Genomic DNA, 72089 nt, shown 5'->3' with positions numbered 1-72089 from the left:
GAGATTCTTGCTTACCTTCTTATGGTCGTGCTGGTGAGCCAGGAAAACCTGGTGTGCCTGGAGAAGATGGTAAAGATGGACGACCAGGAGTGCCAGGTAGACCGGGTGATAAAGGTGCCCCAGGTGAAGGAGATGTCTCCAAGAATTTCTTCAATCAACAATATGCTCTACTAAGAAGAATCGAGGAAGTTCTGCAGTCCAGAAAATGTTGCCGCAAGGCTTACTGAGTTGTAATTCTGACCGAGGATTGAACACTATAAATTGTATATATTTGTTTATTATATTTATCTGATTTACATTAAACATTTACTCAGAAATAAATTATACATAAACTGCAGCTGGGTTAAGTACTGTACAATTCGCTAGCTGTACTGCTTCAACAGTGACTTTGCTTTATCATTATTTGCTGCTAGTATAAATCTTTTTTTTCCTGCTAGTATAAACCTTCCAATTAAACTTAGGTCAATCACAGTGTTGAAGTATTCATCATACTTGCATTACGTACATGGCAAGACATCATTCCAGTTGTGTGGTGTGTTAAAGTACAGAAGGTGTTTAAAACTATAAGTATAAATTTGACAAAGCTTGGTAATGAATTTTAAAGTGAATTTTGGTTGATTGGTAGAATTAGTTTGGAAAAAAATGGTCTGTTACGCATCCCACTACATTCTGGTACACATAATTATAGCCATAATGCTAGCGTAATTATTAAACCTAGATACAATTGAAATACCAGTACCTATCCACTCCACCACATCTTGTCCAACTATGCAAAAGACTTATGGTGGTAAAGTAATTCCAGCACAACAAGCAAAAGGTTGAGTTCAACATGCAGGTAATTTAAAACTGTAGTGAATTTATCACCATAAGTCTTGTAGTTAAAACTGTACTGTTTTAAAGCATAATTGGCTCAAGCCTATAGTTGTATTTTATTTAGGATGCAGGACCAGTTGTCCTACAGATGTTCAGTACTTGTGCTGTAAAGTCTTATAAATAAAAATAAATAGATATATATTCATACATATACTTTTATGACAAATAAGCTTGTTGCTAATTATGTACAGTTGTAGGTAGCATTGACTACTTTTAGTGTTCTCCCTCCCACACACAGAAAAGCAATCCGGCACAGACAGACTGGTACAATTGTACATAGCTATGTGCTCCTTACTTTACTATTCGGTACTGATTAATATCACAATGGGCAATATACAAAAGGTTGCAACATGCACAGTCGAAAGATATACAAGAAAAATGAAGCATGAATGAAATAAATGAGGAAAACTACAATTAGATGTACTCACTAGCTATATACACTCAGTGCAGTATATGTGACTGGATTTCCAAAAAGGGGTCTTCCACACACATCCTATTATATGAACTCAGTAGACCACAATTGGTATTCAAGTGGCATAATTTTATAAACTTGGAATATTCTCCATCCGTTAAGCCATGTTGGTACTCACTACTGACCAAATTTCAAGTCAATAGCTTTTTCAATCTAAAGTTATGAATCGTAAAAATTGATAAATAGGATGTGTTTGTGAAGACCCCCTCTTTGCAAATCTGGTCATATATGTGTAATATGTGTGTACGCATGTATATTGTATAAAGGAGCAGATTAAAAATACACAGGTTTCAAAGTGCTAGCTCTTGTTAAAAGTTCATCAAAGGTCATACCCATAGAAATAAAGAATGAGTTACTATATATACATAACCTGAATTTTCCTAAATTTTAATGTTTGAAACAAAATTTTAGCAGATTTGCAAACAATCCAGTGTACACACATATACCTTAATTGATTCATCATCACAGACATCCAATCCATGCTACTCATTCAGCTGGTGACAACTCTGCATACACTGGCTCATGCAAAATACAGAGAGTAGGTCACCATGCTCCATGGATACTGTAGTATAAGAAATGTATGAATCATGGTATGCCAAATGAGGGGTTTGCCAATTGTTAGGGCACATCTAGAGAACAGTATAAAATGCTAACCAGCTTACATGGTTAAATAGTGTTATCATATGACTGCTTCAATTTGAATTTCATTGACAATCAAGATTGACGTACACGGTAGTGATTGGCTCATTCACCTAACAACCTGTTCTACCCTGGTACCTTCCAACCTCTTAATCACTCTGGTGAACTCAAAATCCAAATGCATTATCAACTCAGAAGTAAAATATCACTAGAGCAAGAAGTTAATGCTCATGAAGTGGTGATGTTTATAAGGAGCAGTTGAATGCAAAGAATTTTGATTCCCAGTCTGTATGGTTTCCTGCACATTTGGTCAGGTATATTGTAGATAGCAAGTGTTTTGGGAAAAAGCATTCTTAATTCTAGTGGATGTCATATTGATCATTAACATCACATTGCCATTCACAGGCATAAAGGAACACCCATTCAGGATTTGGGTAAACCCCAAGGTACTAAAATGTGGAACAAGTATCAAATTTAAAGTATTTATGAATATAAATCAATGTTAAATACATACAATAATAAAAATAAGAATATCATACACGGATAGTTCCATCTGGGTCAATGATCTAGTAGTAATTAGGTCTTCTGCAGCATTTCTTTGAGAGAATACGATTAATGATTTCCTTCACGATATTCTTGTATCGCTCAAAGTCATCCTTAGAAATATCTCCCTCTCCCTTATCACCCTTTGGTCCCTTGGCTCCTGGTTCTCCTGGTTCACCATCATCTCCATCTTCTCCAGGTGCACCTGGTCTTCCTGGTCTGCCTGGAGCTCCCTTGAGGTCTGCACATGGTTCTCCTTTAGGTCCTTTGGGTCCTGGTACTCCTGGTTCACCAGGTTCACCTTGGTCTCCTTGGTCACCCTTCTCTCCTCGTGGTCCACTGCCTGGACACTTCTGGATGAAGTTGTTTCCTCTTGGTCCTTGCTCACCAGGTTCACCTGGTTCTCCTGGCTCACCAGGTTCTCCATCTTCACCTGGTACACCTGACTCTCCTGGTTCACCGGCTGCTCCTGGATTTCCAGCTGGTCCCCGAGGTCCCTTAGGTCCTGGTGGACCAGTTGGTCCCTTAATGAATGGACAGTACCTGTAGTACTGTCTGCAGTATTTTCCATCAGCATACTGGGCATAGTATACACATTTGTAGCCTGATTGTCTGGCCTCCCTGTCTGAAACTTCTACTGCAGCTGTTTCCTCAGTGTCACGCTTGTAGTAAGCTCCATAGCAGCACTTGGCAAGCAAAGCCTTTGCTTTTCCAATTAATTGGAAAATAATACTAGCACGTTGAGCTCTTCGGATGCCAACATCATCTCCAGGTCTGCCGGGTTGACCTGGTTCACCAGGTTCACCATCTTGTCCAGGTTCACCCGGTTCGCCAGGTTCACCGGGCTCTCCACGATCTCCAGGGATACATTTACCAGCTTCACCAGGTCGTCCTTGGGGACCAGGCCTTCCTGGTCGGCCTGAGTTTCCTGGAACACCAGGACGGCCTTGGAATCCCTTAGGGGCACTGGATGGTGGACATGGAGCACAATCTCTTGCAGTAGCATCACGGCCCCTGTCACCAGTTTCTCCTTTGTCTCCAGGGTTTCCAGGAGCTCCATCATTTCCAGACTTTCCAGGGGCTCCAGGAGCTCCATCTTTACCATCTGGGCCAGGTTCACCCTTGTCTCCCTGTAAAGTTCATCACAGATGAGTATAGGACATTATTAGATGTATTATAATAACTTACTGGTGGTCCTTTGGGGCCGGGGTCACCACGTGGTCCTTTCACATACTATATGGCACCAGAAAAAGTGTAAAATCAGTATTGCCAATATATTACTACACTAACCTTCCCATATGGTGGGCAAGAACTATAGTAATCTGTTGATCTTTTACGCTTGTCATCATCATCTTCATCATCATCATCACCAGCATAGTAGGTTTTCCCCTGGTTTTTGTCGCAGCAGTCTTGTAACTTCTCACGAAGAAACCTGATGCCATTACCAATCTTATCCTCAAGCTTTTCTAGTCCAATTGTCTTTCCCTTTTGTCCCTTATCACCAGGCTCTCCTGGTTCGCCAGGTTCTCCAGGTTCGCCTGGTTCTCCTGGCTCACCGGGTTCTCCTTTGCTTCCAGGTCGTGCATATCGGCAACATTTTCCCTTTGGTCCTTGTGGTCCAGGGGCTCCATCTTCACCAGACTCTCCTGGTTCACCGGGCTCTCCTTTGTTTCCCTTCATTCCTGGTCGACCAGGTACTATCTTGTTCAAGCATCTTCCAGGGGCTCCCCTAGGTCCTGTCTCTCCTGGTTCACCAGGTTCGCCAGGTTCTCCATCATCACCAGGTTCTCCTTTATCTCCTGGAGCTCCAGAGGGTCCTTTGGGGCCATCAGGGCCAGGAGGTCCCTACATACAGCATATAACACTTTTAGTAAACCATATCCTTGGAAGCTAATAAGATACTTTAGTCTATAAAATTTTCCATACCTTTGGGCCAGGAGGTCCTTGCTTTCCTTTAAAGTCTCTGAGGTTACATCGACCACAGGATGGTGGACGGTAGTACTCATAACTCTGCAAAGAGAAACAGTTTCATTGCCTGTAAAGTTCTTCACTATCAGATAACTCACAGTAGCTTCTACAAAGAGGATAGCAGTGCCAACCAGCAGTAGAACCAAAGCTGCTTTCATCTCTTGTATTATCTTCCAGAACCAGCTGAGTTATGCTCCTTGTCCCAGGACTACCTCATTTTATACCAACCAGAGTTTGCAATTTCATTAACAATTAACACTTGTGTAAGCTAGACCATACATGTTAACAGGATGGCACCCTAAAATATTGTACCTAACTTAGTGATAATGCAATTGTGTGGCTTGCCTTTGTTCAGCATAGTAGGAAAAACAGAAACTGTTTTGTCAATTTCCTAACCACAAACCAATTCAACCATATGTTGCAAAATGTTTCAACAGGTTTGCGTCTCATTGCGTCACCCCAAAAGACCACAGTGTAGCAATAATTACAGAAGGAGGCAATTTTCCTATCAACACAATGCTGGAGCATACCAATTTCAGATGAAACAAGTTTATAATTATCATATGATATCACGTTTACTTGTAGGCATGTACATTTACCTTTGTGCAGTTTCATGCAAGGAATAGTATTCCAAGTTGCACAGCATAATGTAATACAAACATAACACAAAATATTTCAGATAAAAAGTTATTTATAAACTACATACGTATAATCATTTTTGGTTGTACATAATATATCATCTTTGGCTTTACCATCTTTGAGATGTTAGGTATATAAATTAGCAGGTATGGAATGCATAGAACATCTATAAATGAAAAGGCAGAAGAAGTCATGAGCTACATACATTTATCTTCATAATGACAAGAAGAAGATATGCAAGTGTCTGTTTTATATCACTAGCTACATGTATAGTGTTGTTACTGCTATCGCCTTGATGTGACAATGTGCTAATCATTTACACACCAGGAGTGTCATGAATTGTCCCATTTGTACCATACTAAGACAGAGATGACAAATGACTGTAACAGAAGACATTAGCAAAACAAGGCTTGGCTCGACCATATCAACAGCAAGTAACCATTAGATTACTGTTTTCAACAAGATCATTGCAAAAGCCACAATGTGGGGAATGCAGTCACATATTTTAGTGAACAATGAAGGTGTTCCCTTGCAGGAATAGAAACCAATTCATCAAAATGAAAAAAAAAATGTTTGCAGTATAACAACATGACTTCTTGATTATAAACACCACAACACAGCTAAAGCTTGGGGTGAGATCACCAATAAAACTTTACATCCAGTCAGTGGCTAAAAAACTACGTAATCTTTTATAAATAACCAAACCTGAAACCAGGGGGTATTTGACACATATATGTGGGAAAGCACTCACAGAATATACACTGTAATTATTAAAATTGAAAGTATGAATTTATGTTTGAAGTATGTATTTTATATATATATATAGCTATATTCTACATTGTCATGATTGTACAAACAGTTAAAATGAAGAGTGGGTTTGTGTAGCAAAGTGCCAGTAGAACGGAAGGGTGAAGGGAATTCTCACCAACTAGCTGGGACTAGGGGCATGCATACTCCATTTTTAAAAATGGCTGTGACAAGATTCAATCTGAAGCAATTTGAGAAATTAGTTGAGATCTCGAAGTAATTTTACGAACCTAAGGAGACAAATGAAAAAAAGTGCTATGTAGCTATATGTTTTGAAAGCAGAATAAGCTGTGTATTTAAATTTTTAAATAGACAGTAATAAGACAATTAAAAATTAACTAGCTATAATGTCATAAGATTGGATTGTAAACAATTTTTATGGTGGAGAAAGGTAGCTATTTTTTAGATATACTTTTAATAAAATCCGAGTAAAAAAATTTAAATGAACACATACAGTGTAGCTTTAACTGTTCTGTGGTTCACCTTGCTGAGTTTTACAACTAGTCTCATAACAATTTACAATAGCCAAAAGTCACTTATAACCTTTTGGACACAACTAGCCCCTTTTAGCCTCTGAATCCAGCTGTTATATAATTACCCATCCAACAATTAACAGGTAGTGTATACAACTTCAGTTCCTGGTAGTTACCATAGCAAGTATTTACACCTGCTTAACTACCACTGCACAAAATGTAATGGTATAAATTATGTTTACACACAAACAAATGTCTAAAATGTTTAAGTATTGTCCATCACAGTTTTCAACCTGTTCCACCCAAAGCCCACATGTATAGATATATTAAATATTTGTAGGTGACTAACCCAAACACTGTAGAGATCACTGCTACCTTTAAACACATGTACACCACATGACATCACAAGGCTGGGTTAACAAAACCCATAAGAATGCACAAAAGGGAAAGCTAGTTAATAATGGACAATGGTTAAGGTCATTATCAGTAGACTGTTAATGCTAATTAAAAAAATTATTTAAAAACAAAGGAAATTATATTTACATTTGCTACTGTTGGTGGTAGGATATGTCTTGTCATCTTCATAATGCTCAAATGAATTATGCTTAAAACTACACAAATGTAACAAATGACATATACATGAAGCAAAGTCCCTAGTGGGATGAGTAAATTAAATAATGAAAGAAACTGACTATCTCCAAAGCTACTGCAAGTGATCAGCCACACGAGGATACAATTGTATGGTAGGTATTAATTTAAAACTATAGACTTCATCTGATGCAGCATATTGTTGACAACTGAACATACAGGTGTTGCACATTAAGTAATGCATGTCTAGTATGCGATGTGTGATATAGTGATAAAATATTGTTCAAGCAAAGCACAGTGTTTATAATTGATATTTTGCAGTGAAATGGAGCATTACGTTGTCAGTGGTAACAAATTTTACCTTATAATGTTCATATTTTATATCAACTGAAAATGTACATAGTTTAGTTTATATAAAACAAATGTCTGGGCACATTCAAGTGCTTTTCAAGTTTTCCCTGTGCACTAAACAAAGCTGTTCTATACTTACACCAAAATACATAAATTGTCTCTTCATTACTTTCACTAGTGTGTGGCACTCAAATACTACAGAAAATAAATCTCAGACATCATATTGACTTGTATAATAATGACATGATTGTTATATAGATAGTATTTGAGCACAAGCAGAACAGTTTGAAACAGCCTAGTAATGGTTCTTGTTGGTATCTACCAAGGCCCACTAGGTTATGAGGGACAAAAGAGTAATTCACTAAAAAAATCATACAACCACTGCCATGACGGAATCTGTTTTGTCACAAGGTGACTGTGGTTTTTCTTGATAACCACTGTCTAATGATGGTTATTGTTTGATTTCAGTAAGATGTGCGTAATATGACAACTGAGATGTACATTTAGCTATCAACTGAGGCTCGGAAGTCAAATATCCAACTTTGAAGCTATAGGGATTTCTATATATATAAGAGGCTATTAGTAATCTTGATGTATAACCCTGCACCCCACGCTAATCGTGATATGGAGAAGCTACCCATGTATAATGGGAAAGTGAAGCAACTGCACTGGCTCGAACTGCACTTAGAGTCTACCACCTTGCTCTCTTTGATGTAGATTTAAATTTAGTCTCTCATTTGAGCTTTATATAAAATCAGTTCACTGAACTAGACTGGACTACTAGACTCATGTTTTTTATATTTTTATAGGCAACTTGTTATAGCTATTGCTACACAGAATGTATAATATGCAAGTGGACCTGTCGACCTTATAGGTTAGGTTTAGGATTCGTTTTTAAGGGTTGCACACAAATGCCAGCTTAGATATTTTTTTTTGCTTAGCAGGTAGCTACATAGCTATATTGTTTGCTAATCAGTCTTGGACTATATGTGCAAACAAAATACTTGTTACTTGCAATTGTTAGCCACATCATTGCATCTAAATTAAATTTATCCATTTGTAGTCAAATTTCTTGGCATGATCAACAGTGAAGTTCTAGGGCATGATGAGTGCTACCTTACCATGAGGTTACACTGTGCAGTAAATATTATGCAGTATACTGGCCGGGAAGTGCAATGCATCCTAACACAAGTTATGAGCATCCAAGTAGGAAATCTGTTTTGTTATTCAATTTAGTCATTGGGAGCTCAGTGCAGCTGGGAATATTTGATAAGACCATTAATTGTTAGTGTAGTCTTACATGGTCAGACCATGCAGTTTCTTTTGTATGTGGTGGAAAGTGACACTGTGTGGTCACATGCGACTACATATTCTACATTCACTGTAACAATATAACATGTAGCTACCCACTGCCTGAATATTTGCAAAAAGAGAGGGTTTCAATGACTTTCATGTACCTCCTGATATACTTGTTGCTAGCTAGCTACCCAGTCTTAACTGTACGTATTATTTTATTAGGCCACTCCAAATAAATTCTCTGTTTCCCGTCCTGGACTAGGGCATATTTGCATCAGGCTTGTTGTAATTGTAATCGTAATTGTAATTAATTACTAATCATTAGCAATTTTCAAGTAATTGTAATTATAATTGTAATTGCTCACTGAGCATAAAAGTAATGGTAATTGTAATTGTAATTAGCTGTTCAGTCAATAATCATTATGTAATTAAATTTAAGTAATCAAAGTTATGCTATATAAAAGTACTACTCCATAACTTGACTATACTATGTACACAATCCCATGTGTATAACATGTGGCCCATGTAGCTACAGTAAATTATTGAAATTATATGTCATGTATTTGTTGACCATATAGTTAAACATTTTATGTACAGTATGGGATACCCATGGGGTACATAATGTTCAGTAGTAGAGAAACATTTAAATGTATCTGGATGACACAGAGTTTACAAAGGATGAAAGCCCTTTAAAATTTTGGAAGATAAAAGCAAATAAATACCCCATTTTAAGTACAGTAGCAAAGAATAGCAGCAACATTTGCACCAGTTGAGTGTGTATTCAACCATAGTGGCATTGTTCTCAGACCAAAATATATGTAGACTATTACCAAAAAAGTTTGAAGAGTCAATAGATGTACCTTAAGATTAATGCTGGAGAACTGTAAGTAAGTTATTGTTGTACCCCAATTAGTGCTGGGCAGTATTGAAAAATAGCAAATGGTATACCTTCCATAAAAAGTATCACAGTATTAATGTAAAAGCTATTCCAGAGAAGTATGCCATGAAATGTCTATGGTTTTTTCATGAAATGTTAAATCTCCCCTATGAAATGTACCGTGAAAGTCAATTCATGGTATGCCATGGGTTGTTGCATGGGCCATGAAATGTGTCTCCAGATCAGATTATCATGGTAATTTCATGGCATTGTAGAGATTTCATAGGTGCAGTACCCATGAAATGTTAAAATTCATGGGATAAACCATAGGTGTTTTCATGGGTATTTCATGGTTATTTTCATGCACTGTATCTGGTAGTGATTGGTATTAAAGTAACTGCCATTTACCACAACAAAAGCACCAAATACCCATGGTAGCTCAGCAAGCCTCAGGTACAAACTACCACTAACAAACTTGTTTACATAGTTTGGTTAGCTGAATACATCAGCACCTGCCTACAAACATTAATTGTCACATGTCTGGTTACCTTCTAAATATGGGATGAAACAAGCGTTAGCCCACAGGGAGGCCATAGTGCCCAGATGGTATGGCGGTATTAAAAAAAGCAGGCGGTATTAAAAAAAGCAGGCAGTATCAAAACCAGTATGACTTAAATATCACAGATTATTAACAATACCAGTACATCACCCAGCTCTAACCCCACATGTACAGTAGTGATTGAAAAGTAATTGTAATTATTAATCATTATTTCACATACTGAAGTAATTGTAATTGTAATCATTAGATTGGCTTCAAAAAGTAATCGTAATTGTACTGATTACTTTCGGTGGGTAATTACAACAAGCCTGATTTGCATGCGGGCGGGCGGTCCATTTCCATTATTTCATTATAAGATTGGCTAGCTTTTCAAGCCATTATTTGCCTGGCACAGCCAAAAAGGCTGCATAAAAGCATGCTTAAGCTTGTTCCTTCTTTGTAAGTTGCAAAAACAACACAAACGTGAAATTTGTGCTGACTTGACAGCACTGTTGACACGTGAGCTGACACTGTTTCAAGATGGCTTTTACTGAGCCTATCAGTATGCAAGAATAACCGGAAAATAATGGAAGAATACGGAATAATGGAATATTTAGAGCTGGCAGTAACTAGATACGGGCGGTGGACGGGAAACAGAGAATTTATTTGGAGTGGCCTTATATTTAAAGAAGCCAAATCATTTTGGCACTTAAGAGAGTACTTATACAGTGTTTAGTGACAAAAATTACCATTTAGCTATTTAACTACTTTTGCTGCAAAACCACCTTCATACATATAGCCGTAAATCACTGCACCTCTTAGTCTGGCGGCGCCCGCCCCTTCGCATAGAGTAAGGGTCTGGTATGCTTAGTATAGTGGAGTTGTACCGGATTACCAAAAACTGGTGCAACCAGTCAGAACGTTCCACGTTTAATCAGCGCATTTTTGTTTATGTTACGTCAAAACTGAGAATGAATCAAATGCCCTAGCAGTACAAAGAAACAAAAGGAGTTAGCAATAAAGAACAAAGAGAAGAAAGTGTTATTTCGGGAAGGGCTTTTCGCCTTGCTTGATACTCGAAAAACCCGGGTTACGCTCTGATTTCCTAGGTAGGGAGACATGTGTATTCTATAAAAGTAGACCAATCTACTTTCGCCTGTGTAAAGGTGAAGAAAGTTCAATATCACTGCCACAGTTTTGGGTGAGGCACTTCCGTTAAGACCATTTTTCGTTACGTCATTGCATTCAAATTAAATTCCTCCAGAACAACTCGGTGATCCTAAGCATACCAGACCCTTACTCCATGCGAAGGGGCGGGCGCCGCTGTCACAGTGATATATGTTTCCCCGGGTAACGTGCTTCCCGCACACATATCCCTAGGGATCCGTGTTTCCCCGCACACATATCACTAGGGATCCGTGTTTCCCCCCAAAAGCTGTCAGTGATATGTGTTTCCCGTAGCGATTTTTAATATTTCACCGCACACACATATCCCTAGGGATTCGTGTTTCCCCGCACATATATCACCAGGGATCCGTGTTTCCCACTAAGATATAGCCATTGTGCAGTAACTCCAAGGTCCTATGGCTAGTTGCAAACAGTACGCGATCCAACCGGCCATTCAGTAGATATATTGCTATCTAGCTAATAGACACCCATGCATATTGCATATATATAGCTATAGTTAGCTAACTAGCTATATAGCTACTATATAAGCTAGTACAATAAACTTTGTTGCTCTTCTCTGGACCTGCTCAATAAGTGTGATGTCCTTGACAGGGGCGGATCTAGGATTTATAAAAGGGGGGGGGGGGGGGGGGGGGGGCTAACTTAAGGTACTAATCTCTTGGGTAGAGAGCATGCTGGAACTAGGTGGTCTGGGGGCATGCCCCCCCCCCCCCCCTAGAAATTTTTGAAAAATAGATGCTAAAATACTGCAATTTGGAGACATCCCCACATAAAATTCATAATATTTTCTGCGTGTAGATTATATATACTGCCTTTAGATTATAGGTATGGCTCTCTGAAGCATTTTGCTAATGGAAAAGTTTGGGTAGGTACAGACAACCAAGTACATGATGCACCCCTCTCACAATTGCACAACACTGAATAGGTGCATGTTAGAATAATAATGTTGAAAGTGGAAAATTTTGAAATTTGAACAATACAAGATTGAATCTGAGAGCAATTTCAATGGAAATTGTGTACCTGAATTAAGTATTGCTATACATATTAACTACACAAGTGGATGAATGAAGCCCTTTAAACAGACCAATGCACTTCATTGTATTCATAGGTGCAGGCAGATTTGGAAAAATTTCATAACAGAACCAACTACATGTTTCCAATGAATGTTCTATTAGAGTAATTAGCTGACTGCTCTATTAGAGTATCTCGATCTTGTACACCTCCAATGCTGATCCGGGTCCTTGTTGCATAAACTTTAGCATAAATCCACTGATAATACCTTGGAAAGATGTTTATAAGGTGGTTTTATGAGTATTTGTATTATTAGTGATCATATAATTTAGCTAATATGCTAAGACAAAATTTCATTATAATTCTCAGCATCATATAAGTTGATTAAGTAAAGCCTAAATATGAAGGCTGAAGGCCCCCCCTACATCCGCCCCTGCTTGATATGGTTAGGTTTCCAAATCACTGAACAGGACATAACTTGCGATCTCACTAAAGAAATATACAAAGTTCTCTTGGCTGTCACTGTTTGATGCTTGCATGCTAAAACTGAGATGGAGCAGTCCTAGCATTCTGTAGGTCTTAGGGATTATGTTTTTGTAGTGTTGATCCCAAGATAGGTCTGATGATATTATAATACTGAGATTTTTATGTGAACTATTTGTTAAAACCTGTGTGTCACTGAGCTATTTTGTAATTAGTGATGACTTTTGCATTAATATAGGTGGACACTCTTTTTTGGATTAAAGAACATATTATATCTCGTACTCCACAAAGTTGCTGAGTCTAAATCATTTTGAAACAGTGAAATATCTCTAGGACTACAAACAGTATTATAAATCTTGGTGTCGTCAATGAATAGTAAAGTTTTACTGATGGTAACACAAGATGGTAAATCATTCATGTAAATAATGAAGAGTAGGGGTCCCAAAATACTCCCTTGGGGAACCCCAGATAGAACCGGCAAGGGGGTAAATAATGACTGACTGCATACCAAAGCTGTATAGCTACATTGGTTAGTTATACATAGCTGCAATCACATGATTTACTCTATATAGCTAGAGATAGTATTTTATTGTATACATGTACTTGTAGCTACTGTTTTATTAAACTGATGAATAGCTACATAGCCAAATCACAGCACAGTTTAGCAGTTATAGTTGAATGCCATGGCTTGATTTCCTCCAACAACATGTATAATTATAGTATTAGTTGTATATAGGTATATGCAGGCTGTGCCTTTACCCGTATTTAATCATAATCATAATAATAATATGGCTAGCTATGATTATTAAAAGTGCATGCGCGCCTATGCTAACACTATACGTACGTTGCATGCACATGACTTTATAAAGGGGAAACCTATTACCCGGGGAAACACATATCACTGTGACTTGTAGGTCGCTAGCGAGTTAGTGATATGTGTGCGGGGAAACACGGATCCCTAGGGATATGTGTGCGGGAAACACGTTACCCGGGGAAACATATATCACTGTGACACCGCCAGACTACGCACCTCCATAGTTGTGATTCAGGCTTTTCACCTGAAGGTGGCTTTAACAGTCCTCAATGGTAAAATTCAAGTCAAAAACTGAAGAGATCCTTTTTTATTGCAGACTACTAGCTGTGACTATCTAACAGCTAAACTGTTATCATACCTCAGAATGTAATTGAAAGGCTGGTGAACATGTAACGTACAGGTTCTGCAGCCTTTTATGGTCAACGGCTTTGACAATCTTAGCACACCAAATCACCTAGATCAGTCAGGGACTAAATCTCAAAGAATTTGAAATCCCAGAGAGAGAAACCATCATGATTGATGAAAAATATGTACAACAAAACTGCCGAGTAGTCGTGAGTTTATTAATTACATCACAAATGCAAACGATTGTGGGAATCATCAGTCTTGGAGTGATCGGTCTAGCTATATGCTGTCGGGCTACCAACTCACGGAGCTATTCTAGGCGCTGAGTAAGGTAAGCAAGCAATACGCTTTGCTGTACATGTGTAAACGTACAGGTAGTCTTTGTAAGCGCCCCTCTTACTGCGGATATCTCGTGACTGTTACTATTAAAGCACTGATTCAGTTTTTCCCGGCTCTAGTTAAGTTCAGTACCAGGGAACTCGCTTTTCAATGCCTTGTCTGTTACCCTTGTCTTCTGGCTGGCTCTGTTAAGGTCATAATTAGGGATGCCAAGAATGACTTAGCAACTATGTAGGGTTTCCACATGCCTCTTTTTGTTTCTGGCTTCACACACGCCGGCTGACCTTTAAAATAAAGCATGCTATTTTATTACTAAACCGTCAATTGTTTTCAATGCAGTGTAGTTTTAACATCCAAAAAATGGTCACGTGTGACCAATAATCCTATAACATATATTGGATGTGTGCTCATACATACCAAGATGTAGAAGTCTTTGGCACTGAGGTAAGAAATACAATAGGTGCGTCTTAGATCATCCTAAACATAGATAATATTAGTGTAAAACTAATTTTAAATAAAATCTGAAATACAGATCACTACAAAGACAAATGAAACAAGAGTCAAACAAGCCAGCATGTTGAACACACACACACAGATCTCTATTCGGACTCAGTGGATATAAGGAAAAAGCAATAGTTTCCATAAATCAGGAGCAGATTAGTATTGAGGGTATAATTGTTTATTTGAGTTCAAGCAGGGATCTGTGTGTGTTTACATGCTGCTTGTCAAGTTTGACTTCCAAATTAAGTTGTGGGAGTTTTCTAAGGTGGTGTTTAGGTGAGTGTTCTAATAGGATTTTGGCAAAAAAAAAACATAAGCGATCTCAATTATGAAAACACTATGTGGTTCATGATAGACTTCATACAGTCTATAATTATTACCTATGTCTTATGATACCATGATTTATACAATGATTTTTGAATGGGCTGTATGTAGCTAAATATTTTGGATATTTACATGTAATCATACTGATATTTGAATGGTACAAACAATTCAATAATAAAGTAGAGGTTGAATGCAGAGAAGATTTCAGATCTCAGCTGTTGTGGCTCCTCTGGCACATGCCTAGACTGCATGTTGCGGGGGATCAAGTCACCACTGGGTCTGGGATTTTTTTCTACATTCTTCAACGTTTCAGTTACATGTTTCTGACTCCCGGTATTCACAGGCTTTAGCCTTCTCACAGGTCCCTAGTGGGATAGCATTTACTAAGTAGCACTTGTTTTCTATATCTTAAAGTCAGTATATGTGAAAATCACCAGAAACAACAAAAAAAAGAAGTACCTTCCTATTTTGAGTGGAAACCCTAAGGCTATAATGATGACTCCTAATGATGACTCCTATACCTGAGACTGTGCCAATATTTCACTTGCAGTGTTGGGAGTGACGCGTTACATAATATTATTACTTTTGTGGTAATTAAGTAAGATAACAAAATACGCTATAAAAACAGGTAATATAACTCAAGTTACTTTACTTACAAATGTAACACGTTACCTAAGTAATATAGTTTCTGTAACGAATCTAATGTTATGTAATATTACTACAAGTAACGAAATTACTAATCTCATTAGTGATCCACTGAGTAACGCCTAGCCACAACGAAGTAATGAAGCCTACTGAATGAAGCTTATTCACCAACTTCTTACTTATAACCAAGATTTGTACATTGTCCAACAACGTAATCATGTCACATCATAAGGTGGTAGTTTCACACGTGGGCTGCCATGTAGACTCAAAGTAATATAATATGTAATATTATAGTTACTTTATTTTATGGGTAATATGTTACTGTAACTAAATAGTTCAGTTGCAAGTAATATGTAATATGTAACTAGTTACTTGTAAAAAGTAACTGTCCCAACACTGTTCATTTGTTATCATGTACATAACTATATGATGTAATTACTTGATTTATTGGCAGTACTGACTCTTATTTGGTATTTTGTGTCTCAATAGTCATTTACTATTCACTATACTACTCAAGCTTGTGAAACAGGGAATAAAAAACGAACAACTCTATAGTTGCAATATAAAATTAAAGAGAATTTGTTAGATAATCTGATCATTCTTCATGTTAACGTGGATGCATAGTATGGAATTGCTGATCTGTTGACAATACCTGTGTGAGGTAAATTCATCAAATTGTGATTTATTACTCAAACTCAAATGCTTTTACAAAATGATGTAGCTGTACATTGCCTTGAAGCTTTTTTTAGTGGGGGCCACCTCCTCTGGATGGCTGTAGACTTCTAAGCATATCAATTTAAGGGCGAGGGAGAAATTGAATTTTGCAAAGGGGACTTAGCTGCTACCTTTAAAGTACGTAGGTCTCACCTCTGTCATAGCACATTCTAATGAGTTGCATGATTTTTAGTCAAGCAAAGGACCTAGCCCATCAAATAAAGGTTACTTTAGCATGGGTTTATGAGCCCATAGGCGAGTGGGGGGGGGCTGCTGAGGGGAGGCTTATCCCCCTCAGAATGATGTCACGCTGAAATTATCCTTCTTGGAGTGGGGCTGAAAAGCTGAAACAGTCACTCTAATAAAGCAGTCACAGTATTAGAGCAGTGTGTAGCGAGCTATATAAGGATTTTTATGTAGTTTATCAGCTATAAATGCATATCTGGTGAAGTGGGAAGCTATTGTCAACTGGCTGTGACCTTTTTTTTTTTTTTTTTTGGTCTGACCTTACCAAACCAGAGACAATATAGTGCCTCAGTTCATTTTGACCATACATCTGGATCCGCCCCTGGTCAGCCCCCCCTCATATCAACTACTTCCTCTGCCACTGTATGAGTCACTAAGGTTTAACGTGTTGTATAAAATGCAACATTTACCCAAGTAAATGCATAACTCAAGCAAGTTAGTGCAAAAACTATAGCCGAACCATGAACTGCTACCCAAGAACTAATGGTTTAGTCTGTTATATTTTCAGCTGGCACAGTACCCAGATCAGTTAATACTTTGTTGTATTAACATCATTGGTTCCCATCACAATTATATACCTGCGTCAGTTGAATAGCATACAGGTAGATATGTACTTTGCACGTAAGCTCCTAAAAAACTAGTCAGAAGTTTTTTTTTTACAAAGTTTGTGTATACAGACTATACATGCATTAGAAGTATTCCCCTTTCATTGCTAGAGATACATAAATGGACTAGCAGTGAAGTTTTTTGATCCTGAGGTATGCAGTGGTAAGAGAAGGACATTCTTTTCTTGCATGTTGGGTTAATGACAAAAACAGCCCTAGTGAAGGGTGATTTTTATTTGCCTGGTTGCTGGCAAGCAGTATAGAATCACATTGCCTCATGTATATCTTGTTAGCATCTTAATGATGTGATCATTGACATTTCATTGCGTGGACACCTCTACAACAATCTTGAATAATCTGGCTCTATGAAGTTGGCCTATAGATCCTAACTGGCTAATGGGTTGGTTAATGGGTGGTGGGATGGAGTTGGATTCTTATAAAAAATTAATACACTGTATGGTGTAGTGCACTTGGGATTGTATAGAGTCCCTTTGATCTTCTTTTTTAATGTACAGACATACAGAGATAGTTTTTTGACAGAAACACTTATGTGCACAAGTGAATTGTAGAAGCTATTGGTTGGTACTAAATAGTAACACAAGTGGTGTTACCTATTTTCTTAAACCATGTGTAACCCAATTGGTAATTCTATTTTCCAGTAACCAGTTCTCTAATGAAGTGTCTAGAGAATCCCAGTTCACCCATCATGATTTGGGAACTTACTATACAACTATATTCAGTATAGCAAAAGAATCCTCTACAAAGGTAGTCAAAATATGGCATTTTATATTTTGATTATGCACTCTGTGTACAGAAAGCTGTAAAAATAGCCATATATCTGGCTTAAGTCATTTACTGTTGATTTATTGCCATAGGTGGGAAGGTTGTAGTATTACAAATTATGTTTTAAGCAAATTTTTAATATTATGCATGGACTTGTATCTGCTTACTTTTATCAATCACCATTTGAAATTTACTAGGAATTCCAGTGAATAAGTTTAGGATAGTGACAAAATACTACATAGGTACGACCCATACTTTCTAATGTTGACTTTTCTTGAAGTGGTATTGAATGTAAAATTGTATCTGTTTTGCCCAGACTTGCACTGATTGTATAGCAAATTAGTTTAGTAAGAATTAAACATTTCTGTCAAGAAATATGAGTACAAATATGTGTACAAGGGTATCATATGTAAACAGTTCAAATCGTTATAAAGGACTAGGAGTTTCCTTAGTGGTAAGGATAATAGGAACGTTTACAACATTTTCTGGACTTTAAAACTTCCTCAACTTTTGCCAGTAGAGCATACTGTTGATTGAAGAAATTCTTGGAGACATCTCCTTCACCTGGAGCACCTTTATCGCCTGGTCTACCTGGTACACCTGGTCGTCCATCTTTACCATCTTCTCCAGGCACACCAGGTTTACCTGGCTCACCAGCACGACCATAAGAAGATAAGCAAGCATCTCCCTTAGGCCCAGGAGCTCCGGGACGTCCTGGTCGTCCTGGAATACCAGGTTTTCCTGATGTTCCTCTATCTCCCTTGCTTCCCGGTGAAGGACAATAAGAGTAGACATTGTCTCCTGGAGATCCTGGTTTTCCTTGTGGTCCAGGAGATCCTCGTCTTCCTTTCTGTCCTGGTGGTCCTTTAGGTCCAGGCCTACCAGATGGTCCATATACACCGGGGGAACCAGGGTCACCATCAGGTCCCTTGGATCCAGGGGGTCCACTACGACCTTTCTTGAATGGACAAACTCCATAATAATAGTCACAGGAGCTTCCTCCAGGATAGTTGACATAGTACTTGCATGGTTTGTAGTAGGATGCAGTTCTGGTGTCCCTTGTTTCTTCCATGTTGTCATCCAGGTCAAGCTCTTCCTCAACGTTCTCTTCTACTTCCATCTCTGCATCTCTCTTTTGGTATTCATCATCTAACTCAAAATCTTCCTCAAGGTTCTCTTCAGAATCAGCTTCATCCATCTCTTCACTATCCCTCTTGTGGTAGCCACTGCAACATGAAGACAAACTGTATCTGAGTTTATAGATGAAAGATTGGAGCTGTTTTAGACGGACAGCATTCTTCAAGCTAACTTCTTGACCAGGGCTTCCATCATAGCCAGGCTTTCCAGGTGCACCATCTTTTCCAGGTCGTCCATCTCTTCCTGGTTTTCCAGGTTCTCCATGTTTTCCAGGGTAACACTTGGCATCATCTCCAGGTGGTCCATTTGGTCCTCTAGATCCAGGGGCTCCTCGTTGTCCAGGCTTCCCTGGATAACCGGCATCTCCCTTTTGTGAATAGTATGGACGACACTTGGGGCAATCATCTCTGCTTCCATCAGCACCATGTTTCCCTGATGGTCCTTGTGGGCCAGGATTTCCTGGCTTTCCGGGATATCCTGAATGTCCCTGTTCTCCTGGTTTACCCGGATAACCAGGTGCTCCAGGTTCACCATCTTTTCCCTTGAAAAAATATTATAGTTCATTATTAATGTTTGTTTAAACACCAAATAAATGCTAATGGTGATGAGTATTTATATCACATTTATCTTACCTTGTCACCACGGTATCCTGGATGACCTGTACTTCCATATGTGTACTACAAAGAATATTAGATTCAAACTTGATTAATATTTTAGAGTACAAGGCACCTTTCCATGTGGTGGGCACTGGCTGTTGTAACCACCTGTGGTACGCTTGTGTTTGCTGTCATAGCTATACCCATAGTATCCAGCTGTGTATTTTTAAGGTCGTCACTTTTTAAAGTGTATACATTTTATTTGTCTAACCTCCTCTGCAACATGTGCTCAACTACACATAATAGACAAGAGCAAGTGATTATTGCAAACTTATTGCTTTATGTATGGTATTACCTTAGTTCTTAGACTCCTAACAGCTTCTACAATCTTCTTTTCAGCCTAACAGATGCAAGTGATGTTAGTTATGTACATATTTATTATTGTATGACATCTTTGTTTTAGTGATTCTTACCTCTTCAAGTCCCCAGGTTTTTCCCTGTCTTCCAGGACTTCCCGGGTATCCCTACAAGAGTTAATTGTGTGTTGCTAGTTATATGGTTTTGAGTTATCTCACTGGACGGCCTGGTTTTCCATCCCTTCCTGGGTAACCTGGTTTGCCTGGTTGTCCCTAACATTAGAATATAATTTATAGTAAGTACAACACGTACACCAGTGTGTATGTAGATTACTAGTTCATATAAGGTGAACATACCTTGTCACCATATGGTGCATATTTGCAGCATTTTCCCTATATAAATTAATTGCACACACATACATGTGAGAGCCTCTTATTGTATTGTGACTGACTTTCTCTCCCTTGTATCCAGATGAGCCTGGGTATCCAGGAGGACCATAGTATCCCTGTAGGAGAAAGTAGTTGAATATATTTTGACAATTGGTTTTGTGATTTTGATACATTTTTTCCAGAGTCTCCATCTTCACCAGGTGCACCTGTCTTGCCTGGTCTATTGAAACATCTTCCTGGTCTTCCTGGGGGACCATATGGTCCAGGATAGCCATCATCTCCAGGTTCACCATTAGGACCTGGGTAGCCTTTCTGACCAGGGGCACCAGGGGCTCCGTTTCTTCCTGGTGAACCAGGACGACCCTACAAATTGACTATAGTAGCTAACAGCTAGGCATACGAAGTTTCATACCGTTGGGCCTTTGGGTCCATGTAGTCCTTTGTAATCATTATAGTCACATTTCCCACAGATGCGATAGCTATTGTAGTACTAGAGAAATCATCACACAACTTTACTGACATCCATGCTAAGTCTCAGCCACTCACTGTTGCTTCTGTCAAGCAGATGACAGTAGCCACAAGAATAAGAGCTACCTTCATCTTTTCTATTGCACTGACTGCAGAGGATGATCTTACTAAGCCAGAGTGCTCCCTTATATACTCACAGCAGCTTGATAATTTGTAATGATGACATGATATTGCATATGTTACACCAGGTGGTGAAGTGTACTCATGTATAAGGCATATGTTTACTATTGGGTGTGATTGTAACTACTTGTTGGTACATGATTTGCTCCAGCCCATATCTAATTGTATTAAATGTAATTAATGTGTTCCACAAGCAGGTGCTAAGTGATCCAATAACATGAATTATACATGAGTGGTCTTCCTTCAGCAGAACATGAAGCTGTAGCTTTCACATAACGTGTAGCTCTATTATTTTATAATTCAAATTGATCTGCCTTTATATGAAAAATATTAGTGCTACCAACTGAAGTTGCTGAACTTTACATGCACGGTTAAAGAACAAAGTAATAACCAAGTAGTTGTGGAATCTTAAGTGCCACATACATGTCATCTGGCTGCTAATAGATGTACAGCCATTTTGCAGCTATGCAATAATCACACCGTGGAATATTCGCACATGTAAGTATAGCAACTGGCATTTACATGTTACATTTTAGCCATTGTAGCACTGTCCCATCACACAAAGTGTATATGATATGATATGTTCTCTATTTAGAAGTGAATATACTAACAGGAGTCCACGATAAAGAGTCCATATCTCCATAAAGAGTCCATAGTCAATCACACAATTGGTATCCTTGAATGAAATGTATAGCTACCTGTATTGCCAGTAGCACATCAAATTCTATGGCCAAGGATTCAAAGTGCTCCTTCACCTCAATGTAATTACTGTAAACACTTAAAGAAAGTGTAGCCAATTCACATGGATACAGTGGTATACTGTTGTACAATAAGGAAGCTTTACAGTAACTATTTAATTAATTAAATGAAGCAACACAATGTTTATACACACAAATTAACAGCCTAAGCATTTTGTGTGGCTTAACAAAAGTACATACATGTGGCACTTATAGAAATGTGAGTATCTTCACTTTGCATTACTCAAGCATGAAATATCCGAAATGTGTTGTAAAATGTTCCACTGCAAAGAGCAGGCAGACTTAGTAACTTACATCGCAACACTGGTAGCTATAGGCTATCTGCACTAATAATGTTCAGACAGTGCTAATGTTTTTCTGAATAGGAAGACATACGTGATAACTATCCTACAACTTGAGATAAGTTGCAGTGACAAGGCAACAGTGTGAATAAATAATGGGTTGAGATAATTGTGGCATAAGGTAACAAGTTTGTACATAATCAAATTTGTCTGGTATAAATGAATATATTTTTCTTGATTATTTTATAATTACTTTATTTAATAACAATGTGATCCCTAGTTGATGGATCAGGTCGTTATACATTTATCACACATTGTGTTGCCAAATTTGTGCTGTTTATTAGCTGCACTTAATAACATTGGCTGCATGGACAGAGAAAATAGTAGAGCTGCTAAACAAAAAAAATGTTCACTTTTTGATAAAAGTGCCAAACTCGGTACAACATTTGATTAATTCATGCTATTTCATATTAGATATGGTGCCATTAAAATTACCAATTGTATCACGCTCAAAAAACCTGAAAAGTAAAATCAACAGAAAAGGTATTGGGAAACCATAAAAGTGCTCTGAGCTAGCTGAATTGTGAATATAACTTGCCATGTTAAGATGCAAGGAGGGTCATGGTGTATGAAGCCATAGATGTGCAATACATTGTTCCTATTGGATTGTACCTGTACTTTTAACACTGAAATATTAGCTCCATTACCACGTTTTGAAAGATTTTCTGAATACACCTGTAAATTTGAGATACATTCATGCTATTTAAGCAAAAACAAAGATTTTGAATGCACTTGTATGGTATCCTGACCAGCTACTAGTTTTAAAACTTGCCCTATTGCAATGATTTTGACGTGGCACCGTATCTCAAATGATTTATAAGCATACCTTACTCAACTTCTACAGAAAATTTGGTGCTTTTGTCACAAAGTGAACGATTTCATCAAAATTTGTTGCTTAGCCACTCTATAAAATGACATAGGGAACACTTATCATTACTTATATACATACCGGTCCACCCGCATGATTTGATGATAGAAACAGAAATAAGTCAATGGCCTCTACTGAATTAATTTTTTTTAACTTGATGTGGTTAATGTCATTGTATAATACGGCAACAATCAAGCATTGAAAAACGGATCCACTATTGTTACACTGATAAACAGAAAATTTAAACATATTTATATCTAGTGATCAATAAAATGATGTGTAATTAAATAATATCTGCAAAGAAAACATTGAGAGTTTAGTTGGTGATGGGTGGACTGCTAGTGCTGCTAGAGTTGTGAATGCATCCTTTACTGGGAGTGTCTAAATAATGTATACAAATATATATAGGTGTTATTTTTTGCTTTTAATAAATCCCAGGCTTCTATAACAGTTCAAGTCTACGTTTAATGAAAATAATAACAACTCCAACTACCAGCTGGCTATTGAATGTCTGCTAAACACATTAAAACCACTGTTGAATGTGTTGTGTTTACACATACACACATGTATTAAGTTTTAATATGTTATCCGTTTGTTCTGATAACATCATGCATAATGTGATCAAATGATAATCATTTTACTAAGTTTAACCTATCTAAGCTGGTCACCTATTGGTCGAATTTTTTGGTCTCAGTCAGCAGGTGGCTGATTAGACAGGTGGAGTAGGGTATAAACCTGTCAGTTGGGGAAATTAAAGTTGGCCTTTGGCCTTTCTATGTACAGGAGGTAGCTGCTAAGGCAACTTCCACTGTAGATAAGCAATACGCTTTGTTGATTTAAAAATAGTTTTTGTACAGAGAATTAAATGAAGTGGCCTGCAATGTAAAATGCACATGCATGAGCCAGGCTTTGTTATCATATGTAATTCCTGTAGTTGTTAATGTATAGCAACAAACTATACTCCCAAGATGTTATGATAACCAGATACGGGACCTTGTGATGTTGGTATTATGATGTAAATGTAGCATTGAAATATTTTGATGTTCTTGGTATAAGTTTTTGTAATCAACATTGCTAATGTAGTAGTCACAATCTATATTCTGATTACAGTTGTGTTAAGTGTATTTGTTTTATGCTGTGGTCCTGGAATGATCATTTATAGGGCAACACACGCATGCATGCATACATGCAAATACATACACACCTGTAGCATATGTACACATACAGTTGTGATCACCGTAAGCAGTGATTCCAACAGATCATCCTATGATGGAAAGCTCTTTCTAATAATAACACTTACAAGTACAAGGAAAATTTATTAAAAGTTTGATCAGGGATCATAGAAACAAAAGGTAGTGAAACAATGGAGGTAGCCTACACCTGAAAATATACTAGTGGATACATAATTAGTCCATTTTTACTTCAATTAGGGATCATAGAAATAAACAGTAGTGAACCATATGTAGTGAACAAGGGAGGTCACCTACACCTGAAGATATACTAGTGGACGTTTATTCCCTAAATCCCCACTATTACATGGCATTGCGGCTATGAGTGCTAGAGCCCCACTTATATTTTAGAGGGAGCTTAGCCCCTCCACTTTTAAAGATAGATATACTGTAATTGAGCAGTCTTGTAGTCATATAAAACATTTGGATACATTTTCAGTCACAATTGTTACAAAATTCAGGAGGTTAATTTTGAAATTTCCTATGAGGGCATGCCCCCAGACCCCCACCCTAGAAAGAATATGTTCTGCATGCTAAGCAAGCTTTACACATTGTTTGAATTGTATCAACTAGTCACCACCATTCTTAGCCCCCTCACTTTAAGTTTTGTTGCTACACCCTTGCATGACTAGTATATCTGCAGGTGTAGGTGACCCCCCTTGTTTCACTACTTTTTTTATTTCTATGATATCTAATTTTTCCCTTGTACTTGTTTTTTTTCATAATTGTGACTGGTGAACCTGCAGATACTGCATCAAAAGAAATAATGTTGCTAGACTATAATATGTTTGTCTGAAGACGTGCCCCAACTATCAATTACTGAAAAGTGAAGTGGCCATTATGCTTCATTTTCCACTATGTTCAGCTAGTTACACAGCATTACAGTTGCAAGAAGTACCTCTGCAACCAGGAATCAACACCTTGTAAAATTGTCAGCAAAAAAAAAATGGGACACAAAGGAGGACAAAGGTAAGTTCATGATGCGTACATTGTACTGTGGTATGCCAAAAGGTACCTGTTGAGCTGATGCGACATCAAGCCCATAGCCGTAGTAATTATTGAGTTATGCTTGTCTGAAGGCGTTAGTAAGTAAATACGTCAGTCAGGCAGTAGAAAATTATATTAAATATATAAATTGTATAAACCTATTGGAAGAGTTTTGGGTTGTGCTGAAGGCACTTTTGGGCTTGGTTATAACCAAATACTGCCAAGGTACCATGAAGGTATTGTGAAGCTGGTTTCTGGTCAGTATTTTTGTGCAAACCTCCATGATCCCTAATATACAGTACTACCATATTATGTAAAATTTGGGTCAGTCATAATTGTATAATGGATAAATATATATTTTTAGCTAAATTCTTTTTTTTAAATTAATCATTACACCTGGTTGGGATCCTTAGCTATTAGTAAATCAGTAATATAACCTGTGTTTTAGAAGTTGAACTGCAGGTACTTCTCCACCATTATTTCTTAGAAAATACCTAAACTGTGTGTGATTCGTGTACATTAAAATTAGAAATTTTTGTATAAAACTAAGAAAGCTAATATTTGTATACCACCAAAGTAACGTACAAAATATTGTAATATCAAAAGGAAAGTGTATCCTTGCCATATTACCAAACTTCATACTCTTTCCTGCAGTGTGCACCATATTGTATAACAGATTTTAAGTGTTTGGGTAAGTCTGCACTAGTTTAGCAACAGTTGTAAATGTACTGGAAGTAGCTTACCAGGTGAACTGTATAGTGGCCTTATTGGATTTTTTTGTTGACTACATATTAAATATATGTGTTAAGGGAGATGACTAGTTGTTACCTTACATTATTAAATTCTTTAGCTACAAGTCTTAATTACTTCCATAGTATCTTTCTAATACAACCATTCAATTATATTTAAAATTATATTTGCTAGGTATAAAAAGTAATTTTAGCTAAACCTGTTAATTTGTAGCACAAAATCTCGGAAAGAATACAGTTAAAATTGACAGGTTATTAATAGTAATGTGTAGCATAGTAGCATTTTCATTGGCCCCGATGGCATCAAGATTCTTCAACAAGTGCTGGAACGTCTCAAAGTCTTCTACACTGATGTCACCATCAGATGGTTCTCCCTTTGGTCCTTGTAGTCCAAGGTTGCCAGTCATTCCATCAATTCCAGGGTAGCCATCTGCTCCGTCAGGTCTGTAATAATCCTTGCAAACCTCTCCTTTAGGGCTAGGATACCCAGGTGGTCGTGGTCCTCACCTTTGGCTCCAGCAGGGCCCCTTTGCTACTTGAGTGGGACAGTAGTGATAGTAAAGACTTCCATAAGGTCACCCTTTTGTACCTTCTCCTGGGGAGCACCTATTTCACCATCATCTCCTGGTTTTCCAGGAGCTCCGGGTTCACCAGGCTCGCCATCTGCTCCCTTCTTTCCATGGTATCCAGCTGTCCCTTTCTTAAATGGGAAATATCCATACTAGTTGCTGCATGCCTTATCATATCACCATACTATATGGCATATCTGCACGAGTAACTGCCAATGAAGTATCCCCTCTTTTGAGGTGAAGAAAAATCAATGTCTGCATTGGTGTCAGCCTCTTGGTTAAACTCAACATCTTTATCCATATCCTTTTTGTGATAATAGTTTCCATAGCATCATTGGTAGAGTAACCCCAACAAAAAAGTAGAACAACTGCCCGAGATGCCTGCCATACTTGAGGGTCTTGTTGACTCCTTGGTTTCCTCTCAAGGCAGCAGGACTGGGCTCTCCCTTCTCTCCATCTTTGCCAGACTTTTCCATAATGACCTGTTTTTTCTGTTGTAGCACTTGGCATTATCCCCAGGTGGTCCCTCTGGTCCTTCTCTCCAGGGGCCCCTGGTCACCGGGGTCTCCAGGTTCACCATCTCTCCTTTGTCAGCATAGTAGATGTCACAGTAAGGACAATCCTTCTGACTGCCATGATATCCTTTGAGTCCATTAGTTCCTTTTGGGTCAGGATATCCAGGGATGTGATCCTGGAAATCGGGTGGAACAGGTTGAAAACTGTGATGGACAATACTTAAACTTTATTACATTTGTTTGTGTGTAAACATGAACCACCACATTTTGCATTGCGGTAGTTAAACACTTGCTATGGTAGCTACCAGGAACTGAGGAATCCATTACTTGTCTATTACTTGTTGTTGGGTGGGTTATATGTAGCAAATTTTATTAGTGATCTCACCCTAAAGCCTTAGCTGTGTTGTAGTGTTTATAGTCAATAAATCTTGCTGTTTAGCTGCAATTATTTTGAGTTGGTTTCTTTTCCTGCAAGGTAAAATACCTTCTACTATCTGTATTTTTATAATTACAATGATTTTGTTGAAAACAACAATCTAATAGTAAAGAGTTTGATTGCTGGTTTCAACAATTCAACATGCTATAGCCCATATATGTATAGGAGGTGACTAACAAAAACACTAGAAATCTCACTACCACTTTTAAGCACATGTGCACCATGTAACATTACAAAGCTGGGTTAACAAAACCCATAAGAATGAACTCACTTAATAGTCAAAGGGAAAACAAGTTAATAATGAGCAATGAGCAATGGCTAAGGCCATTATCAGCAAACTGTTGAGAGACTTAATTTAAGACAACAGAAATACCTTTGCATCTATAGTTTGTGTGGAATGTCTTTATAATCACTCATCTTCATGAGTAAATTCTTTGAAATACACAAATGCAGCAAATGGCATACATGAAGCATGTCCCTATAGTGCATGGTACGTGTAATAATGAAGAAATTGACACTACTCTCAAAGCTACTGCAAGTGACTAGCCACACTTTATTGTAGGTATTGATTAACATCAACTTATATGACTGACTATAATTTCACCTTGCCTCAGAGAAACAAGTGTCACACATTACTCTATGTGTATGTGATGTGCGATATAGCAATTAAATGTAGCACAAGCTAAGCACAGTGTTTATAATTGATATTTTGCATGGCAATGGAGCATAAGTTGCCAGTGGTAACGACTTTTCCTTACATAATGTACATGTGTATGTCAACTGAAAATGTACATAGCTAGTGTTTTATATAAAACAAATGTCTGGGTGCATTCAAATGTTTTCCCCCAGTACACCAAAACAAAATTGTCTCTTTATTACTTCCATTCTTCTGTTAACCAAGACCTCAGTGTCTTAAGCTGTTATATTCACATATATAATAATGACATGGCTATTTCAAGAATTATGTTAGATAATATGGTTCTAATCCTTTACCTTTTTGTGCACTTTTGGATAAAAGTATGAAACTTGGCAAAAAGTTTGTGTGTATGACCAAGAATATTTTTTGATAGGGAGCCACCTCAGATTTGACCTATACAGGCAATTTAATGTTCAAAAAACTGTCAAGTTTTGTCTCTATTTCATGTTTGTATGACTCAATATCTACAAACTTGGTGTAAACTTGAAGCTTTTGCCTTAAACAATGAATTGGTTTTTACAGAAAGTCTATAACTTACTGTGTTCTAAAATTACAGCAATTTTTGTGGTAAAACATGCCACTATTTTCCCCCACCAACGCACAAGTTTAAAATATGTACAGAAAGAAGATTTACAGTAAGAAGGTTTACTTTTTCAATACTTATTCTGTATGACAATTTACCATGTTAAATAGGTAGGGATAGATCAATGAACTGCCATGGGTTACATGCCCAGGTCATTATTCTGAATGGCGGGTTTATGTACGAGATCCAATTTGTGTGAATTTCACAAATTGAAACTTGATTCACTGCTTTTGTATGAATTCACACATTTTGACTAAGTTTTCTGGGTTCTAATTTTTAACTGAATCATCATAGCAAAGACAATTGCTTGTGTTCTGCAGTTTGCAATTGCTGCTGTAGACTATTTGGATTCCTAAATTTGATTTATATGTACTCGCAAATATAGTATCACTAATGTTTAGCATTTATCACTGAAAAAATTTGAAACCACCCTATAAAATGGTCACTCAGTATATTAGTGCAAATCATACTATATAAGCATTATACAAATATAAGGAAAAATTAAGAATTTTAAGTTCGATTATGGATCATAGAAAAAAAATTAGGGAAACAAGGGAGGTCTGCAGATATACAAGTGGACATTTAATCCCTAATTCAGTCATGGTAGGTTAGGAATTGAATGCCCACTAGTATATCTGTGGGTGTAGGCGACCTCTTTTGTTTCCCAACTTTTTTTCTATGTACATAAAATTCTTAATTTTTTCTTATACTTGTTTGTTAACTTTTTTGTAACATTATTATGACTGGTGAACCCACGCATACCACATCAAAAGAAAGGATGGCAACAGAGGTAATGTTTTTGACTGAACGCGTGCCCCAAAAATCAATTACTGACTTGAAAGTGAAGTGGCCATTACGCTTCACTTTCAGCTATGTTCAACCTATTACACAGCACTACAAATGAAGAACAGTAGGAGAAGCACCTCTGCAATCATTCCAGAAAAATATGATAATTCACATGCCCCAACTGAATTACTGACTCAAAAGTGAAGTGGCCATTACGCTTCACTTTCAGCTATGTTCAACCTATTACACAGCGCTACAAATGAAGAACAGTAGGAGAAGCACCTCTGCAATCATTCTAGATAATTCACATGCCCCAACTGAATTACTGACTCAAAAGTGAAGTGGCCATTACGCTTAACTTTCAGCTATTTTCAGCCCATTTAACAGCACTGCAAACAAATAACAGTAGGAGAAGTATCAATCCAGTCACCACAGAAAATATGGACAATTCCTGTAGGGAAGCCATCGTGCTACTGCAAATCAATGCCTTTGGCTGTCAGCAAAAAGAAATGAGACACAAAGAGGGACAAAGGTAAGTGCATTGTACATACTGCGGTATGCCTAAAGGTACATCTCAGGATGAAGCAATGACAAACAGTAAAAAAATCTAACCCATATCCTTATCCATTATCGTGTTAAGGCATCAGGCAGGCAGGCAGTTAGTCAGTCTTAGAAATTCTATTGAATAATTAAAAAAAAACCTTTTTTGTAGCAATCTATTGGAAACACTTAGGGTCGTACTCAAGGCTCTTTTGGGCTTGGTTATACCTAATCAATGCTGCCAAGGCGCCAGGATGGTTATATTGTGAAGCTGGTTTTTGGGTGATATTTTTGGCCAGAAAAACCCAAACCTCCATGATCCCTAATATACAGTACTATTGTACTGTATGATAGTTGTTAAAGCTACTGCAGTGAAACCTTCTAATTCGACACCTGCAGTTCTAATCCAGAATACCTCTGAAATCTGGCACCAGCTGTTTGCTGCACCAATAAGACTTTATCTGCTTGATTCTAGACAGCCAACTGAACTAGGCTAAATTGATTTATTACTCATAAGTATATCCTGTAGCTATAGATACTGGTCAAGGTGAAGGTTTAAAAATCAAACATTCGTCCAAAATTAGTGGTATTTATACTATTGAAAATAAACTGCCAATCTCTTACTATCTTATTACAACCCTATTGAAACAAATAAGAATTAAGAAAACTTTTGCTAAGTTACTACATTCCAGACAATTGTTTTAAAATATACAACATATTATTATATAAGTCACACTACTCTAGCTTGTAACACCTGCACATATTGATCACCAGGCCAGTAAGTACTGTTTAATGCCAGTTCCTTGTACTACCAATTATGACACACCAAAGATATACTGTGCATACAGGCTGTTCGCATGAACAGGGAAATCAATTATTGGGTAAGTTTTTCCTTTTCTCTCCCTTCTTCACTGCATACAAAGGCAAAATTTGTGAAGAAAAATCGATCGCTTCGATGTGACGTCAACAAACACTCATAACTTCCATATCCTTGGGTCTACTGCAACGAAACAAAGATTTTCCAACTCCTCTTGAGCAGGCGGGTGTACATAGAAAGGGGCATTGTTACAACATTGGAGAAGGGTGACCACTAAAATATACCTGCATGCTTAAGTATAACTACTGGCTATTTTGTATCCCAAAGGCATTAGCACCATTTTTGCCACGAGTTTTAGACAAGCATGCAGCACCCTGAGCATGCAGTGCGTTTTACTGTACAATGCATGTACTGCTTTTAAATTTACTAAATTTGTTTTGTAATTAATTTTTGTGTGTGTAATTAATTTTTCTGTATGTGTGTGTAAATAGTCTTTCTATTCCTTGCCATGCCCGCGTGCTGACCCAATTACCAGTCAGTTGTGCGGTCACATGTTGTCTGAGGATCCACTTGCTTTTATTTTGTATACACCTTGTTCATCATAATTTGATGGTTAATAATAAAAATATCTTTTGAAGTTAACTTTTATAGAAATGTGGTCTCTTAACACAGGTGGCCACTATTAGACAGATTCCACCTTACGATTACATATATCTAACTCTTTATGTTGGAAACACAATCTGTACTATGTATGAGTACTATAATGCATGATGTGCATTGGCAGAAGATAGGGCTACTTTTTGCTCTTATAAATGGCTATAACTTTAGAATAGTAAAGCTATATACTTTCTTCAAACTTAATGTTAGTGTACTCTTCAGAGCAAGAGCATTAATTTGACACCAAGTTTGTGAATTTTGAACCATGAGACAGATGAAAAACTGACCATTTTAAAGCAGTGAATTGGGTGTAAAGGTCACCAAAGGTCAAATCTGAGGTGACTCTCTATCAAAAAAAAAACCTTTGTAATGCATACAAACTATGTGGCAAGTTTCATGCTTTTATCCAAAAGTGAGGTATTAGAACCCTAGCTAATAGCATTTCATGTATATAACAAATGGGACTAGATGGTCTAAAGAATATATGCCAGGTAGTCTGAAAATGCTGTGGTTTGGTTATATCTTTGCATAGAAGAAAAATGTATCATAGTTGTACATGTGCTGTGTAGCTAATACCTGTTATTATACTTGAAAATACATACGGAGTTATACCAATATATTTATGCATTATTTTTAGGGTCTTCACAGTCCAACAGAAAGAAATGGAGCCTCTGGTTCCCCCCAGGAAGACCTTTCAATAACAGTAGGCAGCTGCATGGTGAAGACAGAAACCCTAGAAAAAAATCTAAATACCGACAATCGAGCACAAGCAGAACAGAATACTCTTGGATAGCAAGGCCCACTAAATTGGAATAATTTACTCAGTAAATAATACAACCACTGCCAGTTGTTTGTCATGAGGTGGTTTGGTTCACTTGTAAAGTGCAGTTCGATGATAGCTATTGTTTTGGTAAGTTCCACTTCTTATATGACTCATGCAATAGGATAACTGTTATGAGTACCCACAAATTGTAGCTCCGGTCCCTTGTGGCTTGGAAGTCAAATACCTGGGGATTTTCAACTTTAAAACTAAGGCTGTATCCAGCTCCTTCACTCCTAATCTTGAGATAAAGAAACACCTGTATGTAATGGGAAAATAAAGTGGCCGAGACTACCACCTTAGATGGATGGGTACTGTGTCAAATATAGTTTTATAACATAGTCTCATTTTGCAGATTAAAAATGGGTTAGTTTAATCAGAGTAACAAATTTTTAAATAGACAGTATAGATATGGCATATTTACATTTCATTAAGCGGACTATGTATACAGAAAGCTGTGAAATGGTTGTCTTAGGTCATTTACTGTTAATATTTTCTTGTTGGTGGGAATGGTTGTAGTGTTAATGTGGTTGAAGCAAAATTTCAAATTATGAACTGTTTATTATAAACTTTTATCAATCTACATTTGAAATTTACTTTAATGTACTAGGCCAGTGCAGGGGCATATTTAGGGGGGTTTCCTGGTGTTCAGAAAACCCTTCTGAAATTTTCACTTGCATACAGACTTGCAGCAGAAGCACCAGACTATCATAATTTGGCAGCACAAGCACACAGAATAAATGGGAATAAGGCAGGACAGTATAGCTATATACAGTGTGATAGGAAACTTACATTGATTCCTCAAAAGTGGATTAAGAGAGAAGAACAATTGCCATATAGGGTTTATAGTATCCATAAAATCACAAATCTAGTAAATTTTAAAGCATTTTAGTGTACATTATCTGTCAGCAGCTGGGGCCTGTACCCCCCGGACCCCAGCATCTATAACTCACTACCAAATCTGGAAACCACATTGTATACACCCCTGCCAGTGAATAAGTTTATGATAGTGAGAAAACACTACACAAGTAGCCAAAGCATGATGCATACTTTCTGATCTTGACTTTTCATTGAATATAAAACTTGTACTACACAGCAGTGTTTTGATGGGGAAAATTTGTGATTTTAGCAGATTGACAGCTATCCATGAAAAACTTTCCCCCAAGAAATTTGCAGATTGATCAAAATGGTATTGCCTTTGTATTATAAATGCATAAAAATCTTGAAGTAAAACTTGAAATTTTGGATAGTGGAAATCCGTGAAAAATGTCCCTCTCAAAAATTCTGCTATACAGGGTAACTCTTGCACAGACATGTACTAATTATAAAGCATATTAGTTTATGTTGTTCAATGTCTTGAGATAAGAATTAAACATTTCTGTCATGAAATATGAGTACAAATATGAGTACAGAGATATCATTATGCAAACAGTTCACATTGTTCGAGTAAGAGATCCTTAGTGGTAAGGGTAATAGGAACGCTTACAACATTTTCTGGACTTTAAAACTTGCTCAACTTTTGCCAGTAGAGCATATTGTTGATTAAAGAAATTCTTGGAGACATCTCCTTCACCTGGGGCACCTTTATCACCTGGTCTACCTGGCACTCCTGGTCGTCCATCTTTGCCATCTTCTCCAGGCACACCAGGTTTACCTGGCTCACCAGCACGACCATAAGAAGGTAAGCAAGCATCTCCTTTAGATCCAGGAGCTCCAGGATGTCCTGGTCGTCCTGGAATACCAGGTTTTCCTGGTGCTCCTTTATCTCCCTTGCTTCCTGGTGAAGGACAATAAGAGTAGACATTGTCTCCTGGAGATCCTGGTTTTCCTTTTGGTCCTGGAGATCCTCGTCTTCCTTTCTGTCCTGGTGGTCCTTTAGGTCCAGGTCTACCAGGTGGTCCATATACACCAGGGGGACCAGGATCACCATCAGGTCCCTTGGATCCAGGGGGTCCACTACGACCTTTCTTGAATGGACAAACTCCATAATAATAGTCACAGGAGCTTCCTCCAGGATAGTTGACATAGTACTTGCATGGTTTGTAGTAGGATGCAGTTCTGGTGTCCCTTGTTTCTTCCATGTTGTCATCCAGGTCAAGCTCTTCCTCAACGTTCTCTTCTACTTCCATCTCTGCATCTCTCTTTTGGTATTCATCATCTAACTCAAAATCTTCCTCAAGGTTCTCTTCAGAATCAGCTTCATCCATCTCTTCACTATCCCTCTTGTGATAGCCACTGCAACATGAAGACAAGCTGTATCTGAGTTTATAGATAAAAGATTGGAGCTGTTTTAGACGGACAGCATTCTTCAAACTAACTTCTTGACCAGGACTACCATCATAGCCAGGCTTTCCAGGTGCACCATCTTTTCCAGGTCGTCCATCTCTTCCTGGTTTTCCAGGTTCTCCATGTTTTCCAGGGTAACACTTGGCATCATCTCCAGGTGGTCCATTTGGTCCTCTAGGTCCAGGGGCTCCTCGTTGTCCAGGCTTCCCTGGATAACCGGCATCTCCCTTTTGTGAATAGTATGGACGACACTTGGGGCAATCATCTCTGCTTCCATCAGCTCCATCTTTCCCTGGTGGTCCTTGTGGGCCAGGATTTCCTGGTTTCCCAGGATATCCCGCATGCCCCTGTTCTCCTGGCTTACCCGGATAACCAGGTGCTCCAGGTTCACCATCTTTTCCCTTGAAAAAATATTAAAACTGTAATTTATTTTTAATGTTTGCTTAAGCACCAAATAAGGATGAGTATTTATATTACATGTATCTTACCTTGCCACCACGGTATCCTGGGTGACCTGCACTTCCATATGTGTACTAGAGATTCAAACTTTATTAATGTTTAGAGTACACAATACTGTACCTTGCCATGTGGTGGGCACTGGCTGTTATAGCCCCCTGTGGTACGCTTGTGCTTGCTGTCATAGCTGTAACCGTTATATCCAGCTGTGTATGTAAAGTTGCTACTTTTTAAGCTTATACATTTTATTTGTCTAACCTCCTCTGCAGCATGTGCTCAACTACACATAATAGACAAGAGCAAGTGATTATTGCAAATTTATTGTTTTATGTATATCATTATATACCTTTGATCTTAGACTCCTAACAGCTTCTACAATCTTCTTCTCAGCCTAACAGATACATGTGGTGTTAGTCATGTTACTTATTTACATTTTATTATTGTATGACATCTTTGTTTTAGTGAGTCTTACCTCTTCAAGTCCCCAGGTTTTTCCCTGTCTTCCAGGACTTCCCGGGTATCCCTACAAGAGTTAATTGAGTGTTGCTAGTTATATGGTTTTGAGTTATCTTACTGGACGGCCTGGTTTTCCATCTCTTCCTGGGTAACCTGGTTTGCCTGGTTGTCCCTAAAATTAGAATATGATTTATTGTGAGCACAACATGCACACCAGTGTGTATGTAGATTACTAGTTCATATAAGGTGAACATACCTTGTCACCATATGGTGCATATTTGCAGCATTTTCCCTATATAAATTAATTGTACATGTGAGAGCCTCTTATTGTATTGTGACTGACTTTCTCTCCCTTGTATCCAGGTGAGCCTGGGTATCCAGGAGGACCATAGTATCCCTGTAGGAGAAAGTAGTTGAATATATTTTGACAATTGGTTTTGTGATTTTGAATACATTTTTGCCAGTGTCTCCATCTTCACCAGGTGCACCTGTCTTCCCTGGTCTATTGAAACACCTTCCTGGTCTTCCTGGAGGACCATATGGTCCAGGATAGCCATCATCTCCAGGTTCACCATTAAGACCTGGGTAGCCTTTCTGACCAGGGGCACCAGGGGCTCCATTTCTTCCTGGTGAACCAGGACGACCCTACAAATTGACTATAGTAGCTAACAGCTAGGCATACAAAGTTTCATACTGTTGGGCCTTTGGGTCCATGTAGTCCTTTGTAATCATTATAGTCACATTTCCCACAGATGCGATAGCTGTTGTAGTACTAGAGAAATCACCACACAACTTTACTGACATCCATGCCAAGTCTCAGTCACTCACTGTTGCTTCTGTCAAGCAGATGACAGTAGCCACAAGAATAAAAGCTACCTTCATCTTTTCTATTGCACTGACTGCAGAGGATGATATTACTAAGCCAGAGTGCTCCCTTATATACTCACAGCAGCTTGATAATTTGTAATGATGACATGATATTGCATATTTTCCACCAGGTGGTGAAGTGTACTCATGTATAAGGCATATGTTTACTATTGGGTGTGATTGTAACTACTTGTTGGTACATGATTTGCTCCAGCCCATATCTAATTGTATTAAATTTAATTAATGTGTTCCACAATCAGAGCCAATGAAATGAATTATACATGAATGGTTTTCCTTGAGGCTGTAGATTCCACATAACGTGTAGTTCTATTTTTTTTATAATTGATCTGTAGAGGTAATTTACAGTTTTCAATATCCTTTATATGAAAAATGTTACTGCTACCAACTGAAGTTGCTAAACTGTGCATGCATGGTTAAAGAACAAAGTGATAACCATGTAGTTGTGGATTCTTAAGTGCCACATACATGTCATCTGGCTGCTAATAGTATATACAGCCATTGCAATATGTATAGGAAATCCTTGAATAAAATGTGTAGCTGCCTGTATCACCAGAGGCACATCAAATTCTTTAGCAAAGGATTCAAGAAACTCCTTAACCCCAATGTAATAAACTCTTCTGGATTTGAGCCAACAATGGTACTAGTATTAAACTGTTTGTTAAATACTGATATAGACCATGACTCTACTGTAAAGAAGTGTATAGCCATGACTCTCATGGATACAGTCAAGTGGTATGTACAATAAGGAAGCTTTACAGCAACCATTTAATTAATTAAATAAGGCAACACAATGTTTATACACACAAATTAACAGCCTAGGAAGTTTGTGTGGCTTAACTAATAGTACATGCAGCACTTATTTCACTATGCATTACTTGACAAATAATGAAATGTGTTGTAAAATCCACATCACAGGCTGTCTGTAATGTTCAAATAGTGCTTACATTTTTCTGAATAGGAAGACATACGTACATGATTATCTGTATCCCACAATTTGACAGTCAGTTGTAGTGATGAGGCAACAGTGTGAACAAATGATGGGTTGAGATAATGAGACACAAGAGGGAACAAATTTGTACGTAATCAAACTTGTCTGGGATAAATGAACATCTTTTACTTCATTGTTTTTATAATTACTTTATGGTCATAAACTTAATTGCAATGTGGTCCCTGTTTATCCAGAGTTGACAAGTTGGTCATTAATGTATTTATCACACGTTATGTTGCCAAATTTGTGCTTTTAGCTCTACAAAATAACAAATAATGCTTATCACTAAATTGGTATATATATACCGGTCCACTTGCATGATGTGATGATAGAAATAAGTCAATGGTCTCTACTGAATTAATTAATTAATTGAAAAAGGTAGCCACTATTTGTTACACTGTTAAACTGAAAGTTGTATATAATTGGATTATTAATAAAATGCACTATGTGTAATAAAATAATAATTATGTTGGCTATTCTTAATGGAAATGTGGAAATGTTGAGAATTTAATTGGACTGCTGTGCTGCTAGAGTTGTGAATCTTTGTGTCACCTATAAAAATAATGTTAATGGTATTATAAAATATATAAAAGTAGGTATATTATATTTATAAAATCTTGAAGTTCAGAGATCACTTTTTTGCATAGTAAAGATAAAGATACTTTTGACAGATTAGGGTATTTTGTAATGCATCCTTCTACTGGGAGTGCCTAAATAATGTGTACAAAACTGTATATGTACAGTATACATAGGTGTTTTCTTTTGCTTATAATAAATCCCAGGCTTCTATAACAGTTCAAGTCTATGTGTGATGAAAATAATAGCAACTCCAACTACCGGCTGGCAGGTGAATATCTACTAAACACATTAGAATCACTGTTGAATGTGTTGAGTTTGCACACACACACACATATTAAGTTTTAATATGTTATCCATTTGTCAGTTCTGATAATATTATGCAAAATGTGATCATCATTGTAAATACTGCAGTAGAGCCTGTCTGAGATGGCCAAACTTTTTGGTCTTAGTCAACAGGTGGCTGAATAGACAGGTGGATTAGTGTATATTGGGAATTTAAAGCTGGCTTTTGGCCTTTCTATATACAGGGAGTACGTGGTTGCTATAAGTCAGTTAACTTCTGCAGAATGTCGTCTATTCAATAGTTTTTTTCAGTAAGCTTTGCTCATGCAAAAAACAGTTCTTGCACAGGGGATGCAAAAAGAAGTGGCCTGCAATGTAGTTAATGTGTATGTACAAGCCAGATTTTTATAGCAATGGTCACATGTTCATCATAATTCCTGTGGCTGTTAATGAATAGCAACAAACTATACTCCCAGGAAGTAAATATTATGATAAAGAGATATTGGACTATGTAAATTTGGTAATGTGATGTGAATGTACATGTAGCATTGAAATATTTTAGTATAAGTTTTTGTAATCAACGTACTTGCTAATGTACAGTAGTAGGTATACCACAATCTATCAGTTGTATTAAGTACATATTTTGCTTTATGCTACATCTCTACCAGCACCGTGTTGTGATGTTGTCCTACAATCTACAGACTTCTCAGGACCCTCTGGTGAAGGCTTGCTACCAGCTTGTGTCCCACTTCCCACCTCGCAAGTCCCTGGTCTGCAGAGCAGATGGAATCATTGCCGACCCTACCGTGGGTAACCTGCTGGGGGTATACACCTGGACAGCTCTGGAAGGCATTCTGTGCTGCTCAGCATGAGAAATTCATGAACCGTTTGTGTGCCAAGCGATTGCATGGCAAGTTTATGACTTCAAAGAGTGTTAATGCTGCAAGAAGCTTTGAATGGTAGGTTGAGGGGTTCTCTTCACAGTGAATCCAAAAGGGCCAGGTCCTGTGCACCAGGACACACCAAGTTAAGATAATGATATGGTCTGTCCCATCTGTGATGTGTTGATTTTGCCATGTCAAGGAAGAGACCATTCAGCACCTCCTGGCTGGTTGTAAAGCAGAATATCTTTATCAGCACTTTTCTATCCCCCTAGGTATTACCAGTTGGCATGACCACCAACCACTATCAGTTGTAGAAAATGATGAGGTCAAACTGTTGGGGTGATTGCTGACATCACAGTTTATCAACTGACCAGATATTGTCGAAGAAGGACCACAGGATTCTATTTCTAGAGGTTTCTTTCCCTGCCAATGTGAATGTGCTGGATAAGGATATGAGAAGGTGTCTAAGTATCAGGCTCTGGCTAGGAAAGTTGTCAATCAACCTAAGGATATTATCCCTATTGTTTTTGGCCACTCTGGTGTAGTATCCTGCCATCAACCCACACACCTGAAGTAGCTTCCATCTTGAGCGTCTGTACTGATATTCAGCTGCAGCAACGTATCATCCTAGGGACAATTTCTATCTTAAGAACAATCAAAATTGGTTTCACTTATATAGAATTGGTTTCACTTATTCGCTTGAACTCAATTATTCTGAACAGCCATATGTACATGTGTATCATTTCAAATCAATTTAAGTCACTGTGATAGCATGTAATAATTAAAATTTGCAGTGTAAAAATATAAAATCTTGGAAAGGATACAGTTAAAATTGACAAGTCCTTAATAGTTATGTGGGGCATAGCAGCATTTTGCATTGGCCTTAATGGGATCAAGACTCTTCAACAGATGCTAGAATTTCTTCTACACTGATGTCACCATCAGATGACTTTCCCTTTGGTCCTTGCGGTCCATGGTTGCTGGGTTCTCTCTTCATTCCATCAATTCCAAGGTAGCCATCTTCCATCTGCTCCATCATGTCTCCAATAATCCTTGCGGGCCTCTCCTTTAAGGCTGGGTGGCTCTTGGGGGTCCTCCTTATCCCTTTTCACCCTTGGCTCCAGCAGGTCCCTTTGTGCCTTGAGTGTAGGGTTGTAATAGTAAGGACTTCCACATGGTCTCTGTTTGCCAGATTTATCCCTTTGTCCCTTCTCCCCAGAAGTAGTTGGTTCACTATCATCACCTGGTTCTCTGGGAGTTCCGGGTTTGCCAGGCTCACCATCTGCTCATATCTTTCCTCGGTATTCAACTGGTCCTTTCTTAAATGGGCAAAGTAGTTGCTGCATGGCTTATCATCACCATAGTATACGGAACATCTGCATGAAATAAGTACTCTCTTTTGAGGTAAAGAAAAATCAATGTGTCAGCCTCTGGATCAAGCTCAAATTTTTCACCAAACTCAGCATCCCTCTTGTGTCCATAGCAACACTGGTGGAAGCCCTTCTTGATAAACCCAACTAAATAAATTATAGTAACTGCAGGAGACACCTACATACATGGAACTCCTTTAGGCTGGCAAGACCAGGTCCTCCCTTCTCTCCGTCTTTTCCATCATGACCTGGTTTGCCATATTTTTCATAATAGCACTCGGTATCATCCCCAGGTTGTCTCAATGGTCCTTCCTCTCCAGGGGGTCCCTGGTCACCAGGGTCTCCAGGTTCATCATCATCTCCTTTGTCAGCATAGTAGGTGTTGCAATATTTTTGAGACCAGGGTATCCTTTTGATCAGGCTGACCAGGTTCCCTAGGTACCCAGGTTCACCAACATTGCCTTTTGATCCTGGCTCTCCATCCTTTTCTTTTATAGTACTCTAATTACAAGTACACTGTGTTCTTTATTGTGTAACGATTGACATTGTGCATTGTATTGCTAATTTTTACCTGTTCTCTGAAAAGGGCCATATGCTCCATACTCTTGATCTATGTACTACAAGGAAGTAAAATAATAATAATTATTTAAACTGCAGTCTTACTGTTCCATACCGAGGACAGTTGCTGTTGTAAGTGTGTAGTAAATTTCTCCCTGTCATCACTGCCTTCCAATCTTCATCAGTCTCATCACTCTCAGGAGTGCCCAGCTAAAAGACCATATTAATACACATATTTTACCATAGAATGATTTTCTGTTTCCACTAACAGTTACCTTTTAAGATGATGAAATATATATATGCATGCTTACCCCATATTTAGTATAGTTGATTTTATACTGCTTCCTGACCTGGAAAATTAAAATAATGATTTTGATCACAAATTCAGCATATTCCACATTGACTTTAATTTACTGTAGTTTGTATGTGATGTTTGTGAATCACCTTTTTATTTCCCTAAGTTAATCCTCTTTGTCCTTTTTCTCCAGGTGGTCCCTATAAACAAATAAACAATTTGTTAAGTGCTTATGATTCCTTAAGTTATAAATATAACAAAATGCAGTGTACTCAGTAAGTGTACCTGATCATTGAAAACAGCACTCTTCACATTGCTGTTTTCAACAAGATCATTGTAAAAGCTGCAATGTGGGGAATTATAAAAATACTTTTAGTGAAGGTGTTCTCCCTTACAGGAAAAGAAGCCAATTCCTCAAATCGAAAATCGTTTGCAAGATTTCTTGACTATAAACACTGCAACACAGCTAAGGCTTAGAGTGAGATTACTAATACAATGTGCTACATATAAACCCATCCATCAACAAGCAATGTAATGGATTCCTCACTTCCTGCTAGCTACCATAACAAGTATTTAACTACTGCTGCAGTGTCATCTTCATCATACTTAAGTGGATCCAAAGAATTCAGCGGTACATAAAATTACACAAATGCAGTAAATGGCATACATGAAACAGGTCTAGGCTTGAGCCAATTATGCTTTAAAAATTGCCTATTATGTTTTTGAGCAGTGCTCAAATATCCGGCCTATTATGCTCTCAAAATCAAGATTATGCTCGAAAGCTGACTGTTTTATCTGACTGCTGTATTAGAGTAAGTGACTGCTCTATTAGAGTATCTCGATTTTATTTCCATAAAGTGTGAGTAATTTATTTATTTAGGCTTTATGGTGTATAAACACCAAAGGTCTGTTGGACAGCCATAAAATGTATACAATTAATACTAACTGCTTTAGTAATTACATAGTTACATAATAGATTACAAGTGGTTAAAATTGGTAGTTGGAGGTTTAGTTTGGTGACATCTGGAGCAAGGACATAATTAATGTAGAGTGCAGTTGTTATTCTCATCAAAGTTTCTCAAGAAATGATCACACAGATATGATTTCAGTTTAGATTTCAGTGAACAAACTGACATGTTTAAGTCTAGAATTGGTATGGCATTCCACAGGGATGGTAATCAATGGAAATAAGAATGTTGTGATATGTTGTTAAGGTGTTGAGGTAACAAGAGTTTGTTGCTGGAGCCTGATCTAGTATTGGTAGAGTTGAAAGTGATGTAGTTATTGATGTTGAACTGATTAATTGGTGATTTGATAGATTTAATAGCAAACAGTATGTCTTGAAGTTCAAATATGTACATTAAAGGAAGGAGCCTCAGATTTATGTAATGGTCTTTGTAACAACTAGTGTAATCACTCAAGATGTATTTAGTGGCATAACATTGAATTCTTTCAAGGTTTAAAATGTCTTTCATTAGGTGAGGACGCCAAACTTGTGTACAGTAGAGTAATTGTGATCTTACCAATGATACATACAATCTAACCAAAGTAGAAGATGAATGGGTGGGGGCAAAAGTATGGTAAATTAGTCCGAGCATTTTGTATGCATGAGCTGTGTTGTCTTTGTAATGTTTATACTTAGGTCTTCAGATAATATTAATCTGAGATCTTTATGAGGATCGACATGAGGTATAATTGAATTGGATATAGAATAAGTGGTTTCGAGTTTATGTTTGAAGGATAAATAAATAAATTTCTTTAAACTGAAATCCAGATCAACATCCCTTGACCAAGTTAAAAGAGCAGTGATGTCATCTTGAAGAGCCTTATGATCAGAGAGTGTTCTAACATGGATAAAGCACTTGGAAAATTTGAGTAGTCAGCTTTCATGAATGTATGAAGACATGTTGTTGATGTAAACTAAAAATAGCAAGGGGCCAAGAATACTACCCTGTGGGACACCAGAAACTACTGGAAGTAAATCAGAATAGCAGTTGTTGATAGAAACTCTTTGATAACGATTAGTCAAATAGTTCTTGAACCAACACCATAGAGTACCAGTTATGCCCATTGACCACAGCTTGATCAGTAAGATACTATGTGACACTGAATCAAAAGCCTTGCTGATGTCAAGGTAAATAACATCTGTTTGTAAGGGACTGTTGATGATTTTGTTGGTGAAAATTGGCATCTGTTGTAGTGCAGAACGTTTTTTGGTGAAACCAAACTGGAATGGACTGATAGACTTGTTAATATGAGAGATAAGATTAATGTTTCAAGAACTTTTGATACAATAGATAATAATGAAATAGGACAATAGTTCTTAACACAATTAGAATCATCTGCCTTAAATATGGGCACGATTTCGTGGATTTTCCAACAGGTTGGTAAAGTGGAGTGGTGGAGTGATTGAGTAAATAAGTGTTTAAGTGGCTCACTAAGAGCTACAACACAACTTTATAGTACTTTAGGAGAGATGTTGTTAATTCCAGCAGATTTGTTGACATCGAATGAGATTAGAGCTTGATAATCAGTCAGGAAATAGTAATACTGCAAGGTTTTTGATATGGGATGCAGTAATAATGTGCAGTGTGTTCACGTTGTGCAGTATGTTTGGCGCACGCATTGCGCATTTTAATTAAAATTCTTGAAAGTCATCCTATTGTGCTGGCATAATGCTTGATGATTTTGCTAGCCTATTATACTCGAAATTATGCCGGCATAATTGGCGCAAGCCTAAACAGATCCCTACTGGGATGGTGGGAAAAGAAACTGACACTGTCCCCAAAAGTGACTAGCCACATCAGGACACGATTTATTCCAGGTATAAATTGACATCAAACTACATCAGCTTATGAATGACACTAATGACACTATAATTCACCTTAATTGCCTCAAAGCAACGGATGTTTCACATTACTGTGTGTACCACATGTGTACTATATGGTAATCTGTGCATGTCTATAATATAATACGTATGTGATGTGTGATATACATAAGTAACAAAATTATAATGTACATAAATATACATAGTTTAGTTCATATAAACAAATGTCTGGGCACATTTGTGACTGGATTTGCAACAAGGTATTTCTTTCACACACAAAGTTTGACCCATTTTTTGACCATTAAAGCTTCATAACCTTTTAATCATTGCATATAATTGCCTGAAATTCTCCATGATTTCAGCTAATTTAAAAGTATCTGGCTGCCTTTTGAAACTAAGAGCACGTTAATCAGACTAAGGAGTCATGTTTTACATCATTTTGTTTGTTGGCATGTAAAATGTGTGGAAAAGGTACCTTTTTGCAAATCCGGTCACATTTAATGTTTTCCCCCAGTCCACTTTAACAAAGTTGTTTTAAGCACACCAAAATAAAATAGCCTTTTTTTACTTCCATTTTTGTGGCAATCAGATAGCTACCACTCCTAACCAAGACCTCAGTGTCTTGGGCTGTTGTATTGACATGTATAATAACAACATGATAATGTGGTAGAACATGGCATGTATAATAACAACATGATAATGTGGTAGAACATGGCATGTATAATAACAACATGATAATGTGGTAGAACATGGCATGTATAATAACAACATGATAATGTGGTAGAACATGGCGGCATGTATAGTATGCTTTGTTTATGAGGTCTCTAATATCACTAAGAAACCTCCTGGCATATTTGAAACCTCCTTGAGTTGGTTAGAAACCTGCTGAGTAATTTATTTAGACTTCAAGCACATTCACTGTGTAGTATTTAATTAACAACATGTACTTAAAAGCTAGTTATAGTTTTTGATTGTGAAATATAATGAGGTTAAAATTAAACACCGAGCCATGTTCTAAGTCAGTTAGGAACCACACCCTTGTTTTCATAATTTTATAATTTAGAAGACCTTGGGCTGGGTTCCTAACCAATACTTAGATAATAGCATTTCACGAATACTTTATAACAAATGGGACTAGGTGGTCTAAAGAAAACTGGCCAGTAGTCTGAAAATGCTGTGGTTTAGTTATATCTTGAAAACATATTACCAAGAGTTCCTCTCTATTATGAACACTTGATATTACTTTGTATAGCTGTACATGTGCTGTGCTGCTTTTGAAAATGCTACCTGCTATGCTAGCGCTGCTATTGAGAATGCATACAGAATGCTTACCAATATAATTATTTACGTATTATTTTTAGGGCCTTCTAGGAAGAAATGGAGCCCCTGGTGCTCCTCATCAGAAAAGCTACCCGGATCTAATGAGGAACCTAGAGATGATGGCTAACCTGTAACTGGACCATATGGTCCTCCAAAAAAACAATTCAATAAACCAGGGTCATGGGTCAGGAGCAGCTGGCAGAGACTGAACTCTAGAAATACCAACAATTGAGCACAAGCAGAAACAGTTTAAATTGAATCACTCCTAGATACTAGGGCCCACTAGGTTAAAAGGGTATTCACTCAGCAAAAATAATACAACCACTGCCAGCTGTTTGTCACAAGGTGATTTGGTTCACTTGTCAAACACAGTCTGATGATGGTTGCTGTTTTGGTAAGTTCCACTTTCTTATATGATTAATGCAATAGAATAACTGGTGTGAGTACCTACAAATTATAGGCTTGGGGGTCAATTATCTGGGAATTTTCAGTTTTAAAGCTATCGCTATAACTTAGAAATCCTGCACCTTCACACCTTACGCTAATCTTGAGATAAAGAAACCATAATGGGAAAGTGAAGTGGACTGTACCAGCCTAGAGTCTACTATCTTAGCTTGCTCACTTTAATGTGGGATCCTCCCTTGATATGGACATGTGTCAACTATAGTTTTATAACATAGTCTCCTTTTGCAGATTAAGATATAGGTCAATTGAATCAGAGCTACAAGTTTTCAAATATTTAGATATGGATTTATATTTTCATTATGTGGACTACAGTATGTATACAGAAAGCTGTAAAAATGGTTGGCTCAAGTCATTTACTGTTGATATTTTCTTGTAGGAATAATTCCAGTGAATAAGTTTAGGATCGTGAGAAACACTATATACACAGGAAGTCAAAACACGATGCATACTTTCTGATCTTGACATTTTATTGAATGTAAAATTTGTACCGTATAGCAGTTTTTTGAGGGGGAAAAATTTTGTGACTTTTGCAGATTGGAAGCAATCCATGAAACTTTTCCCATCAAAATTTGCTCCTCAATCAAAATTGCATTGTTTGAGTACTATAATGTGAGTATCATGAACGCATATAAGACCCTGTTTCAACCCTTGAAATTTTGAATAGTGGAAATCTATTTTAAAAAATTCTCCCTTGAAAAAATTCTACTATATGGTATCTCTTTTGCACAGACTTGCACTAATTAAATAGCATATTAGTTTATGTTGTTCAATGTCTTGAAATCAGAATTATACATTTCTGTCATGAAATATGAGTACAAATATGAGTACAGAGATATCATATGCAAACAGTTCACATTGTTAGAGTACTAAGAGATTCCTTAGTGGTAAGGATAATAGGAACGCTTACAACATTTTCTGGACTTTAAAACTTGCTCAACTTTTGCCAGTAGAGCATATTGTTGATTAAAGAAATTCTTGGAGACATCTCCTTCACCTGGGGCACCTTTATCACCTGGTCTACCTGGCACTCCTGGTCGTCCATCTTTACCATCTTCTCCAGGCACACCAGGTTTACCTGGTTCACCAGCACGACCATAAGAAGGTAAGCAAGCATCTCCCTTAGATCCAGGAGCTCCAGGACGTCCTGGTCGTCCTGGAATACCAGGTTTTCCTGGTGCTCCTTTATCTCCCTTGCTTCCTGGTGAAGGACAATAAGAGTAGACATTGTCTCCTGGGGATCCTGGTTTTCCTTTTGGTCCAGGAGATCCTCGTCTTCCTTTCTGTCCTGGTGGTCCTTTAGGTCCAGGCCTACCAGGTGGTCCATATACGCCAGGGGGACCAGGATCACCATCAGGTCCCTTGGATCCAGGGGGTCCACTACGACCTTTCTTGAATGGACAAACTCCATAATAATAGTCACAGGAGCTTCCTCCAGGATAGTTGACATAGTACTTGCATGGCTTGTAGTAGGATGCAGTTCTGGTGTCCCTTGTCTCTTCCATGTTGTCATCCAGGTCAAGTTCTTCCTCAATGTTCTCTTCTACTTCCATCTCTGCATCTCTCTTTTGGTATTCATCATCTAACTCTAAATCTTCCTCAAGGTTCTCTTCAAGGTCAGCTTCGTCCATCTCTTCACTATCTCTCTTGTGGTAGCCACTGCAACATGAAGACAAGCTGTATCTGAGTTTATAGATGAAAGATTGGAGCTGTTTTAGACGGACAGCATTCTTCAAGCTAACTTCTTGACCAGGACTACCATCATAGCCAGGCTTTCCAGGTGCACCATCTTTTCCAGGTCTTCCATCTCTTCCTGGTTTTCCAGGTTGTCCATGTTTTCCAGGGTAACACTTGGCATCATCTCCAGGTGGTCCATTTGGTCCTGTAGATCCAGGGGCTCCTCGTTGTCCAGGCTTCCCTGGATAACCAGCATCTCCCTTTTGTGAATAGTATGGACGACACTTGGGGCAATCATCTCTGCTTCCATCAGCACCATCTTTCCCTGGTGGACCTTGTGGGCCAGACTTTCCTGGTTTCCCAGGATATCCTGCATGTCCCTGTTCTCCTGGTTTACCCGGATAGCCAGGTGCTCCAGGTTCACCATCTTTTCCCTTAAAACATAATAAACATACTTAATTAGCAATGCTTGCTTAAGCACCAAATAAGGATGAGTATTTATATTACATTTATCTTACCTTGCCACCACGGTATCCTGGGTGACCTGCACTTCCATATGTGTGCTACAAAGAATATAAAAATTAAACTTGATTAATGTTTTAGAGTACAAGGTACCTTCCCATGTGGTGGGCACTGGCTGTTGTAACCACCTGTGGTACGCTTGTGCTTGCTGTCGTAGTTATACCCATAGTATCCAGCTGTGTATTTTAAGATTATCACTTTTTAAAGCTTATACATTTTATTTATCTAACCTCCTCTGCAGCATGTGTTCAACTACACATAATACACAAGAGCAAGTGATTACTGCAAACTTATTGTTTTGTGTATGGTATTACCTTAGATCTTAGACTCCTAACAGCTTCTACAATCTTCTTTTCAGCCTAACAGATGCACAAAATGTTAATCATCACTTGTTTATTATTGTATTTGTTTGTAGTCTTAGTGAGTCTTACCTCTTCAAGTCCCCAGGTTTTTCCTTGTCTTCCAGGACTTCCCGGGTATCCCTACAAGAGTTAATGGAGTATAGCTATTTATGTAACTTTGAGTTTTCTTACTGGGCGGCCTGGTTTTCCATCCCTTCCTGGGTAACCTGGTTTGCCTGGTTGTCCCTAAAATTAGAATATGATTTATAGTGAGCACAACATGTACACCTGTGTGTATGTAGATTACTAGTTCATATAAGGTGAACATACCTTGTCACCATATGGTGCATATTTGCAGCATTTTCCCTATATAAATTAATTGTACATGTGAGAGCTTCTTATTGTATTGTGACTGACTTTCTCTCCCTTGTATCCAGGTGAGCCTGGGTATCCAGGAAGACCATAGTATCCCTGTAGGAGAAAGTAGTTGAATATATTTTGACAATTGGTTTTGTGATTTTGATACATTTTTGCCAGGGTCTCCATCTTCACCAGGTGCACCTGCCTTCCCTGGTCTATTGAAACATCTTCCTGGTCTTCCTGGGGGACCATATGGTCCAGGGTAGCCATCATCTCCAGGTTCACCATTAGGACCTGGGTAGCCTTTCTGACCAGGGGCACCAGGGGCTCCATTTCTTCCTGGTGAACCAGGACGACCCTACAAATTGACTATAGTAGCTAACAGCTAGGCATACAAAGTTTCAAACCGTTGGGCCTTTGGGTCCATGTAGTCCTTTGTAATCATTATAGTCACATTTCCCACAGATGCGATAGCTGTTGTAGTACTAGAGAAATCACCACACAACTTTACTGACATCCATGCTAAGTCTCAGTCACTCACTGTTGCTTCTGTCAAGCAGATGACAGTAGCCACAAGAATAAAAGCTACCTTCATCTTTTCTATTGCACTGACTGCAGAGGATGATCTTACTAAGCCAGAGTGCTCCCTTATATACTCACAGGAGCTTGATAATTTGTAATGATGACATGATATTACATATGTTACACCAGGTGGTGAAGTGTACTCATGTATAAGGCATATGTTTACTATTGGGTGTGATTGTAACTACTTGTTGGTACATGATTTGCTCCTGCCCATATCTAATTGTATCAAATTGACACAATTTTTTAAAATGTAATTAATGTGTTCCACAAGCAGAAGCTAAGTGAACCAATAACATGAATTATGCATGAGTGGTCTTTTCCTTCAGTACTACATAAGGTTTCAGATACCACTTAATGTGTGTAGTTAAAATTTTTAAATTGCAGAATGATCTATAGCACAATTTCAACAATCTTTTTATAAAAAGCTATCAACTTTGTATGCAAAGTGCCACCTACATGTCATCTGCAGGCTGCTAGTAGTGTATAATATAGCCATTAAAATGCATATAAATAATGCATGCCACAGAATATGTTTTCTGAATACCTTTTAAATTTGGCCATTGTAGCACTACCCATTAGGTATGATAAAGTATGGATAGAAATAGTACAATGAATGCTTGGTTATAAGTGTTGTGTAATAAATGACATATCTTTGTATAAAATGTATACCTGAATCACCAGGATTGCATCAAATTCCACCTACATTATGCTAAAACATTTAAATACCTGAATTGTTAATTAAGAGTTTATAATTAAAATATACAGTACTACGTACTAGTAATTTTTTACATATTTTAACACAAGAACGAGTTACAGCTCAAGCATCACTACTGTCAGTTCAATCATCATCAGCTAACTTCCATTTTAGGCAACGTTTTCATTAAGGAGACCATTGATAGTCTGCTATATGTTCAAACTTTCAGCATGCCAGTGGAACTAATGTTTCAGTGTGTAATTGTGGCATTAATCGCATCAAATTTTTGGTTGGTTCAGTAGAGACCAGTGACTTACATACCTCTGTCATCAAATTATGCAGGTGGAATGGTATGTATACCATTATAAGCATTATTTATATTATTTTCATTTTTGTGGTGTTTTTTCTGTCAATGTATGCTAGCAGTAAATTTTTGGTAGCAATAATAACCAATTTGTAAGGTCAGACCACATTACATTTAATTTTATGACCATAAAGTAATTATAAAAGCAATCAAGTAAATTATGTCATACAAACTTGATTACATGATTGTTCCCTTGTGCTTCAGTCATCCCAACCCATCACTTTTCACATTGTTGTTTTGTCACTGCAACTGATTCTCAAATTGTGTAGGATACTCAAATACTAGTTATAATGCATTTCTACCTATCTGCTAAGGCAGAAAATGTGAGCATCATCTATAGCTAATTGCTGGCTACTTACCTTTTGGCATCCCCCCAAAAACTACATGCAGTGAACAGTTTATCTGGTCCTTTATAACAGTGGTATGATTTGTTATTGTTAAATTTTTATGCATAACATTTAGTATAATACATAGGCGGTGAGATACATTTTGTATCTGCTGCACGTACTTTTTGTATAAGCCATACAAAACTCCAAGCCTATTAATTTGTATGCATAAACATTATGTTGCTTCATTGAATTAATTAAATAGCTTAATTGTAAAGTTTCCTTATTGTACAACAGTATACCACTTGATTGTATCTATATGCGAATCATGGCTACACTTCTTTAAAGTGGATATACACTGGAGCCATCTTGTCATTAACAAGCGGTTTGGCTTTCCTTGGGAGGAAGTTTATACATTGGGATCACAAAACATATCTTAGTGTCCTATATGCTGGAAGTGTCGTAATGATTCCACTTGTATACAAAAACTGTATAATTATTAGTAGTAGGTGTTTATTTTGTTTGTTTGTTTCTAGTAGTATATACAAATCTTAGGCTTTAAGTTTAGTATAATACCCAACTATCAAAACACCAGCTGGCTAATGAAAAGTTATACGGCTGCTAAACACATTAGGACTGCTGTTGAATGTGTTGTGTTTGCACATATACACACATGTATTAAGTTTTACTATGTTATCCATTTGTTCTGATAACATTATGTACAATGTAATCAGTATTAATGGAACCTGTCTGAGCTGGCCACAAAGGTTTTGGCCTTAGTCAGTAGGTGACTGATTAGATAGCGTATAAGCTTGCCTATAGGGGAATTTAGCCTTACTATATACAGGAGGTGGAACTAAGTCAACTTCCACCGTAGACAATCTTCTTTGCTCATGCAAAAACAGTTCTTGAACAGTGAGTGTAAAAAGAAATGGCCTGCAGTGTAAAATGTGTATGTATGAGCCTGTCTTTCTAGAGCAATGACCACAGTATTTAATTCCTGTGGTTGTTAATGTGTAGCAACAGACTATACTCCCAGGAAGTAAATATTATGATATTGAGATATGGGACCTTGTGAAGTTGGTAATATTATGTTGAAATGTTTCTATTTTCTTAGTATAAGTTTTTGTAATCAACGTTGCTAATGTAGAAGATATTCTACAACCAATCCTCTTGTTTTATGCTGGTGTACGTGCTAGGATGATGGTTTATAGTGCAACACGCCCATGCATGCATACATGCAAACACACTATAATGTGTACCTACAACATTAACACCCGTACACACACCAGATTTAATGTGGTCACTGGAAGCACAACACTGACTCCCACAAATCATCCTATGGGAAATTGTCCTGTTTAGTACTTGGTAGTAGATACATTTGGTTTGTAATTGTATAATGGAATAGTATACATTTTACCTAGCATTCTTGTTTTTATTCTTTATGATTGGTGTTAATCAATAGTTTCACCCAATTTGCTATATTTTTACAAGTTACACTGCAGGTATTTCTCCACCATTGCTTCTCAGAAATCACTCCAGAGAAGAATCTACTTACAGTACTGTAAATCCATGATTCATGTACGTTAAAATTAAGAAATTTGTGTACGAAAAACTAATGTTTGTATACCACCTAAGGAGCGTACAAAATATTGTATGATGTGATACCAACACATACCCCAATATGGATAGGAATGTGTTGCCCTGCCATGTATGTACAACAGTTATCACCACACTTCATACTTTTCCTGCATTGTGCACAGTATTGTGTAGCAGATCAGACTTAATTATACTAGTCTAGCACTAGTTGTAAATACTCTGGAAGTAGCTTGCCAGGTAAACTTTTAAGTGGCATTCCTGGATTATTAAATTTATTTATATATTAAACATATGCATTAAAGGACCAGAGTTACACTTTTATTTTTTCTAGTAAATTACCTCCAAAACATCATTATTTTATCTTTACTTTCATAAATTATTATTAGTTTAATAAGTAATACAATTATATTCACTAGGTGCAAAAAGTAATTCTAGTCATTAAAAATTATTACTTGTTAATTTAGGAGTAAAGCAATTTTAGTCATCAAAAATTAATACCTGTTAATTTGCAGTAGGTTTGGTTAGTGAAGACTCTCAGTGTTGACCCATGATGTGATTAGTGTACCTTGTCCCCTTTTATTTCATTTTATTTGATAAAGTGTTAAAATGTAATGATTAAAATTTGCAGTGTACAAAATCATATATTATAAAACCTTGGTAAGGGTACAATTAAAACTGACAGGTCCTTATTAGTAGTGTGGAGCATAGCAGCATTTTCCATTAGCCCTAATGGCATCAAGATTCTTCAACAAGCGCTTGAACTTCTCAAACTCTTCTACACTGATGTCACCATCAGATGGCTCTCCCCTTGGTCCTTGTGGTCCAGGGTTGCCCGGTTCTCCCTTCATTCCATCGATTCCATGGTAGCCATCTTCTCCATCTGCTCCATCATGTCCGTAATAATCCTTGCAGGCCTCTCCTTTAGGGCCAGGGTATCCAGGTGGTCCTTGAGGTCCTTCTTCTCCTTTCTCACCCTTGTCTCCAGCAGGTCCCTTTGCTCCTTGACTGGGACAGTAGTGGTAGTAATGACTTCCGTAAGGTCCTGGTTTACCAGGTTCACCCTTTTGTCCCTTCTCCCCAGGAGCACCTGGTTCACCATCTTCACCATCATCTCCTGGTTCTCCAGGAGCTCCGGGTTCACCAGGCTCGCCATCTGCTCCCTTCTTTCCACGGTATCCAGCTAGTCCTTTCTTAAATGGGCAATATCCATAGTAGTTTCTGCAAGGCTTATCATCACCATAGTATACGGTATATCTGCATGAGTAGTAGTTGCCACCAAGTTGTCCCCTCTTTTGAGGTGAAGAAAAATCAATGTCTACATTGGTGTCAGCCTCTGGGTCAAACTCAACATCTTCACCCAACTCAGCATCCCTCTTGTGATAATAGTGTCCATAGCAGCACTGATAAAGCCCCTTCTTGATAACTCCAACCAAGTAGAACAACTGCTGGAGACGCTTGCCATACTTGAGAGACTTGTGAACTCCTTGGATTCCTTTCTGGCCAGCAGGACCAGGCTCTCCCTTCTCTCCATCTTTGCCTGGCTTTCCATGATGACCTGGTTTGCCATTTTTTCCATAATAGCACTTAGCATCATCCCCAGGTGGTCCTTCTGGTCCTTCCTCTCCAGGAGGGCCCTGGTCACCAGGGTCTCCAGGTTCACCACCATCTCCTTTGTCAGCATAGTAGGTGTCACAGTAAGGACAATCCTTTTGACTGCCAGGATATCCTTTGGGTCCATCAGGTCCCTTTGGGCCAGGCTGTCCAGGTTCCCCTGGGTATCCAGGCTCTCCAGGTTCACCAGCATTGCCTTTTGGTCCTGGCTCTCCATCCTTTCCATTTGGACCCTAAAATGTACCATTAATTTCCAATTACAAGTACTCTGTGTTCTGTATGTTATTTAAAGTTGTGCATTTTGTTGTTAATTTTAGTTACCTGTTTTCCTGAAGAGCCATATGCTCCACGCTCTCCATTTACATACTACAAGAAAGTAAAATAATAATTATCAGAAGCTATTTAAAGTGCAGTGTTAAGCTTACTGTTCCGTAGCGAGGACAGTTGTTGTTGTAGTTGGAGTGTGTATACGTAGTACGTTTCTCCCTGTCATCACCATCTTCATCCGCCTCATCACTCTCAGGAGTGTAACCATAGTAGCCAGCTAAAAAACATCATAGTAATACACATACTGACATGCGTAACCATAGAATCATTTTCTGTTTACAACTGTTACTGTACCATACCTTTCTTGCAACAGGTTTGTAGCTATTAAAAAAAGTAAGATATATTTAAATGTCATGCGTATTAGTATATTGTATGCAATCTTACCCTGTATTTAATGTAGTTGATTTTGTACAACAACTGCTTCCTGGCCTAAAAATATAGTGTTGCAATATTAGAATTGAACATACAAATATTCAGCATACGGTAACATTACACAATGACTTTAGTTTAGTTTGTATGTGATAATTTGTTAATCACCTTTTCAATTCCCAAAGTCAATCCCCTTTCTCCTTTTTCTCCAGGTGGACCCTACAGTATAAACCAAGATTCGTTAAGTGCTGTTTTGTATCTGTATATGTAAATGCTGTGGACTCAGTAAGTATACCTGATCTCCCTTTTCTCCATCTTTTCCAGGTGCTCCATCTTTGCCAGGTAAACCCTGTAGATGAAAGGGGCAGTCACCATGATCCACTGACATTCTGTAGCAGCTAACTTACTGGTTTTCCATCTCCAATGTGTTTGCAGCACTTTCCCTATATGGTTAGGAGAGAATTGAAGTAAAATACATGTTGGTGTATACACTGTAGCTAGGATCATTAAATGCACAACTATCTTCCTAACTAACTTTAGGTCCTTGAGGACCATCTGGACCACGTTCACCGGGGGCTCCGGGTTCTCCCTACAACAACAAAAAAACATGATAACAAAAATACAAGCATCTTGCACACACGTGAGGTCAAGTATGTATGTCACAGTATATTGTACCTTTTCTCCAGCTTCTCCTGGGTATCCGGGTGGGCCAGGTTTTCCTGGTTTGATGTAGCAGTATCCGGAGTAACCCCGTTTGCCTGGTTCTCCCTCATCACCATCTTCTCCATCAGTTCCATTAACACCTGGAGCACCTGGGTAGCCATCAGGGCCTTGTTCACCATCTGGTCCCTGAGGGCCTTTAGCACCCTGTGTGATGTACATAGTACCAGAACTATATATGTCATGTTATTAATGTACCTCATATCCTGGTAAACCCAAGTCTCCCTTGTAGTCATGATAGTTGCATTTTCCACAAGAGCGATAGTACTGGTTATAACCCTGAATTTAAGAAAAATACATTAAATGATTGAACAACATCAAGTATGAATGCAGTGGCATGCAACTGTAGTCGTTACCGGATAGTATGTAGCTTGTCCAAGTAGAACAGCACTGAAGAGTACTGCAGTTAACAGAGCTATCTTCATCTTCTTGTCTGTAGACTGATTGTTGAATAAAACTGGTTATGTCTGACTCCTTTTATATACACCTACTAAGCTGTATAGGTGTAAAGGCTGGGGTCCAATAGTTTGACTGGTGATGCCCAGCAATTTGTCAATAATAATCACAGACTAGACTAGAGAATTCCTTTGGTTACTAGTAAATGCAAACCTATGCTTGAACTATTGACAAGCCTGTAGCTTGATTTGGTTAGGGCAGGGATCAAATGTTGAATAATACCAGCTAAACATTAAGATGCCAAGTACATCATATTTGTATTCTAGTATTGCTTCTATATGTTGTATATACTTCCACCCACAACAGTAAACTGCTGCAGGAGTGTGATCTAACAATATGTTGTGTCTGTATCCAAGGAATGCCCATAGAGAACAGTAAGCACTTTAGTAGTGATGAAGGATTAATTGTTATGCTTTTAGTACACTAATTTACATCATTTAACTTTATTACTCAGCAAAACTTTTTTTTGATTAAGTCGCTACATTAATAATATAGTACGGGTTATGGTGGCTTACTAGTAGTGGCTGTAATGCCAAATATTCTAACATTTTAATTCACACATGAATTTTACCTGAATTATTCACTAACTACCAATATACATACATACACAATTTATGTACGATGTCACCACAATAATAATGTACGTATATGCGTACTGTTCCCAGGAGTGCAAGACCCTGGGTTTCCAAGTCCTGTCAGTTTATGCATCTCAACTAAGTGCCTGGAAAATACAAGTATTCTAATTTTTAAGTCTCCGCATTAACAGATTCTATTGTAAAGCATAAGTGAACTTAAAACAGTGGACCCAGGGACCAATTTAAGGCCCCAGAACCAGGGGACCTGGGGACCCACAGGAATCTTCTTAAAATTTTATACACTTCAGGTACCTCTGCAAGTAGACTAGCATGGCCAATCCACTTTTTTCCATCACGGTGTCTCACATGATGCTTAAACCAATTAGAAATTATTATTGTATACACTATATCACTCAATTTTACATGCTGTATGTGCTTGAGAATTTAGGCACATTGTCTATATGGCACATTCTTATGTGTACAAAAGAACGTTTAGACATGGCGTGTATATGTACGTAGTGGTAATACCTTCACTCTGCTTCGTATTAGCAAAAGAATTGATAAACATACGTATCATGGATTCTGTTTTGTTTGTGTCTAGTGAGGTTTTACTAATACAGCTTCACCTAGTAGCATACTACAGTGGAATTAGAACCTCTGACACTTTGAGTCCCTGAATTTTAGGCCTATATTTGCTGTAAAGATTTTCCTCTTTTTCAGAGGCAATGCTCTTTCAAATGTATGGAGTCAAACTTGTTGGGACCAAACTATTTGTCTTTATAATGGAGATTCTTTCTATTTTTTGGGAGCTTAGTTTGCTAAAAGAGGTTTAAGTGCATTAGATTGAAGGCATAACCCCACATGTATAGTGGAATGTACATCCAAAGTGTCCAGAGGCTTATATACAGTACCTGGTAGTAGCTACATACATACACTGACTTGAAAAATTAGCACACTTTATATTCAGAACACTATAGGATGCATGGTGATGTATATTCCACTTGCCAAGTAGGTAGTTAACGTATGCACAACACTTGTTACACTGATGCATGACTGTATTTGCATTACAATAGTTGCTATCTACTTGTTTACCATTTTCCTCACACCCTGATTTATAAGGTGGTAGTCACTGTGCTAGGTTTGAGTATAAACAATTTATTTTTTCCACATATGAATGGTCCAGGTATAGGTGCAACATCCTGTCAAAGAAATCTTCTGTTTTCTATCAATATTTTCTTGTGGTTAATAAGGAATAATCAATATATATATATATAGCTTCAGCACAGTGACCACCTGTTAACTGTTCACCTATTACAATGTTAACAGCATCTAACTGGTCTATACTCATGTATGCAACTGCTAATGTGTTAATAGTAGTTAAAGAAATAGTATATCTTATTCAACTTTTCTTACATGTAACTTTTCGCACATGAAAGGTAGGTAGGACATGTGAAAAGATCAAGCATATAAATGTCACTTTGGTAGGCGCCCTTTAAGCATTAATTCACTCATTATTAGTGTTTTAAACATGTAGCTGTCTTAAAGTCTCCACAATTTGTGTCTATTAGGTTCGGTAATCCAATGACTGCAGGACAAGTTGCTGTCAGACTTTCTGTGGTGGCCTCTGTCAAGCACTTAGATACTTATATGGGCTTCAGACACATAGCTGTGTTTTCCTAAAATGTGTGCAGTTTTTTTGCCCATTAGAAGGAAAGGGACTATTAATTTTTGACAATCATAATACTATGCAAGGCTTAGGCTATCTTGTTTCATGTATTTAGATTTATCAGAAGGTCAGTAAATGCAACACTAAATTTGTTGAACTGTTGCAGCTGATAAGCAACTACACCTTGTAAGAACAGTCAACTCTTGTGCCACAACATCATTAGCTATTGGTGGGACTGATATGTAAGTCTCATAAAAAGTATCTGCAGAGGAAACCATATGTAACATAGATTTGGTATATTCTGTATTGGCTGAATAGAAATAAATTAACTACCTGCCCACCACTCCTGTATGGTCACAATTTATCAATCTGGTGCCATTCAGCCAAACCATATGACCATAATAAATTTTCTGTGTAGATAGAGAATTTAAAAAAGTTTTGATGGGTGATGGTAGTTTTCATACAGTAGCCTAAGCAAGGCTACCATGAGATGTTACACATCTGACATGGTTGAGATATTGGGTATGCAATTAATTGATATACCATAACAAACTTGGAGATCGTTGACTGCAATGCTCAAATACAAATACTGCTACATATGCATTGAGCACAATCACTAAGTTCAGTCACTAAGTCAAGTCATTACATCTAAGTCCTTGAAATTAAGTTAGGTAATCCTAAGGTTGCAGCACATGTTGCTGTCAGACCTTCGGTGCTGGTCACTGTAAAGTGTTAATAATAATAGTAATAATAAATTAGCAGTATGTAGATTATATTTGAAACATGTGCATATTAAACTACCAAACTGAGACTAAATTAAAATATTATTGACATTCGTTATCACCTTTGATTTCACAACATTAGGTTTTTAAAAAAGCCACACCTTTTACAGCTTTGCTGTTCATTAATAACACGTGGATAACTAGTATATATTGCATTCAATGGTGTCTCTGTATACACATGAACACACCTATATAGGTTTGGTATACACTCTCCTATCCTCATTCATCAAACGTATAAACTCAGTGAGCAATGTAGGATGACATAATAATGTACACAGGTTGATGATGCTTTCTGAATTCTAGATGATGTAGACAGCAGTGTACGTAGTTTCTATTTAAGTGTGTACTATCATTTGACTCACGTGTGCTGGGATTTTATGTGATCAAGCATATAGTGTATATGAATAGTTACTAATATGATCAAAGCAAGTTCCATTGGTGTGCCTCATTATAAATTATGGCCTGAAGTAATGTACACATTAATGTATGTACTTACGTAGATCTGTTGGGAATGTATTAGCTAGGAATGTATTAGCTAGGAACGCATCTTGCTCTGCTCTGATTGCATCTTGCTGTATTTTAAAGATGTTTGCCATGGTTATAATTTTATTATAGCTTGATGCAAAAGACTATGATTGAAGAAGAGCTATATGGTGCTACCAATGCAAAACCACAAGTAATTGCTTAGCCAAACAATAGAACACTGTCTAGGCAGCAAAGTGAATGAAACTGGTACATTAATGTAATGCAATTACAACCACCTAAATGTATTTTCCACACCAAAGACAGGTATGTATTCAGCAATAATTAATAGTGCTTGTGTGTGCAATTACCTTACAACTACTTGTGCACACGCAATTTAAAGTATTCTTAGCATATGTGTAGCTGTAACTTCATTATTTTTCATACATTGAAATGTACTTCTTGCATATAATGGAAAGATATGCCACTTTCACACCTCACTTCAAAGGGAAGATAAGGTATACAATTGTCATATAGCACTGCTTTCAATGCTCAAGAATGCATTCCACTGCAGGCATTCTCGAAAATCACCAGTTTTCTTTGATGAAATTGTACTATCTCCTCCACTTTAATTCACAAGATGTTTAGTTTTATAAAGGTGAGCCAGAGTTACCTGTGGAACTGGAAAAGGAGTGTTTAAAAAGCCACAGGTTAGTTTATATTGCTGCTTTTATTGACAACAGACACCTGGCTTGGTGTCAAGTATAACACCAGACGTAGCACTTTGGCCATTATAGTGTTGTATACATAAGTAAATACTTTAGCATACTTAAAAGACATCGTTATGACAGCTTGTGTTTCTGCTTTAATATAACTGTTTTGATTGATATTGGATACCTGGTGCAATGTACCTTATAGTACTGGACTTATATAGATCTTAAAACAATTTGGCCATTAGTGTTGTAATCACTACGTTAGTTAATTCATGGCTAGTAAAGTAAGTACGTACCTTAATGCACTTAAAACATTATTACGAGGCTTTCTGTATGTGCTTAATTGCATATCATGTCGATACACTTATGTTTGGCCTCAATGCCTTGTCATTCATTGTTCTTACATACGTTATCTGCAATCAAAATTCACATGGTCCCTTAAAAATACACTAGCAAAGCATGCCTACAGTCTTCCGCACAGTCACCTAAGTGGTTGCACTGTGGGCAGTTGTGATTAATTACCTGGAATATTTGCATGCACACTCAGGTCAGCAGCCCTTGTGCTTGTGTGTATATTTCAGGAAAGTCACTTATTCCCATGCTGCTACAACTATTAATTAACCAGTATGTACACTTGACATTCACACTGCCAATGGCTATATGCACACTTTATTTTAAGCCCGATCATTCTCTTGCACTTTTAGGCCAAAAACAACAAGTGTCCATGAAACTGCCAGGATCATATTTTTCATATTGTTTGTAAAGAGCAGTAGATCTCACTCTATGATTGATGAATTGTCAGCATGTGCAACTGATTAAGATGCATGAACAACCAAGGTGAACTACTTGGTTGCAAATCCAATAGCCAATATACACTCTAATAGAACATTCAAAATTAATATCTTATCTTCAGTCTAAAATGGCTACCGGTATAAAATGCATTTACATATAATATTATAATAGTATGTATGTGAATAAATTGACAGTATTTGCAGTCATTAAAATCAAGATAAACTGACAGAACTGTTTGGAACTATTGACTACAATATATTGGTGTACTTTCTGTACTGATGTCGACAGATAATATTATATGTGGTTGTGATGCAAAGTTGAGTTTTGCATTACAACCACAAAATACTCATAAGCACTGTGTCAATTTCTTGACCCCGAGAGCATGGGTCACGTAATGTCAGCTCTTGACTCATTTTCACCAATGCAAGCTTATATCAAAGTGCTCAGTCGCAACCCTGATTCCTGCCTATGGGTTTAATTTCTTTAATGTTAACTTTTGTATTTTTGAACTATTGTGTTTTGTATGATAATATACAAGTGAGTGTGTACTCTATCTGTTTAGACTATGATATAGCTCATTTAGAGGGTTACTAAATCACTTAGTCACCTGACATGCTCATTTAGTCACCTACACATGTTCATTTAGTAACTCGCCTTCAGGCAATTTTGTACGTGAAAAATAATTATAACACGAAAGGTACACTGGAGTACTTGATAATACTGTAATACAATTCTTCTCCGTGTGTTCTGTGAATAATTCTGGAGAAATAGTAGACTAAGCGGCATATCTACTATAGCTCTAGCCGTTACTCTGGTTATCGGTCAAATAATTATTTTTGTGGGCGCTGTAAGGACTTCAGGAAGAAACCGTTCTGCTGTTCTGCATTGCTCTTTCACGCCACTCTAATGCTCTGGCTATAAAGGTATGTACTTTAAATCATAGTCTAAATAAGTTAGACACCGCGACCAACGGGAACTAAGCGATTTAGTAACCCCTCTGGCCCTTAGTAGCGCCCTCGCTGCGCTCGGGACGCTACAGCCTCGGGCCATCAGGGTTACTAAATCGCTTAGTTCCCTTGGTCTTGGTGTCTAACTATTATATAGAACATGTTTACCACATATTTAATAAATTTAATTTGGTTATTTTGTTCCTTCCTTTGTTCTTAAATCAATAAAAAGCCATGCAGACAAATAGTATAGAGCAGTTTCAAAACCATGGTAACCAAAAATTACGCAATGGACCACACCCAAATCGCCATGTTTTTGTACCAGATTGCTTGATGTTGCAAGTTGAATTCCTCGCTAAATCCATGCCAAGACTTATTAATTCGTGAGTAAAATAGATGCCAGTGATAGAATAAAATGTGCAGGTGAGTTATTAGGCATTAAAAGATAAGTACTGCCTCCCAACAGGGCAGTTTCGAAGGAAAGAGAAATGCGTAAAAATGGATTTGGCCAAATTACGACCTATTCACCGCCCAAAGGTGGTTAAAACTAGGGGAAACTTACAGTATAGGTCTTTACCTAGCACCACAGCAGCGTACAGCCACATCCAGCTATCCCAGGATTAGCCAGAGCTCCTGAAAGGCACGAGACCGGTAATGGCATACTACCAAACTGTGATAAAACGCCAGCAAAAGAAGACTCTTAGTGGTGAATTTTGCTAGAGTTAAGTTTTATTGTCGAAATCAACCATCAGTTAAACTTTAGCGGTCTTATTTTGCTGTCTGATTTTTCACACGAAGTGGTAATCCCAGCACATGAGCGATTCTGGCTAACTCGGGGATAGCTCGATGTGGCTGTACGATGCTGTGGTGCTGGATAAAGACCTATACTGCAGGTTTCCCCTAGTTTTAACCACCTTTGGGCGGTGAATAGGTCGAAATTTGGCCAAATCCATCTTTACGCATTTCTCCTTCCTACGAAACTACCCTGTTGGGAGGCAGTATGGATCTTTTAATGCGTAATAACTCACCTACATGCTTTATTCTATCACTGGCATCTCTTTTACTTACGTATTAATAAGTCTTGGCATGAATTTAGCGAGGAATTCAACTTGCAACATGAAACAGTCTGGTACAAAAACATGGCGATTTGGGTGTGTCCATTGCATAATTTTTGGTTACCATGGTTTTGAAACTGCTCTATTATACGTATATGTACACATGCGCTCCATTCTGTACAGTATAGTTTGTTATAATAATAACATATTATGTGCTAGAAAAACAACAAAGGTTACCAATTAAAGATGATACAATGATAGCTTGGTTAGTTGGTTGATGATGTAATGGTGATCAGTAATGATTCAGCTGGTTCTATAACACACGCGAATTTCATAATGTTAAAATGTAGTGGACTAGGATTTCACAAATGGAGTGCTAATAGGCATTTAAAGTGGGGAGAGAATAGTAAGTGGCTGATATAGTTATTAACTGATGTGTGTGTGTGCGTGCATGCGTGTGAGTGTGTGTGTGCGTGCATGCATGTGAGTGTGTGTGTGTGTGTGTGTGCGTGCGCGCGTGTGTGTGTGTGTGTGTGTGTGTTTGAAACACACTCAGCCCACTGAGCATGCTCTATCTAGGTGGTCTGGTAGCCTTCTGATTATATATAAGATTGAAATTGGTAAAAAGTTTGACTGAACTTTATTGTGAAAAAGTATATGCATTGCATGTGAGCTACTTCATGTTGAAAGGTGATCATTACCAGTGTTGGGAAAGTTACTTTGGCAATGTAATATATTACATATTACTCTTTACTTTTGGGCAATGTAATAAGTTACAGTTACATATTACTCCAAATTAAAAGTAACTTAATATATTACATTAAGTTACTTTTGCTCTGACTATACACCTTTCTACACCTGGTAGTCAGGTCCACTATGTACTTATGTTCAAATTTTATGGGGATTAGCAAACCTATATATTTTTAGAAAGCTTAGAGCATGGAGAATCTGAAAATCCTTGTTTACATTTGCACAGATTCCTGCAAGGTCAGCATTTTTAAATTTCAAAATGGCAGCCAATAAAGTAAAAAATTCCTGATATATCAATTTTTATTTGGCATAAAAGTTCATTAATGAACTCAACAAATTCTCTGGTGACATTTTTACATCTCTATTCACTAGAGGTGACATAGCTAATCATGAAAAATTAAAAGTTTTAACAAACGGAATAGAAGAGCGTCCATTATGCTGCAATAACTCAGGAATAAATTTTAGCAAAAAGAATGAGGAATATTCCAGATTAATTGGATGAGATATGTGTATAACTGGTGTAAAGTATTAGTTTGGCTTCCACAGAAACAGTTCAAGTCTAAAAACAGCAGAAAAGATTGAGTTACTCTAATAGAGCAGTCACTTACTCTGATAAAGCAGTCAACTTTTGACTTCATATTTCTAATGTAGCAGTCACTTTTGTGAAAGTCCTAGCTAGTGTGCTTGTGTCGGGCATAAATTTCAAGAGATTAGCTAATTCTAGGCTTGAAAGAATGATTGGAATTTACATAAAATATTCTCCCCTAAAAGGTAATTTTGTTAATTAGCAATTGGCAACTATGATTTCACCCTGACTGGCACTTTTGTCAGTTGGTGGTATGCATTGATATAGTCAGGTTAACTATATAATTATGTCAAAGATAACTTTGTTCAAAATTTACGGGCCTACATAAAGCTCGGAGCATGGAGAATGCATGGAGATCAGTGAAGATCAATGCTTACATTTACAGATGACTGCATGGTAGTCAATCAAATAGCAGTCTTTATGGTGCTAATTTCTTCATATATCTGCCTCTTATTGAAAGTGAATTGCAACAAGCACCATTCCTATGTCCTCACACCCATCATAGAATCCATTACTTAATGGCCTCTAAAGTGCTAAGAAACCTAAAAGCAATTTATTTGGCAGATAGTTATTGCATGAAACAATTAAAGTGAACAAGTGAATTATTAACATTGAGAAATAGGGTATAGCTACATATGAAGACATCATGGCTATGCATGTATGTACATATACATAACAATCATCAGTAGTGTCACTGTTGTAATTTTCAATGCATTATATAGTATACTGTATATTAGGGATCACACAGAATTGAGCTTTTCCAGTTCAAAATATCACCCTAAAACCAGTCTCAATTTCCCTCAATGACAGCTGGGAAACATTGGTTAGACACAGCCAAGTCCCAAAATGTCAACTCCAAATTCTTCCTACAAGTTTCTACATCATTTAAAACTTCGATTCAACAAAATTTTATGCTGACTGACTGACTAACTGACATACTGACTGATGCTCCCTGCCAAGCATAACTTGACATACAGGCTTGATTTTGGCAACATACAATATATACATGCATCATGGACTTGCCTTTGTCCTCCTTTGTGGTACAGTTCTCTTCACTGACAATGCAAGATGTCAATTCATGCTATATTATATCGTGATACGGCTTCCCTGTGGCTGTATTTTCCATAAGCAATATGATCAAGAGTATCCTCCCCATTATATACTCTTGATATGATTGATTGTTGAGATACTTCTCATGCTGTTCTTTGTTTGCAATGTTGTATAATGGGCAAAGCACACTGTAGATGAAAATGAAGCGTCATGGCTACCTCCCTTTTAGCTACATAACTGATAGTTGGGACATGCGTCCAGACATATGGCTTGTCAGGTGCCTGTCCTCCTTTTGATGCAACATATGTGTGGGTCCACCAGTCATAATTATGTTCCAAAACAGTAAACAAAGTTGGATTAAGGATCAAAAAAGTAAAGAAACAAGGGAATAGCTAAACAGTAGTGAACAAGAGAAGTTGCCTATATACTGCAGATTAAATGTCCACTAGTGTTGCACCGATAATCGGTTCAATAATCGGTATCGGGCCGATATTGGCTACTAGCCGATTAATCGGTTTTGATTAAATCAAGGCCGATGTTAATCTCCACTGCGCTGTGTAGTATAATGATGTGGGGGAGGCTAGACATAAGTTATTTGGCATTTTAATTAAGTTATGTGTTAATGGTTTAGCGGTGACTACAAGCCATGCCCATAATAAACTGTCAGGGTTTAGGCCATGCCCAACAATAAACTGAGGTTTTTAGGTTTCTATGTAGTGCCAGCCACTTGTCTCAACTGTATGGCAGTAGTAAAATGTACTTAAAACCTGTTTACCATGAGTAACTTTTACTTGTGGTATACATCTAACTTTACATTTTAGCCTAGAATGAGCTGTATATCAATGGTTATGTCACTAATATGAGCCATTTAATAATGATGAGGATGAGTGTTAGTAGTGTATATCGGATCGGTTATCGGTATCGGCTAATTCTGTTGCTTAATATCGGTTATCGGAATAATCGGCTAATTTGGATATCGGTGCAACACTAATGTCCACTAGTACATCTGCAGTATATAGGCAACCTCTTTTGTTTCACTACTGTTTAGCTATTCATATTTTTTTGATCCTTAATCCAACTTTATGCTTAAAGCAGTTACTTGTGAGCCAATCATTAAAAATGTCTTGGCTAGATGTGCCAAATGTCCTTTGGATAAGAATCAATTTGTCGACAATGGCAACCTTTGGATTATTTGAATATGTCTGATATACAATCATTCTGTCACTGGAAAGCAAATTTTCATTGGATATACAGTGGATACTAATTTTCAAGATTGTGTATATATCAATTTTAACTTGTTGGTGCAAGTCTGTCTGGTGCAAAAAAATTGCTCTTGATGATCAGCATGAATTCATTCTTGCCAATTGTTATTTTAAAACTATTAAGCAAATTCCAACTACAGTCTTTGAAAATTACAATTCTTTCAAAATTTATCTAATAATAATAATATTATTATGCTAAACATGCATAGACACATTAGCAAAAAAATAGTATGTGACTGCTCTATTAGAGTGTCTAAATTTTCAGGCTTGAACTGTTTTATTAGAAGTCAAATTATACATTGCACCAGTTACACTTTGCACCAGTTTTACTCCAGAATATTCGTTAACTTATTTCACTGTAAATTATTCCTGAATTATTGCAGCGTATAATGGGCATTCTTCTATTCCCTTTGCAAAAACTTTCAGTTATTCATGGTTAACTGTCACTTCTAATGAATAGAGGTGTAAAAATGTCACCAGAGTATTTGTTGAGTCCATTTATCAAACTTTTATGTCAAAATTAAACTTGATGTATTAGAAATTTGTTATTTTTAGCTGTCACTGTGAAATTAAAAAACGCTGATCTTTCAGGAATCTGAGCAAATGTAAACATTGATTTTCAGATTCCTCATGTTCTAAGCTTTCCAAAAATGTATAGGTTTGCTAATCCCCATAAACTTTGAACGAAAGTGCATTTTTTGACATAGTGAACCTGACTATGGCTTGCATGTTAGTTACTGAGCTAGCATATAGTAAACACTGCTGTAAATATAGCTACTGGCTTCTTGCACCTTTGTAGAGATGTTCATTATTTTTACCACTTCAGCCATACCTAAACATTGCTAGCAAATCACATGACCAGTTGTCTGAGGTGTGAACTAAGATGGATATCATGAACCACAGTAGTGGTTCATAATAGAGATCGCCTATGTTTTTTCCAAAATCCTAATAGAACACTCAACTAAACACCACCTTATAAACATTTTCCAACCTCAAAAGAAGCCTTAGAAGTTAATTTGGAAGAAGCTTAGGTCCACTAGCAAAGATGAAGTCAAAAGGACTTGATAAAAGTACTTTTTAAAGAACTGAAATCTGCCATTTCAAGCCATTTTGTTCATCTTCTTATTCTTATTTTTCTCACAGGGCTAGAGCAAAATTTAGGTACTTTTGGGGATAAAAACTACATAACTTTCCTTCCTATGTCTTTCTTCATGTCCATGACCTATTTTTAAATGCATATTAGGGGGGGGGGGGGGGGGGGGGGGGGGGGCATCTCCAAGGTATGCTTAATGTCATAGTGACGCTAACTTCAGACCCCCCCCCCCCCTTAGCGTCACACTATGAAAATAATGCATTGGCAATAGAAGCACAAAACGTTATATTCTTCACCTGAAAACATAGTCTACAAACAGTATTGCTGCTTAATCACGTCACTTCCTCTGTTCCTAGCTGTTTACACTATAACTGCTTTAATAAAAATTTATAACGTCACGGGCTGAACCCCCCCTAACGTCATTATGATGTTAAGCGTACCAAAATCAGTTTGGAGATGCCTCCTTACAATGATAACACCCATTCTCAAGCTATTTTGCTTCTTGTAGGTTCACTTTACCATTGATCTTCTGACTTAGTTTCTGCAAGGTGTTAATTGTGTTAATAAGTATCTAATCTATTTATGTTAACAAGTTCATTTGGAAACCTATATCATTACCTATATTTAACTACATATCAAGTTCATACCAGAGCAACAATGTTGTTGTGTATCACTGTGTACTTGACTTAATTGTGATCAGATAGCTGCACAAATCAGAAGCCATCTTGTTGCTGATGACAACATGCTATACACTGCTTATAGTTGGATATGTCAAAGCCGTATAGTACAAAGTATTCAGTAGTATGGAAACATGTTTCCTAACTCTGATAATATTAGTTGACTACATAATAGCTACTGTACATGATGACTAACTTGATATACATGTTTAGTACTGAGTAATATCAAGCACCACCAGCACCTCTTATTGTTATGTAAGCTAACCATAAATGAATTTATAAAAAGTAAACAAACTAGTGTAAAAATAATTTTCAAGAGATCGCTGAAAAAAGTACCAAAGAAACAAGAATCAAACAAGCCAGCATGTTAAACACACAGAGACCTCTATTTGGATTCAAATTACTGTAATTAGCTTTTTTTCGTTGTAAAATTATTTTCGTATGCAAAATTTGTACGAAAATTTCTTGCAGGAACATTTGTATACAAGATTGAACTACTCTAATAGAGCAGTCATTCACATAAATCATACGAAAATATTTTTACACGAAAATTTTTATCTCGAAAAATTTTTGTGCGAAAATAAAGCGAATTATGGTAATAAATATTTATACAGAAGCATTCTCAGTGCTCACTGATTATTTTCAGTACTTATCTGCCCCTATTTATATAAAACTACTCTCCTTTTCCTTAGTCTCTAGCTATACCATATCCATTGAGTACAAATAGAGATCTCTGTGCATTTAACATGCTGGCTTGTTTGACTCTTGTTTCTTAACTTTTTCAGCAATCTCTATTCTTAATTTTTGTAAATTATTTTTACACTAGTTTTATTGTAGCTACTAAGCTGTTGAGTAACACTAAATTGTTTAGTAATGGACCTGGTAATGTGTTACAAATACCGTGTTACAGGTCACTAACGGACTATAATAGTAACGCTTTACATATAATAACATGTTACTTTCATTACTAATATAACGAACAATGGGTTCCTTGAAAGTAACTTATGTTATATTACTAGACTATGAATAGTAGCATGTTATAAATTAGCTATATTACTTGAAATCACAAAATGTAATAACTATTATGTAACGCGTTACTTTTGTAATGCGTTATTCCCAACACTGATCATTACCAGTGTCTAGTAGTGGTCTGTATTGTCTATGGTATTACTACCTGTCATACACAAGACACAAAATAAATTTCCCAGTAGCTGTATGTATATATAAGTTTAAGTTTTAAGTTGAATTATAAAGGGGTATTGATGTGCAACCCTTAAAAGCTGTAAGACATTATAATTTTGAAAGCTTAAATCATAGATATATAAACCCCAGGGGTTTATATATCTATGCTTAAATTGAACATTATTATGCACTAAAACAGGACCATAGCCAGGGGCAATTGGAAACAGTGGAAATGGAATATGAAAATGGTCAAATCGTCATATAAATGTACTCTAGAGTGAAACCCTTGTTTAGTGACCACCTCTTCAAGAACACCTTCTTATAAAGACTGCCTCTGTACAAAGGCCGCATTGTAATTAGATCTCAAAGATGGCTATGGACCACTTGTGGTCACCTTTGGTAACTAAGACCACGTGCACCCTCACTACATGGTAATATTTGGTAAGCTTCAAACATGTAATTCATGACTCAAATCAATGTTATCTCTTTGTCCCCACTTCACTCAAGTCATATACCATCATCGCTTAGTTCGTACCAGCATAGATAATACTATGGTACCGAATGTGTCATACAAAAATATTCCACGCAAATGAAATGTAGCTAGTACACTACAATCTACTGTATCAACAAAGAGCCTATAAATTATAGTCTTTTTGCCAAGCGGTCTGACATATGATGTTTAGAACCTAGCTATTATTGCAATGTGAAGAGGTGGTCTTTGAAAATAGGTGATCTTTATAAAAGGTGACCATGAAGTGGTCAGTATGCCATTGAGATCTAATTATAAAGTCTCTGTACAGAGGTGGTCTTATATATAAGAAGGTGGGGTCTTTAAGAAGTGGCCACTAAACAAGGGTTTCACTCTAGGGTACATTTATATGGTGATTTGACCATTTCCAGTTTCCATTTCCACCGTTTCCAGTTGCCCCCATAGCCAGTATTACATATGCCAATATCAATCTACATAATTATGTTGCACTTCTCTCAAAGATTTTTGATTTATTTTCACCCGGGGACTTCCCTTTAGAACTAGACTTATTAAAAATTTAAAATAAGAAATAGGAATCGCTGAAAAAAGCCACAAAACAAGAAGGTCAAAATAGGGATTTGTGGTTTACATTACCACCCCAGCGATCCCTTCTTGTTTTGTGGCTTTTTTCAGCGATCCCTATTTCTTATTTTAAATTTTTAATATGTCTAGTTTGTGTACTTTTTTCCAAATCCATTTATGGATTATAAGTTAATTGGCACATTAGTGTAGTAAGCTAACAGAGACTCCTTGGTTTAAAAGGCTAATTCATTAGATATGTTAATGCAATATTAATTTTGTAATCTATGATAAAGACTGTATTTTCATCCTGATTCATTTGTACACACACAAAATATAAGGCAGGATACATTAATTTCTAGTCTATACTCAGTGTTTGAGCCATTATCGTCACACTTTGTGCCATCGCTGAAAACACACTGCTATATGAGCTACATGTACCTACCTGTCAGAAGAATTACTGATTGTGCACCTATCATACAGGAGACAGTGTTGATGCAGCACAGGAGACTTGAAGAAGAACAAGGTGTTTATTCTAACAGAAGGACAAGAATGAAACTCTATGATACAAGTTATAAGAATGGTAACTGTTAGTGTTATAATCCCTGTAGAGTCCAATTTTTTTTCATAAATTTTCACGTGATATAACGATGCATACATCAAGCACGTACATTATAGGTGTAGAGTTGTCTAGCATAATAGGTAGTGAAGAGATAGCTATACATTGTAGCTGTAGTGCTATTATTGTAGCGATGACGCTTTACAACACCTTTGTATAAATGCATGTATGAACAGGGCTGAATACAGCAGCAACATTGTGAGTTGGTATTAATCAAGCTAAATAGGAGATGGCTAGGCTTGGCCGAAAAGTCTTCCTATGCCGGTGTCTGCATGTACAAATCCCAATGTCACACTACCAGTGGCCAGTGGTGTAGCCAGTCTTACATGATTACCAGGGATTTGGCAGTCATTACCCATACATGCAAGAGTACTTTAAACTGGCATATTGAGTTCCAATTGTCAGGACTTAGACTGGGCTCTAGCCCTGGAAAGCCTAGGTGTAGCCTGCTAGCAACAGTGTGTCACAAAGTGGAACACCATAGGTATAGTCAGCAAAGTCTGGTTAGCATGCATGTGGTCATGGCTAAATGTTTGCAACTGTCAATGTCACTAGCTGATCAGAGAGTGTGCTAGAATATGTACACAGTAGCTAGTTACAGTGACATAAGCACAGTAGCACACAATCCTCCCATATAAGACTGTCAGGCTTCACACTCTGTAAGTTGTTTATGACATGGATACCATA

General features: G+C 37.4%; 4 protein-coding genes across 4 annotated transcripts in view; 1 reads left to right on the top strand and 3 right to left on the bottom strand.

Annotated features, from left to right (window-relative positions):
- LOC136256974 (collagen alpha-1(I) chain-like) overlaps window positions 1–309 on the top strand; it is a 2663-nt gene extending 2354 nt beyond the window's left edge. The window contains exon 12 of the mRNA XM_066050062.1: window positions 1–309. This exon is cut by the window's left edge and continues 916 nt beyond it. Coding sequence (XP_065906134.1) covers window positions 1–227 — 227 coding nt within the window. The 3' untranslated portion in view covers window positions 228–309.
- A 2143-nt stretch (window positions 310–2452) lies between these two features.
- LOC136256976 (collagen alpha-1(I) chain-like) lies at window positions 2453–4734 on the bottom strand. Its single transcript, XM_066050064.1, has 5 exons — window positions 4594–4734; window positions 4454–4537; window positions 3818–4372; window positions 3716–3760; window positions 2453–3657 (listed from the first exon to the last, which is right to left on the bottom strand). The coding sequence occupies exons 1-5, from the start codon at window positions 4651–4653 to the stop codon at window positions 2551–2553; spliced, it is 1851 nt and encodes a 616-aa protein (XP_065906136.1). The 5' UTR covers window positions 4654–4734; the 3' UTR covers window positions 2453–2550.
- Window positions 4735–18401: 13667 nt separating this feature from the next.
- LOC136256971 (collagen alpha-1(III) chain-like) lies at window positions 18402–21216 on the bottom strand. Its single transcript, XM_066050057.1, has 12 exons — window positions 21088–21216; window positions 20954–21031; window positions 20713–20904; window positions 20604–20657; window positions 20509–20544; window positions 20371–20424; window positions 20269–20319; window positions 20151–20195; window positions 20067–20088; window positions 19929–20011; window positions 19832–19876; window positions 18402–19740 (listed from the first exon to the last, which is right to left on the bottom strand). Exons 1-12 carry the CDS (start codon window positions 21139–21141, stop codon window positions 18511–18513), a joined length of 1944 nt encoding a protein of 647 aa, XP_065906129.1. The 5' UTR covers window positions 21142–21216; the 3' UTR covers window positions 18402–18510.
- A 12681-nt stretch (window positions 21217–33897) lies between these two features.
- Window positions 33898–56202, bottom strand: LOC136254995 (collagen alpha-2(IV) chain-like). The gene is made up of 41 exons (XM_066047715.1): window positions 56044–56202; window positions 55886–55966; window positions 55643–55834; window positions 55503–55556; window positions 55375–55410; window positions 55263–55316; window positions 55136–55186; window positions 54983–55027; window positions 54898–54919; window positions 54697–54815; window positions 54593–54637; window positions 53355–54504; window positions 49634–49839; window positions 49500–49577; window positions 49259–49450; window positions 49150–49203; window positions 49063–49098; window positions 48925–48978; window positions 48823–48873; window positions 48706–48750; window positions 48622–48643; window positions 48485–48567; window positions 48388–48432; window positions 47075–48303; window positions 41869–41926; window positions 41394–41498; window positions 40943–41231; window positions 40754–40877; window positions 40378–40611; window positions 36568–36691; window positions 36434–36511; window positions 36193–36384; window positions 36083–36136; window positions 35996–36031; window positions 35858–35911; window positions 35756–35806; window positions 35630–35674; window positions 35542–35563; window positions 35407–35489; window positions 35316–35360; window positions 33898–35228 (listed from the first exon to the last, which is right to left on the bottom strand). The coding sequence occupies exons 1-41, from the start codon at window positions 56110–56112 to the stop codon at window positions 33999–34001; spliced, it is 6837 nt and encodes a 2278-aa protein (XP_065903787.1). The 5' UTR covers window positions 56113–56202; the 3' UTR covers window positions 33898–33998.
- Between the last annotated feature and the right edge of the window lie 15887 nt (window positions 56203–72089).

This window comes from Dysidea avara, chromosome 5, assembly GCF_963678975.1.
Source record: "Dysidea avara chromosome 5, odDysAvar1.4, whole genome shotgun sequence".
NCBI lineage: Eukaryota > Metazoa > Porifera > Demospongiae > Dictyoceratida > Dysideidae > Dysidea > Dysidea avara.
Note: the sequence above shows the minus strand (reverse complement) of the source record. Positions and strands in the feature narration are given on the sequence as shown.

What these genes read in the sequence shown, in the direction of transcription:
- LOC136256976 (XM_066050064.1), bottom strand. Translation starts at nt 4,653, where the DNA reads ATGAAAGCAGCTTTGGTTCTACTGCTGGTTGGCACTGCTATCCTCTTT. An exon ending in TCCTCTTTGTAGAAGCTACT is followed by an intron (nt 4,538 to 4,593) that starts GTGAGTTATCTG and finishes TTCTCTTTGCAG; the next exon opens with AGTTATGAGTACTACCGTCC. An exon ending in AAGGACCTCCTGGCCCAAAG is followed by an intron (nt 4,373 to 4,453) that starts GTATGGAAAATT and finishes TGCTGTATGTAG; the next exon opens with GGACCTCCTGGCCCTGATGG.
- LOC136256971 (XM_066050057.1), bottom strand. Translation starts at nt 21,141, where the DNA reads ATGAAGGTAGCTCTTATTCTTGTGGCTACTGTCATCTGCTTGACAGAA. An exon ending in CTGGATACAAGGGAGAGAAA is followed by an intron (nt 20,545 to 20,603) that starts GTCAGTCACAAT and finishes TAATTTATATAG; the next exon opens with GGAAAATGCTGCAAATATGC. An exon ending in GAGCACATGTTGCAGAGGAG is followed by an intron (nt 20,012 to 20,066) that starts GTTAGACAAATA and finishes AAAAATACACAG; the next exon opens with CTGGATACTATGGGTATAGC.
- LOC136254995 (XM_066047715.1), bottom strand. Translation starts at nt 56,112, where the DNA reads ATGAAGATAGCTCTGTTAACTGCAGTACTCTTCAGTGCTGTTCTACTT. An exon ending in ACAAACCTGTTGCAAGAAAG is followed by an intron (nt 54,816 to 54,897) that starts GTATGGTACAGT and finishes GATGTTTTTTAG; the next exon opens with CTGGCTACTATGGTTACACT. An exon ending in TCTGCTTGACAGAAGCAACA is followed by an intron (nt 49,578 to 49,633) that starts GTGAGTGACTGA and finishes TGATTTCTCTAG; the next exon opens with TACTACAACAGCTATCGCAT.